The sequence below is a fragment of the Capra hircus genome, chromosome 3, assembly GCF_001704415.2.
Source record: "Capra hircus breed San Clemente chromosome 3, ASM170441v1, whole genome shotgun sequence".
Taxonomy (NCBI): domain Eukaryota; kingdom Metazoa; phylum Chordata; class Mammalia; order Artiodactyla; family Bovidae; genus Capra; species Capra hircus.
Genome location: NC_030810.1, coordinates 93,373,632 through 93,445,720, shown reverse-complemented (window position 1 = coordinate 93,445,720; position 72,089 = coordinate 93,373,632). Strand labels below are relative to the sequence as shown.

Below are 72,089 nucleotides of genomic sequence, written 5' to 3'. Positions count from 1 at the left end.
TTCTTCCCCCAAACCCACCATCAGTCTCTTCATAACCTCCAATTCATATTCCTGCTTCTAGAATTTCTTGCATTCTGGGAGCTCGTTCAGGCAGCTATGGCCAGATGGCCATAGACATGTGGCATCACAGTGGCTTCCAATGAAGGAACGTCCCTTAGAGAAGCCTCTGGGCTGGTTCCAAGGTCCCCACATCCCCTGCCTTTCCCCAACCCCCTGAAAAGGGAGCTGTAGGCATTAATGCATTAGGGGACTCATTCTGCCCAGTTAGGGCCTCTGCTTTCAGACTCAGGCTCTGAAAGTGCAGGGGCGAGGGAGGTTAAAGGTGCTTAAAGGTCATCTAGGCCAAAGTCCCTCTGAGGTTCTGGTCCCTTGTACCACAGTCTGGCCAAAGTATCACCCAGCCACTTTCTAAATACCCCGTGTGACAAGATGTCCATGCCTTCTGAAGCAACCCCGTCAACCTGTGGTCTGCTCTGCAGGTAGAAGGAAATTCTCCTTCTATTTAGTTTGAATCTGCTTTAGCCTGTATTCTGCCAAAGACAGAACCGTTGGTCCTATTCTATCCTTCCAGGCCTTAATGGGCCAGTTTAATCCCTTTTAAATATCATGCCCTTGTAGATAACAGAAGACAATTTCCTTGCATCTTCCCTTCAAGAACCTAATTCCCTCTAGCCCGTACAAGCATCCCTCACATGACCTGTTTTGAGTTATCTTAGCACTTTCCCATTCTCCCTGGCCCTGCTCCCATGTACTTATGTCCCCTCTTAAAATGCAGCCCCAGAGGAGAAGCGGTTCTCTAGGCAACAAGTTCCCAGCCACGTGTGGATAGGCCTGCTTCCACTGCAGATTTCTGACTGCTGCTCTTGCACTTGATTCTAGGCAGGGGTTCCATGGTTTCCAGTGATCCTTCCGAGTGGCGTATTATCAGCAGTGCTTCTGTTTTTAGGACGTACATATTTGTTCAAAGTGAATCAGCCAAAGACCACCGGGGACAATCTGTGGTCTGGAACACACACACACACACACACGCACACACCACAGTCAGATTTCCTGGCTTGCTACAATGAGAGGGGACACTCCAGGGGAACCATCAGGTATGTGTTCCTGCAGAAGGATTCTGAGGGGGCCGTGGAGAAAGAGTGCTCTGCTCTGGACTGGCTGCTTTCTGATTCGGGTTCAGGGGAAATGGAGGGATGAAGGGCTGCCAGAAGATCAGGGTGGTTTGGTGATTGGGTGTCCTCATTACTGGGAGTGTTTAGCAAAGCACGTCTGGAACACCGTTAGCAAGAAACCAGTGCATGCATGACCTTGGGAGAAACACGGTCACCTGCCAAGTCTGTAGCTGCTTTTATCTGTGTCCTCCCAGCCTGATTAACTGGAATACTCTCTCTCTTTTTTTTCAGTCTTAGCTCATTTTCGCTCTTTCAATCCCAGCTGGATGTTTATTCTTTCAGTATCTTCGTGGATTCAAGGGGCTTTCAGAGGCAGGAATGATGTTGAGCACAATCCCCATGTTCCATCATGTTTTTTCAATGACAGTCCCGTGTAAACCACACAGGCCTGGTGGTGGTGCCTGCCTGAGCGTCTTCTGTTTATTCCTCCTCCTCTCATTTTCTCGGCTTCTCTGGTGGCTCAGCGATGAAGAATCTGCCTGCAATGCAGGAGGTGGAAGTTCGATCCTTGGGCCAGGAAGGTCCCCCAGCGAAGGAAACGGCAACCCCCTCTAGTATTTTTGCCTGGGACAATCCCGTGAACAGAGGAGCCTGATGAGCTTTAGTCCATGGAGCTGCAAAAGAGTCAGACACAACTTAGTGACTAAACAATAGCAACAGCTGCCATTCTTAGGCCTCACTTGGACTGTGATCACGGTCTACCAGTGTCCCCAGACCTCTCGTCTGAGCCCCAGGTCCATTCGTCCAAATGTCTACCTGACAGCCCACTGGGAAGTCCAACGTGTCCTTCAAATTCCACACTCCTCTCTTGTCCCCTCACGCACACCTGATCACTTGCTCCTGCCTTAGGGTTGCTACTGGGCATCGTGGCTTCGTCCACCCAGGTGTCCTCCTCTCCCAAGATGCCTCCTTTTCCAGCAGGTCCATATGGTTGCCGTAGCTTATGGTATGTGTCCTCCTAAATATCTTTTAAAGCTGTTTTTTCTATCTCGGGTCCATTGATACTTTGCTTGGATTAACATAACAGCCTCATAACCCAGCTCCCCCCTCCAATCTCTTCACCCTTTAATTCATGGAATGCCCTGCTGCCAGAAAGGAATCTTAAATCATGCAGATTTGATTCTTTCCCTACCTGTGTAATGTCCTCTCACAGCGTCTCACCACCTGCTGTGAAACCTGAAATCTCTTACACAGTTCATGAAGCCTTTCATCTGATGGGCCAGCTTTTCATCTGATGGGCCAGCGTTTCCAATCTTTTTTACTACCACATCTTCCCTTTGCCATGTGACCCAGCCACAGAGAACTAACTCCCTGGACTGGCTGACCTTCATCCTTTCCCCTCTTTGGACAGGCTATTCCCACCATCTTGGATGTTGGAAATATTAATGACACTGTTACCAATGGTAACAACATTGATACCATTTATTGATCACATACCATAGGTCAGGCACTCTACTAATGAATTCACATGCATGCATCAACCTAACAATTCTGTAAAATAGGTCATATCGTTATCTCCATTTTACAGATGAAAAAACTGAGGTTTAAAAGAAGTTAAGAGACCTACCTGAGGTCACACAGGTGATAAGTGGCAGAGCCAGGATATGAATCCAGGTTTCCACCCACTGCCTCTCCTACATTTATCACTGCATATGATAAATTTCAATCATGCTCTAAAACTCAACTGCCATATTCCTGTTTTATGAATCCATCTCTTGCCTCTTCCTTATAAGCAGTTAGTAGATGCCCACCTTCCTGCCACAGCATCTTGTACCTAATTCAATTATGTCAACCATCTCCCTGATGTCCTGGGCTTGTGGGTGGTACCCACCCACACATCACAGCCCTCCCTAACTAAGCAGCCAAGCTCCTCACTCTGGGTTTTGCCAATAACCCAGGTTGTGGCTGCCCTAAGGTGGGGCTCCTCCAAGCATCCTTGGCTTGGGAAGCTCTCTGTTGGTCTGGCTGACACCTTCTCAGACCTGCACGGTCTCTGATGCCCTCCTTTCATAGGTGCTGTTTCCCCATCATTAATCTTCAATTCAGGATTCAATGTCTTCTACAGTTGCCGAATTCCTGTGGGTGGCGTCAGCCCTGCCAAGTGTTCACTCCAAGCGAGCACCATTCCCATAATTTCTGGGGATGACAGTGCCTCGAGTCACACCATGCACAGCCCTGGGTGGATTCCCCTTTGCCAGAGCAGCCTCTGGGAAAATGTCTTTCTCCCCCAGACTCTCCAGCTTGAAACCAACCCCAAACAACTCCTCTGTGATCAGATGCATTCTGCCTTCCCTGGCAAATTTCCTTGAAAAACACTCTTCATGTAGAGCTTTTGGCACGATAGTCCAAGACAGGGTTATAATAAGCATCCTCTTGAAGCCTTAAATACAGTCTTTGGCTCTGCAAATACCATCATGATAGACTTGCGTTCTCAGTCCTAAGAAATGTTGTGGGCACAGGAGCTCAGAAACGTCCTAGGCCATGAGGCAGGCTTTGTTTTTCTTTGTGTCTGAGATCCAAGGAGAAAATAGGGGGTTCCAAGCACCAGTTCACACGACACTCTCCTGGAGGCCAAGAAAAGAACTCTGCAAGCGTGTTTCTGTGCTGAGACGGTGAGCAGAACACATCTGTGTGGGCCCCAGTACCTCTGGGCCATGGGGCTATGAGAGTGAGGTATCAGGGACACATTTTGACAAGTTAGTGGCCAAAAGCAGAGGCTGGGAGGAGGCCTGGATGGAGCCTCCCTGCACACGCTGCCTGTGGTCAGAAACGTTCATGGTTACAGCTGGAATTGGAGACATGGGGCTCCGTTGACTTCAGAAGGATGCTGGTGGGTTGCCTTACTGAAACCATGAAAGGGTGAACATCAGGCTCCCTGTGTGCCCCACCCTCCTTGCCTCCACCCCTCCTTCATTCTCTCCCGGGTAGTTGCCCTGGGCCGCATGTAGCCATTCCCGGGGCCTAAGGCAAACTCCTCCTTCCAAATCAAACTCCAATACTTGTTTCAAATCCACGTGTCCTTTGTTTCCCAGAAGACAAACATGTTTGAGGAATTCAAGCAAAAATACAAAAATGGTAAAGCTTTTGTATTTTTGATAGGAAGAAAGGCCTAGTTAAAAAAAAGACTTCGGTTGGGAGTATTTTTATAAATCACACACAGTTTGGAAAGCTAGCTTTTTCATCCACTGAGTTCCTTAAGGCCTGGACAAAACTGTATTTTCCTAAGGAAACTGTGGAATCCTTGTGAATTTCCTTCACCTTTCAGGATTTTTCAGAGAGGGACAGAAAGTGAGACGCCCATGAGTTGGCTGTCTGGGGGGCACTACTGGGGATCTAATGCTGGTACAACACAGGTCTGGACAGCAGCATGCAGTGAGACCGGGCCAGAACCCTGGGGGATACTACTGCCATGGCCAGGAAGTTTGCAGTTTCCAGGGCACTTTCTTCCCCACAAGGGAGGCCACTGGCAGCTGCAGCTGAACCTGGGCTTCCAGGCTTTACCAGAGGCACGGCCTGGGAGAGAAGAGGCAAAGGTTTTCCTCCCCTGAGCAAATTCTCCATGAGTGGCAACTTTGCAATCATTTTTACAAGCTGATATTGTAACCCAATGGTTATTTGTACTGGAATGAAAAATTCATTGCCAGAAGCAGAGGGAAACTGAGGGTCAGTCTGCTCAGTTAGTAACTGATGCCTTTAGAGACTGTATTAGTCAGTGCCAATGGCTGTAACAAATAACTCCAACTGGGTGCCTTATATAGCAAACATTATTCCTCAAAGTTCTAGAGGCTGCAAGTCCAAGGTCAAGATGCCAGCCAGTTCAGTTTCTGGTGAGAGTTTCCTTTCCAGCTAGCAGACAGGATCACCTTCTTGCTGTGTCTTCTTATGGCAAAGAGAGAAGCAGCGAACTGTCTGGTGTCTTCGTATCAGGTCACTGATCCTAACAGGTTAGGACTCTTCACTTATGGTCTCTTTGAATCCTAAATACCTCCTCATAGGTGCTATCTCCCAAAATTGTCACCCTGTGGGGTTAGGGCTTCAATATATGAATTTGAGGGTAGGGGGAAATTCAGTTCACAGCTGTGGTCCAACAGTGAAACATTCAGGAATGATGATACCCTTTGAGGTGCTTGCTGCCCTTCCAATCAAAGTCCCAGGCCCCATCCTCTAGCCTACCCACATCAGGCTCCTCTCCCCATCTGGTCATTCAGTCACTCAGTCATGTCCGACTCTGCAACTCTATGGACTGTAACACACCAACAGGCTTCCCTGTGCTTCACATCTCCCTGAGCTTGCTTAAACTCATGTCTATTGAGTTGGTGATGCCATCCAACCATCTCATCCTCTGTCATCCCCTTCTCCTCCTGCCTTCAAGCTTTCCCAGCATCAAGGTCTTTTCCAATAAGTCGGCTCTTTGCATCAGGTGGCCAAAGTACTGGAGTTTCAGCTTTGACATCAGTCCTTCCAATGAATATTCAGGACTGACTTCCTTTAGGATGGACTGATTTGATCTCCTTGCAGTCCAAGGGACTCTCGAGTCTTCTCCAACACCATAGTTCAAAAGCATCAATTCTTTGGTGCTCAGCCTTCTTTATGGTCCAATTCTCACATCCATACATGACTACTGGAAAAGCCATAGCTTTGACTAGATGGACCTTTGTTGGCAAAGTAATGTCTCTGCTTTTTAACATGCTGTCTAGATTAGTCATAGCTTTTCTTTCAAGGAGCAAGTGTCTTTTAATTTCATGGCTTCAGTCACTATCTGCTGTGATTTTGGAGCCCAAGAAAAGAAAGTCGGACACTGTTTCCATTGTTTCCCCATCTATTTGCCTTGAAGTGATGGGACTGGATGCCATGATCTTTGTTTTTTGAATGTTGAGTTTTAAGTCAGCTTTTTCACTCTCTTCTTTCACTTTCATCAAGAGGCTCTTTAGTTCTTCTTCACTTTCTGCCATAAGGGTGATGTCATCTCTGCATCTGAGGTTATGGATATTTCTCCTGGCAATCTTGATTCCACCTTGTGCTTCATCCAGCCTGGCATTGCACATGTACTCTGCATATAAGTTAAATAAGCAGGGTGACAATATACAGCCTTGACGTACTCCTTTCCCGACTTGATACCAGTGTGTTGTTCCATGTCTGGTTCTAACTGTTGCTTCTTGACCTGCTTACAGTTTTCTCAGGAGGCAGGTAAGGTGGTCTGATATTCCAGTCTCTTTAAGAATTTTCCACAGTTTGTTGTGATCCACACAGTCAAAGGCTTTGGCATAGTCAATAAAGCAGAAGTAGATGTTTTTCTAGAAGTCTCTTGCTTTTTCTATGATCCAATGGATGTTGGCAATTTGATCTCTGGTTCCTCTGCCCTTTCTAAATCCAGCTTGAACATGTGGAAGTTCTCTGTTCATGTATTGCTGAAGCCTAGCTTGGAGAATTTTGAGCATTACTCTGCTAGCATGTGAGATAAGTGCAATTGTGTAGTACTTTGAACATCTTTGGCATTGCCTTTCTTTGGGATTGGAATGAAAACTGACCTTTTCTAGTCCTATGGCCACTGCTGAGTTTTCCAAATTTGCTGGCATATTGAGTGCAGCACTTTAACCGCATCATCTTTTAGGATTTGAAATAGCTCAGCTGGAAATCCATCACCTCCACTAGCTTTGTTTGTGGTGATGCTTCCTAAGGCCCACTTGACTTTGCACTCCAGGATGTCTGGTTCTAGACGAGTGATCATATCATCATGGTTATTTGGGACACGAAGATCTTTTTCATATAGTTCTGTGTATTCTTGCCACCTCTTCTTAATATCTTCTAATTCTGTTAGATCCATACCATTTCTGCCCTTTATTGTGCCCATCTTTGCATGAAATGTTCCCTTGATATCTCTACTTTTCTTGAAGAGGTCTCTAGTCTTTCCCATTCCATTGTTTTCCTCTATTTCTTTGCACTGATCACTGAGGAAGGCTTTCTTATCTCTCCTTGCTATTCTTTGGAACTCTGCATTCAGATGCATATATCTTTCCTTTTCTCCTTTGCCTTTAACTTCTCTTCTTTTCTCAGCTATTTGTAAGGCCTCCTCAAACAACCATTTTCCTTTTTTGCATTTCTTTTTTCTTGGGGATGGTTTTGATCACTGCCTCCTGTACAATGTTACTAAACTTTGTCCATACTTCTTCAGACATTCTGTCTACCAGATCTAATCCCTTGAATTTTTTTGTCACTTCCACTCAAGATCTGAGCCACAGTCAGCTCCTGGTCTTGTTTTTGCTGACTGTATAGAGCTCCCCCACCTTTGACTGCAAAGAATATAATCAACCTGATTTCAGTATTGACCATCTGGTGATGTCCATGTGTAGAGCTGTCTCTTGTGTTGTTGGAAGTAAGTGTTTGCTATGACCACTGCATTCTCTTGGTAAAATTCTGTTAGCACCTGTCCTGCTTCATTTTGTACTCCAATGCCAAATTTACCATTACTCCAGGTATCTTTTGACTTCCTACTTTTGTGTTTCAATCCCCTATGATGAAAATGACATCTTTTTGGGCTGTTAGTTCTAGAAGGTCTTGTAGGTCTTCATAGAACCATTCAACTTCAGCTTCTTCAGCCTTAGTGGTTGGGGCATAGACCTAATTACTGTGATATTGAATGTTTTGCCTTGGAAATGAACGGAGATCATTCTGTCATATTTCAGATGCAAGTACAGCATTTTGAACTCTTTTGTTGACTATGAGGGCTACTCCAATTCATCTAAGGGATTCTTGCCCACAGTAATAGACATAATGCTCATCTGAATTAAATTCACCCAGTCCAGTCCATTTTGGTTCACTGATTCCTAAAATATCGATGTTCACTCTTGCCATCTCCTGTTTGAATATTTCCAATCTACCTTGATTCATGGACCTAACATTCCAGGTTCCTATGCCATATTGCTCTTTACAGCATCAGACTTTCCTTCCATCACCAGTCACACCCACAGCTGGGTGTCGTTTTGCTTTGGTTCAGCCTGTTCATTCCTTCTGAAGCTATTTCTCTGCTCTTCTGCAGTAGCATATTGGGCACCTACCAACCTAAGGAGTTCATCTTCAGTGTCATATCTTTTTGCCTTTTCATACTGTTTATGCCTCTGCAGCCATGAAATTAAAAGACACTTGCTCCTTGGAAAGAAAGCCATGACAAACCTACACAGTGTATTCAAAAGCAAAGACATTACTTTGCCAACAGAAGTCTGGATAGTCAAATCTATGATTTTTCCAATAGTCAAGTATGAATGTGAGAGTTGGACCATAAAGAAGGCTGAGAGCTGAAGAATTGATGCTTTTGAACTGTAGTGCTGGAGAAGGATCTTGAGAGTCCCTTGGATAGCAAGGAGATCAAACCAGTCAATCCTAAAGGAAATCAACCCTGAATATTCATTGGAAGGACTGATGCTGAAGCTGAAGCACCAATACTTTGGCCACCTGATGCAAAGAGGTGACTCACTGGAAAAGATCCTGATGCTGGGAAAGACTGAAGGCAGGAGAAGAAAGGGGCAACAGAGGATGAAATAGTTGGATGGCATCACCGACTCAATGCACATTAATTTGAGCAAACTCTGGGAGATAGTGAAGGACAGGGAAGCCTGGCATGCTGTAGTCCATGAGGTTGCAAAGAGTTAGACATCACTGAGCAACTGAAGAATAACAAATGCTTCTGCCACATCACCCAGATGGGCAGGGTGGGCACCCTTGAGGCCTGATGCTGGAACATAGGCTGGCAGAGATATCTGGACAGCAGTCTTTGCAGGGAGCCCAATGGTTAGGCCCTGGATGAGCCTGGGGGAAGGGTAAGAGGAAGCAGAGTGACCAATATCATCTGTCATTTAGCAGAAGCCTGAAGCCACCTGAGGCCAGGACTCAGCCGTCTTATAAAGTCTTCTTGGGCAGACTTCCTCATGCATTTCACAGCTTAAACCACTGAAACTTTTGGGCCTCTGTATGGCTGGCCTATGAGGCAGAGATAGTGCATCATATGTTAAGGCCAGGTTCATCTGATAAATAAGAAATATTTGGGTTGAGGAGGGATGGAGTGGGAGGGTGGGGTTAGCAGATGTAAGCTATTATATATAGAATGGATAAACAACAAGGTCCTACTGTATAGCATAGAGAATTTTATTCAATAGCCTGTGATAAACCATAATGGAAAAGAAAATGAAAAAGACTGTGTGTATATATATATATATATATGTATGTATGTATGTATGTATAAGTGAATCACTTTACTGTACAGCAGAAATTAACATTATAAGTCAACTACATTTCAATAAAATTTTTTGAAAATACTTGGGATTTGTCTAACATTATAAATAGTTCAAATTATAGACAAAGAGAAATCTTCAATCCCCATTATTCTCCCTTTTCACCCTGGAAAGTTCTTTGGTCTCTACCCCTGTTCTTCTCAGTCTGCACCCCTGCCCCCACCACTGGCTGTCTTTTCTCTGCCTTTGTTTCACAGCAGTGAATGGTAATGACCTTCAAAAGCTCAAGGGACATTCTTCCATTGTTAGAGAATCCAGCCTCGCCGCTCAGGCTGCCCCCACTCAAGATTTTATTCTTCTAGCAATGAATCACTGCTGCCATCTTGTTCCTGTGCTTCCTGTGAGGAGATAAGGGAAGGAAATAGAAAGGGGGTGGGGGGCACCCGGCCAGCTTATGGAGCACCCTGCAGGCCTGGGTGGGCTCCGGTCACAGGAGTCTGCAGAGACAGAAAAGGCAGGAAGGGGAATCAAGAGGCTGGCCTGAACAGGGACAAAAGCCATGACTCTGGGGCTGTGGGGTCACACTGGGCTTCACAGCCCTCTAGGCAAGGGGCCTAAGGGAGTGCCATTAACACAATAGGCTTTGGGCTCCAACAAGCCTGGCTTTGACATCTGGATCCACTGCTTCTAGCATCCTGGCATGTGCCCCAGCCTTCTGGAGCCTTCCTTTCCTTATGTGTGCAACAGGGATCTCAGTCGCCTTCATAGGATCACGGCAAAGGCTGAAGGACATGACCAATGCAAACCACCTAGAACAGGGCCTGGCGTAGACCAGGAGCCGTGCATTTAGTAGCTTTCTTCGTTCTCTCTCAGATCTTCCTTTTCTCCTTTCCCACTTAATAAGAGAGCAACCAGACCTAAGCAAGGGTACCATCTTCAGAAAGGTTTGGCAGTGCCCAGCCATCTCATGACGGCTGGCTGCCACGCACACAAGAGAACCGTTTCTTGCTTGGAACCATAAACAACTGGGGGAATGTCTGGGAACAATGAACCTTGCCCTGTACCAAGAGGGACCTCAGTCCTCTCGTTTGTTTGACCTCAACTCTGATCTATTAGTTAATTCTTATATCACAGATTCATGGTAAGAATTTGAATCCCAACCTACAGGCAGCTCTTATCATCATTTGGCTCCATAATCCTCATTCAGTATTTATTATGTCCAGGCCTTCTTCCAGACATCATATATTTCCTTCAGTCTGGAAAGTGGAAGGCTGAGAGGGGCCGCTGAGAGGCCTATGAGATCCCCAGAGGTGCCCAGGGCTCAGGAGTGAGTCCTTGTTCACTCGACCTTAGCGGTGTAGGTTTAGGAAGGGATTGATGACATTGGAGCAAGAGGACTTTTTAAGTTAAGTTGGAGAAGGCAATGGCAACCCACTCCAGTACTCTTGCCTGGAAAATCCCGTGGATGCAGGAGCCTGGTAGGCTGCAGTCCATGAGGTCGCTAAGAGTCAGACACGACTTTCACTTTTCGCTTTCCTGCATTGGAGAAGGAAATGGTAACACACTCCAGTGTTCTTCCCTGGAGAATCCCAGGGACAGGGGAGCCTGGTGGGCTGCCGTCTATGGGGTCACACAGAGTCAGACGTGACTGAAGTAACTTAGCAGCAGCAGCAGAAAGGACTCTATTTCATTACCAGCAAGTAATAAATTCACAGAATTCATTACCCAAGAGGGAGTTGAGCGTAAGCAGAGAAAGTATGTCAAGCGAGGTTTCAGACAAATTCATAGTTGGCTGATCTGTGTGGGGTGTCCCCTAACCCTGTGACCTTGCCACCAGGAGGACAGCCAGCATTCAGCAGGACTTAAAGATGAAGGACTCCGTCCTCTTGGGCCTTGCGTGCTGGCCATGCAACAATTCATATGCCCATGAGATTGTCCTGAATTTCTTAGCTTTGTGATTTCTCAATGTCATTCATCTGAATCAGTGGAGAGAGGGAGTAGCAATCCTAAAGAAACAAGCCTTTCAACAGAGGGGTAAGTAGCAAACCTTACAATGATTTCTTTCTCTTGTCTAAAATTCCAAATGCCTACACCCTTTTAAGACTGCAGCAATTTCATAAGAGCAGGGAGCATTTGCACTGGGAGGGAATTGCTGGACCATTCCACTCACTGCAGTGTCTGCCCCCAACACTTCTGTGCAATAGCAATTAGACTCAGAAATAGAAACAGTGATGATGCTAGAAAGGCAGTTGCTGAGCTATGTATCTTTGAGGTGAAAAAGTCTACATACCTAAGAACTGAACGTTTACTCATTTATGCGACAAATATTTTGAGCAGCAACACTGAGCCATGTACTTTGGATATGAAGATGAATAAGGCATAAAAATATCTGTCTTCTGAGAGCTCAGCCAGTGGGGAAAACAGGCAAACAGCTTCCATATTGTGGGCGCTATGGGAACAGGAAGAACAGGGGGCCCATCCATCTCTACCTGAAGAAGTCAGGATTCAAAGGACTACTGGGGCTTCCTGATGTAGGTGAGAAGGGTAAGAGGGATTCACACAGACAGAAAAGTGGGGAACATTTAAGCGCTTAAATTCACTATGGGTGGAGCGCAGGTCACCTGAGACAAAGAAGCAGGAGGTGAACCTGGAAAGAAGACACTGACGTGGTGATCCAGATTAATGAGGAGGGCATTGATAATTTTTGGAAGGGAAGCTGGGAATTGGTATGATCAGATTCTAACAGTAGGAAGATCATCATGGGCTGAAGCTAGAAACAAGGACAGGAGTAAGGTAATTTTCAGAAGAGCAATGACTAGGGACCAGAACAAAGCCTTGAGGTTGCTCCAAAGGTAGGATTGATGGGCACATGGAGGAGGAAGAAAAGAGGGGGTATTCAGGGATGCCTTCCTGGTTCCTTTGAGCAGATGGAGGTATCACTGAATGGCAACATAATGCTAAGGGAAGAATGTGACAGAGAAGGGAACAGCACCCGACGTGCTGCCCTTGCCTTCTGAATGAGGCAGTCAAACTGAGATGCCCATTACGTGGGGTATACAGAGATCCAAGTCCCAGAAAGAGATGCAGTCTGGAGACCCCGGGTCCCAGGGGCGTCAGCTGGTGGTGATGAAAGCTCAGCAAGAGAGAGTCCAAATGTGGACAGAGGATAAAACTGAGGCTGCCATGCCAGAGAATCCTGAGAGCAGAGGAAAATGAACCCTCGAAGGAGAGCAAGCAAAGAGGTGGGAAGAGGCAGGCTTCTTAGAAAACAAAGGAAGGGGGATTTGTGAAGCAAGAGCCAAATGACGCAGAGGTAAAGGAATATACGGACTGAAGAGAAGCTACTAGACGTGGCACCTGGATCCTTCCTGCTGACCAGGTGCAAGATGATTCCGTGGGAGATGTGGGGAGAAACCAGAAGGCAGCAAGTCAAGGAGTGAATGGAAGGCAGGCAGTGGGGACCACAGGTAGACTATTCCACTCAGAAACTCAGCTAGGAAGGAAGGAGAAAGCTTGGAGGATGTACCAAGGAGAAAAGTTCAGTAGAGGAGACTCAAACACAATTAGAAACAGACTGCTGAAGTGATTTAAGAGGGAGAGAGAAAACTGATGGAGCAAGCATGAGGAAGATGCTCAGAGAGGAGCTCAGGTGTCCTGCGTCAATTTTTCCTCTCTGTTCCATCCCTTCTCTGCAACCCTCTGCCATCCACTTGGACCACTCGCCTAACGTCTTCAGACACTGCTTGACATTATGGTTATTTGAACGTATATCTTACCTTCTGTAATTAACTTTGTATTCCTTTCAGGGAAGCAACTCAGTCTTAAACATTTTTGTTGTAATCCATGGAGTTTATTTGTTTACACTCGGTAAATTACTGGACCCAAAGAGCACACAGCTTGATGAATTCTTAGATATGTATAAACCAATGAAATCACTACTCCAACCTACGGAATATTTTAAGCGCACGAAGCTCTCTCGTGGCCTCACCCAGATGGTAACCCATGTTGAAGTAACTATCATTCTGGCCTCTTTCACTGAAATTATGCCTGTTTTGGGTCTTCTTATAAATAGGATCTCACGTGCATGTTCTTTGGTATCTAATTTATTTCTCTCAGTAATATGTCTTTTATTGTGTGCGACGGTAAGTTCCTTTTTACCTGTGAAGTATTCCATTGTGTAAGTATATGCCATAGTTCTTCTATCTGGTGATAGATGCTGGGGCTTTTTCCACTTTGGGGCCAATAAAAATAGTGCTGTTTTGCACGTTCTTGGCTATGCACATTGGGGTCATAGCACTCATTCTGTTGGGTGTATGTCCAAGAATGGTATCACAGGATAATAGGGTTGACATTTGTTCAGCTTTAGTAGACATTGCCGATGCGTTTGTGCCAATTTATATTTCCTTGCAGTGTCGGAGTGCTCCGGCTCTATAGCATTTTTAAATAAAATGCAATTCAATGGGGAATGCTTAAGGCATTGAAAAGAACAACTGCTTTCAAGAACCATCAACACTTCAGGAGTATCTATTGATATGTTAACAATTAATGTGTAAATAACAGACCACTGCTCTGATCCACTGAGTTCTATCATAGAACCTCTGGTTGACCTACTTTGAATTAGGTAAATTCTTGAATATAAAAATAAGTGAATTTTTCTATATGTAATTTCTATGATGTACTATTGTCACTAGCTTTTTTTTTTTTAAGCTTTCTAGTTTCATATTCTAGTCCATAAGGTTTTATTTTAATATTCAATTATGGATCTGATTTTCCTGGGAGCTGGCAGAACCACCTTATCCTAACACAATGTATACATCTTGGGATGTCTCAGGAGTCAGCATTAATTCAATTATTTATTCATTTGTTCACTCTAAATATAAATGGAGCAGCTAATCTGTGCCAGGCACTGGGAGAGGTCAGGAGGGAGAGATCAAGAATCCTTAGCTATGGATTCTGCCCTGAAAGAACTTGGTCTAGAAGACCTGTATACAAAGAATTTAATGCAGAGAAGAAAGTTAGCAAGCCTCATGTATATTTCATTGCAAGTTTTTTCAACACAGCAGAGCTAGTACCAACTTAGGAGGAACTTTAGCTAAAGAAACTGCCATGCAAGGGTCAGTTATCTCTCTGAGTGGTGACAGCAGGTCCCTTGAGGGCAGATCTTTGTTCTCCCGTCACTTGAGTATTCCCCAAGATAAGCTTCATAGATGCCCATTATCTGAAGAGGAAAAGAAGTGACAAGAACCTTTGTTGTTGTCGTTCAGCCGCTTAGTCATGTCTGACTCTTTGCCACCTTGTGGACTGCAGCACACTAGGCTTCCCTGTCCTTCACCATCTCCTGGAGTTTGCTTGAACTCATGTCCATTGAGTCAGTGATGCCATCCAACCATCTCATCCTCTGTAGCCCCTTCTCCTCCGGCCCTCCATCTTTCCCAGCATCAGGGTCTTTTCCAGTGAGTCAGCTCTTTGCATCAAATGACCAAAGTATTGAAGCTTTAGCATCAATCTTTCCAATGAATATTCAGGACTGATTTCCTTTAGGATTGATTGGTTTGATCTTTTCGCTGTCCAGGGGACATTCAAGAGTCTTTTCCAGCACCATGTTTTGTAAGGATCAGCAAGAACCTTACGGTTTGACAAAGGATGTTCTTTTCAATACCCCTAGGGAGAAACTGCACCAAACTGCATAAAGTCAAGAAACTTCTTGGAACCTATTAGTCGTGTGTGTGTGTGTGTGTGTGTGTGTGTGTGTGTGTGTGTATACAATCGTTTATTCATGTTCAACTCTTTTGTGATCCCATGGACTGTAGCCCACCAGGCTCCTCTGTCCACGGGATTTTCTAGGCAAGAATACTGGAGCAGGTGGCCATGTTCTACTCCAGGAGATCTTCCTGACCCAGGGATGGGACCTGAGTTTCTTGCATCACCTGTACTGGAAGGTGGATTCTTTACCACTAGCACTACCTGGGAAGCCCTTGACACGTTTATAATCTTTCCAATTATTGAGATAGTTCCAAATGGTGTCAGTTGGCAGCAAAGAGCTCAAGAATCCCCAAGAAAAACTCATTAAACTCAACACTAGGCCTAGATGGTTGCCTTAGAAGTGCTGATTTTGGAACAGTGAGCAATCAAGGAAAGAAGGTTCACTCTCTGGACCCATCACACCAGCATGAAGGCCCTAGTTTGGGGCCAGCTGCTGAGTATGTGAGTGTGACCTTGGAATCCAATTTAGAATATCCTTAGATGAACTTCACCTGGGAGAGAGTGGGATGTGCACCTTTAAAAACTGAGTTCCTATTCACACTTCAAGTTGCTGAAGAGCTTCATACCATTTATAGGCTTAGCAGATATTGTTGTTTATGGTGGCAGAGTTTCCATCCCATATTCCCTCCAGATCCTTTTGCTATTTCTTAAACACATGGGTTTCTGGACCTTTCTACAGGAACACTGTCAGAGGAAAAGGACTGTCATGTATATTCTCCATCTAACAATATATATTCTGGAATCTTTTTGCACTATCCTTCTGGAAAGACTTTTACTTTTATCCTGTGTTGAAACTTCTGTTCTTATTATATCTTTCCTTTTCTCTGGAAAGGTTTTCATAGAGAATATATTTTTCGAGACATTGCATGTCTGAAGATGTCATTATTCTATCTTTGTAGTTTGGGGATAATTTGGCTGGGTACAGAACTCTGCTTTGGAAGGCATTTCCTTTCAGAATTTTGAATGCATTGTTTCGTGTTCTTTTTGTTTCCATTGATGATACTGAGAAATCCAAAGCCACTCTCATTTCTGATTCTTGGTATGTGACTTTTTCTTTCTCTAGAATCTTGTAGACTCCATTTCCTCCAATTTTTTGACAATATTTAATGAGGTACCTCAATATGGATCTGTTGTTATCCGATGTGGTATACATTTGATACTTTCTTTAAAGCTGGAGACTTTTATTTTTTTATCTCTGGGAATTCTGGGGAGTCATTTCTATCTGATTATTTTCTAGTTTCTGTTTTTTTCTCATTCTTTCTCTGGAACTCCTATTATTTACATATTACACTTCTTGGACTAGTCTTCTAATTTTTCTTTCTTTTCTTTCCAATTTTTTAAACTCTGATTTTTTTCTCTTTCTAAAAGACTAACTATTGAGTCTTTTTTATTTCTGCTTTTTTTAATGTCCAAGAATTCCTTTTTGGCCTCTGAATGTTCCTTTTTTGTTTCACCTTGTTCTTTTCTCTTGGATTCAATATCTCCTCTTATCTTTGCAAAGATGTAATTTATGCACACTTTAATTCTTCTCTCCTTGCATGTCCTCAGTTTCCTCATACACTACTTTTATTTTTGTTTGGTGGTTGTCTTGGTGTTTATTGTCTACATTACCAACTCTCCTCAGATAGTAGTATTGGAACAATTGATCATGACTAAGAGAGTGAAGCTATTAATCTGATTGGAAGTTTTTAAGTTGTTTGAAAACTCTGGACAAATGGGTGGGGCTTTGGACTTTGTGCTGCAATGTAGGATTATTGGAGAACCTCCTATGTCAGTATTCCAACAGATTCCCTAAGCACTCTGAGTATTTTAAAAGAGTGCCTGACATACAGCAAGTACTTAGTACTTGTTAGTATTATGCTAGCTATTACTACTATTATTGTAGAAAATACACTCACAGAGAAGCAAATATACAGGCAATTCAATTAATCAAAGCCAGTATCTTTGCTTGGATCTTCAGAGAGAATCACAAAGGTGTAATTATTCTCAGAGATTTGGAACAAACTTTAAATGGTGGCTTAGATGCTTCATGTTTGGGTGGATGATAGAGAAGGCAAATGGAAGGAAGATGCTTGGGGCTGACCTGGGAAAGGATAAGCAGGGAGCTGATTGAGAAGGAAGAAATGGCTAGCAGGGATGCCAAATGTTCATGGCGGCTTCCAGAAAATGCTGGTGGTTTCCTCTTTTAAGTTGGTATCTAAACACTGGACTTCCCCAGTGGCTCAGCAATAAAGAATCTGCCTACAATTAAGAAATGCAAAAAAGCGAAATGGCTGTCTGAGGAGGCATTATAAATAGCTGTGAAAAGAACAGAAGTGAAAAGCAAAGGAGAAAAGGAAAGATATACCCATTTGAATGCAGAGTTCCAAAGAATAGCAAGGAGAGATAAGAAAGTCTTCCTCAGCAATCAGTGCAAAGAAATAGAGGAAAACAACAGAATGGGAAAGACTAGAGATCTCCTCAAGAAAATTGGAGATACCAAGGGAACATTTCACGCAAAGATGGGCTCGATAAAGGACAGAAATGGTCTGGACCTAACAGAACCAGAAGATATTAAGAAGAGGTGGCAAGAATACACAGAAGAACTGTACAAAAAACATCTTCACAACCCAGATAATCACGATGGTGTGATCACTCACCTATAGCCAGACATTCTGGAATGTGAAGTCAAGTGGGCCTTAGGAAGCATCACTACGAACAAAACTAGTAGAGGTGATGGAATTCCAGTTGAGCTGTTTCAAATCCTGAAAGATGATGCTGTCAAAGTGCTGCACTCAATATGCCAGCAAATGCGGAAAACACAGCAGTGGCTGCAGGACTGGAAAAGTCAGTTTTCATTCCAATTCCAAAGAAAGGTAATGCCAAAGAATGCTCAAGCTACCGCACAATTGCACTCATCTTACATGCTAGTAAAGTAATGCTTTAAATTCTCCAAGCCAGGCTTCAATAGTACGTGAACCGTGAACTTCCAGATGTTCAAGCTGGATTTAGAAAAGGCAGAGGAACCAGAGATCAAATTGCCAACATCCGCTGGATCATCAAAAAAGCAAGAGAGTTCCAGAAAAACATCTATTTCTGCTTTATTGACTATGCCAAAGCCTTTGACTGTGTGGATCACAATCAACTGTGGAAAATTCTGAAAGAGATGGGAATACCAGACCACCTGACCTGCCTCTTGAGAAACCTGTATGCAGGTCAGGAAGCAACAGTTAGAACTGGACATGAAACAACAGACTGGTTCCAAATAGGAAAAGGAGTACGTCAAGGCTGTATATTGTCACCCTGCTTATTTAACTTATATGCAGAGTACATCATGAGAAATGCTGGGCTGGAAGAAGCATAAGCTGGAATCAAGATTGCCGGGAGAAATATCAATAACCTCAGATATGCAGATGACACTACCCTTATGGCAGAAAGTGAAGAGGAACTAAAAAGCCTCTTGATGAACATGAAAGAGGAGAGTGAAAAAGCTGGCTTAAAGCTCAACATTCAGAAAACGAAGATCTTAGCATCTGGTCCCATCACTTCATGAGAAATAGATGGGGAAACAGTGGACACAGTGGCTGACTTTATTTTTTTGAACTCCAAAATCACTGCAGATGGTGATTGCAGCCATGAAATTAAAAGACGCTTACTCCTTGGAAGAAAAGTTACGACCAACCTAGACATCATATTAAAAAGCAGAGATATTACTTTGCCAACAAAGGTCTGTCTAGTCAAGGCTATGGTTTTTCCAGTGGTCATGTACGAATGTGAGAGTTGGACTAAAAAGAAGGCTGAGCACCAAAGAATTGATGCTTTTGAACTGTGGTGTTTGAGAAGACTCTTGAGCGTCCCTTGGACTGCAAGGATATTCAACCAGTTCACCCTAAGGGGGATCAGTCCTGGGTATTCATGAGAAGGACTGATGTTGAAGCTGAAACTCCAATACTTTGGCCACCTGATGAGAAGAGCTGACTCATTGGAGAAGACCCTGATGCTGGGAAAGATTGAGGGCAGGAGGAAAAGGGGACAACAGAGGCTGAGATGGTTGGATGGCATCACCAACTTGATGGACATGGGTTTGGGTGGACTCCGGGAGTTGGTGATGGACAGGAAGGCCTGGCGTGCTGCAGTTCATGGGGTTGCAAGGAGTCAGACATGACTGAGCAACTGAACTGAACTGAACAATGCAGGAGCTGCAGGAGACACGGGTCAGGAAGATTCTCTGGAGGAGGGCATGGCAACCGACTTCAGCATTGTCTGGAGTATCCCATGGACAGAGGAGCCTGGCAGGCCCATGGTGTCACAAAGAGTTGGACATGACTGTAGTGACTTAGCATGCAAACATTCGCTATCCTTGCAGTTCTAGTGGAATGGGATTTGACACAGTTGGGGACAGATTTGTTAATTAGCCCCATGGCCCCCTGGGTGCCATCCATTTTATGGGTGATGGCACCAGAGGATCAGCTCTGCCAGGGGAGAGAAGGAATATTCCATTAATCTGGCTATGCGTTATTAAGCCACTCTTTCTTCCTGTCACAAACAGATTGTGAATAACATTATGTTCTCTCCTATCCTCCTCCTTTTCCACAGCCTGGGGAGGATTGTGAATCCCTCAGAGTCTCATTGTTCTCAGCCCTATTTCAGCCTGTCCAGCCTTTGGTAATGGGAAGGGTCCTCCTTTTCCTCCTCCCGATACCTGTTGGTCCTCAGCCACCTGGGAGTCCCCTCCAGAAATCGGTCTTGCAGCTTCCTCAGTGCTGGACCGCTGGCCAGAGTGACAGATTCCTCCCAGGAGTTGCTGTAGCCTTTGGCAGGGGATCAGCTCTGCAAGTCATTGATTTCAACTGCTCAGCATCTTTCTCAGCTCATCTTGTGCGTCTGCCTCTCCCAACTCAATTCTAATAACTTTATTGGCACAAAGAGGTGGAGAAAGCATTGCCAAAGTCAATAATCAAGTTTCTGTAACCAAGATAATTTGATTTTTTTTTTTTTTTTTGTGGTTGCTTCGTGGAGATAAGAACTGTGTGGGCCTATATTGGGTTTTATCTTTGTATTATTCTCTAGTAAGGCAGTTCATATAGGGAGGTCTGAGTCAGATCATTTCTCTCAGTTATGCAGCCTCATTATGTTCTATTTCTTGGTTCATGCATGTTTGTTTCCACGCCTTTTTTTCACACATAAAATTATTTTACTGGCAAAAAATCAGGTAAGCATATCTTCACTGTTCACCTACTGTGTGTTAGTGTGATGGGGTATTTAAAAAATACACTATGTTTTATTGAGAGTAGAAGAAAGTTAGGGCTAATTCTGAAGAAGTAATGAAACATGGTTGCTCATCCGTCCAAGGCAACCCATAATATCATACCTATCAGAGAGAAAAGACAGCCGAATGGTTGAGTGTACAGGTCTCAACTCTGCTCCTTCCTTATGTGGCTTTGAGCAAATTTTCTTGTGCCTCAGTTTCCTCACCTACAAAAAGGGAATAATATCAATAGCACCTACCTCTTAGGGCTGTGGTGAAAATCATGTAAGACTGAACAAAAAGCACTTAGAGAAAGCCCTGGCAATCAGTACGCACTTAATAAACGTTAGCTATTTTTATTATTGTGACTTACAGAGATCTTACCGGTTTTCTTGTCCAAGCTCCTCCTCTTGCCAGTGAGCATCTAAGAGGCCAGAGAGATTGACTTGCGCCAAGTCATAGTTTGGTCTCTTTTACTGCAGGCAAGGATCTAAATTACCTCTACTCCATAGCACGCTGCCCTTTTGGTCAACGGCATGAATTTTTATTCTGGAAACTCAAGGGAAATTTCAGCAGGGGATTCCTCTCCAGCCCACCATACCATGCATAACCCCTCACAGAGTGTACAAGGACTTCCATTGTCTCTGAGTCACTTGATTTCTTGGAGTAGAGTTACATGGATATGACCAGCATTTGGCTGAATGATGGTACCTCTGATTTAGATGATGTCAAGATGGTACAGTGGTGAAGAGTCATGGTCTAATGCCAGACAGACTTGATTGAAACCTTGGCGCTTCCCTTTATACACACCCAGAGATCTTGGACCAGTTACTTAACATCCTTAAGCCTCAAGTTGCTGCTGCTGCTGCTGCTAAGTCACTTCAGTCGTGTCTGACTCTGAGACCCCATAGACAGCAGCCCACCAGGCTCCCCCGTCCCTGGGATTCTCCAGGCAAGAACACTGGAGTGGGTTGCCGTTTCCTTCTCCAGTGCATGAAAGTGAAGTTGCTCAGTTGTGTCCGACTCTTAGTGACCCCATGGACCGCAGCCCACCAGGCTCCTCTGTCCACGGGATTTTCCAGGCTAGAGTACTGGAGTGGGGTGCCATTGCCCTCTCTGAGCCTCAAGTTACCCAAGAGTAAATATGAACAGTAATGACCCTTTATTGCATCGTCATGAGGATGAACCACAGTAGTATATAAAGAGCTCAGCCGACTGGTACAGAGTGATGCTGACTACATGGGAATTAATATGGTTTGTGTACTAGTTTTTAGTACTTTCTTTTACTCATGCTCATTTTATCTTCAAGACATCCCTCTAAGAGAGGAAGGAGCGATTCTTTTATTCTTACCACTTATCCATAGAGGTTAACTGAGCATCACAGCTCACAAGTGGCAGCAGAGGGCCTGGAACACACAGTGGCTTCAGAGTACTATGGCAGTGCTCCGTCTCCTCTATTTACACCTCAGGGACTGAGAAAACCTGAGAATGTCCTCGAAATCAAGAGTGGGTAAAATAAAGAAGAAAAAGATGAATAAGGTCATCCCAAAGTGAAAGCTGGAGTGAGGCTTTTGTTAGAGACAGTAAATCAAAATGCACATAAGTGAAACAGATACGAAAAAAAAAAAAAGGAAGTCCCATGCAGTCCCCAGAGGACCGAAAGCATGCTATCCATAGAGAAAGATGGATGTAAGAATCATCAGAAGTGCCCTCATAAGTTAAGGCCGGGACCATAGTTTAGGGAACTGAACACTTCGAGCTTATCCCAGATTTGCTGATAAAAAAAGATGGGCAGAGAGAAGGGGCGGATCAGATCACTGTCTGCAAAGACCATGCAGTGCTCACAAAAATGGTTCAGAAGATGAACTTGGTTGCTAAGATCGTGGACTCTGCATTCACATAAACACAAGCCAGGGAGTAGGTGTGTTCTGGGATCGTCCATTAAGTCAGGATGCAGTCAGATGAGAGGAGGGAATGGTACCCATTTGCTACAGACCCTCTTCTTCCTCCCTTCCTGAAGAGCTGTGAATCTGGAGATCCTGCACAAACAATCCGTCTGGTATGAAGCGACTGTCTGAACCAATACTGAAGCCAGGAGTGAACCCACCTACCAGCTGCCCTGCTCCCTGTGCCTGGCATGGTCTGGTTAGTCCACCTTCTCCCCTAAACCTCTCCCAGGCATCAGCCACCCTTGGGATGGGCAGGAAGCCGAATAGCTCTCTTAGCATCAGTTTCCCCAACTTTTGCTATTGGTGCCTGTGGCAGAAGCCTGGGAGTTTATAGGGTAAGAAGAAAGCTTGAATGAGGAAGTGCTGGTTCAAGACCTGTTTTGACATTTATGGGGTTGGAGTATGATGGCCATGGAAAAGACAGAACTAGACCCTCCCACCATCTCTGCCCCAAACTGCCGCTTCTCCCAGTCCTTGAGCTCCCCAGGTATAGGCTGTCATCCACCCTCCCGACTAAAGCAGCTGGACCTTGGAAACAGGCTGCATGGGCCCAGCAGATATCAGAGGAATACAGACCTCAGGGGATGCCTGTACTGTCTGCAGTATCACTGTAGATTCGGCACATCTGAAACTTTCTTTTTTTGCCTCACTGATAATTTTTTTTTTTTTTTGGCTGCACTGGGTCTTCATTGCTGTGTGCGGGCTTTCTCTAGTTGCGGTGAGCAGAGGCTACTCTTCACTGCAAGACACCGTGCTGGCTTCTCATTGCAGTGGCTTCTCTTGTTGCAGAGCTCTAGGCCTGTGGGCTCAGTAGTTGTGGTGCTCAGCTTCAGCTGCCCCACAGCATGTGGGATCCTCCCAGACCAAGGACTGAACCTGAGTCCCCTGCATTGGATGGTAGATTCTTAACCACTGGATGACCAGGGAAGGGGAACTCATAATATCTTGTTGCTTTATCACTGGTCAGGATGAGTGCAGCCCTGATGCTCTCCGTCACCCAGGAAAGTTTTGTAATCCCCGTCAGCTCTCTGCCGGTGCTGGGAAAGGCAGTGGAGAGTCCATGGACAGACCGCCTGCTCTGTGGAGACAGAAGCTGGGACTGTCCACCCAGGACCTCAGCGCCTCAGCACCCTCTGTAACGTTTTGCTGATCGATCCCTAGGGAAGCACTGACAGGTATTCTGCTACTGAGTGCTGAAGGGGCAGCTGCCAAGGCAGTAGGGCATGGCAAGGAAAGAATGCTTAGAACATCTGAGAAACAAGAAAGGAAGCTGGGCCTCTTTACACGGAAAGAAAGTAAGGATGGGATGAGTATAAGGTGGAGTGAGAGGTGGCACCATGGTGAGGGAACAGGGGTTGCCATTCCTGCCCTGAAGGGTCCGAGGGACTTGGAGCAGATCCACAGAGGAGACTGATCACAGCCTGGGGTAGTCCCGGGGGGCTGCCGGGCTAGGACAGGCAGAGGAAGGAGCAACCAGAAGACTGTCTCATCCTCCATCCCTGGACTTACAGCCTCATCGGCATGTGTGCCTCCTCCTGGGAATAGTGCTTGTCTCTGGATTAGAGATATTTCAGTTGGTGTCTGTTTTCAAAGCAACTGTTGAAAGAGCTGTAGGGCTCATGCATGAGTTTGAGGACAACATTTGCTTCTGGAGGAGGAATCTTCTGCTCCTTGAAACTACAAAACCTACTTTGAGCCACGTCCTCATGGGATGCACCATTTTGAATTCAGCAAATTAAACTGGGAAGTAAAAGCTATCACACCATTTGGATTTATTGCCGTTTCAGTTTGTCAAGTGCTAGGTAATGAAAAATGGGCTTCCAGGTGGTTCTTTACCAAAGAACTTCCCTGCCAACTCAGGAGACTTAGGTTTGATCCCTGGGTTGGGAAGATCCCCTGGAGGAGGGCATGGCAACCCACTCCAGTATTCTTGCCTGGAGAATCCCATGGACAAAGGAACCTGGTGGGCTATGGTCCATAGGGTCTCAAAGAGTCATACATGACTGAAGTAACTTAGCACTCATGCATGCATATAATTAAAACAATCTTATATATGACCCACTTGGTTCTCAACTCTACTAGTTCCTTTTAATAGAGGTGAAACTGAGGTCTTAAAAATGTCAAATGAAGTCATGCAGCTAACAAATGTCCATCAGACTTCCTGATTTTTACTGTTTTGCTTTCTTTATTTCTTCACATATAATCTTTTTTTTCCATTATCCCAATCAAGAATATCATGAGACTATAACTTAGAGTTCATGATTGAGTGACTGGACATGAGTGAATCTCCTAAAATTATTTGCAGAATTTGCATAAGAGGACATATCTTTTTTCTGGGGAGGAGGGGTCATAATTTGAGCAGATTCATGAGTTTTCATGATACACAAAACATTAAATAGCACATCATAAAATGAAAAGTTGCACTGCGGAACACCTCTTTTGCATCAAACATCTGCCCCCTCCCTATATACTCCAGTACAACATCCTCCAAGTGAGTGAAGTCGCTTGGTTGTGTCCGACTCTTTGTGACCCCATGGACTGCAGCCCACCAGGCTCCTTCATCCATGGGATTCTCCAGGCAAGAATGCTGGAATGGGTTGCCATTTCCTTCTCCAGGGGATCTTCCCGACCCAGGGATCGAACCCAGATCTCCCACATTGCAGGCAGACACTTTAACCTCTGATCCACCAGGGAAGTCCATTTTTCAACATCCTCCAAACTAAGCCCTTAATAATTATTTCAAATATTTGGCATTGGGATACACAAAACATTCAGAATGATTGGCTCTTCACTTTCATTGGAATATTGTGGCTCTGTATGGACACAACCTAGCTCCTGTCCTAACTGTTCCCTGTGTCTTTCCCTCCCCCTTCCACTCAGCCTGGGGAGGGGAGATGGTAGACAGTCAGGCGATGATGCTTCTGGTCCTCTTTAGAATACTATCTTCCAGCCTCTTTAACAGACACTCTTGGTTTCCCACCCAGAATCCCAGTTTGTTTGTTTTTCTTCAGTGTGGTCATGGACTTTCCTGAACTTGGCTTTATTCCCAGACCCAGCACATCAATCTTGATAATATCACCAATCATGGTAATTTTATTTCCCTTGCTAGGAATTGGCTTAAGAAGGAACATGTAACTCAATTCTGGTTAATAAGATTGGAGAGTAACTCTTCTGGAAAAGAGTTTTAGTGTTTTAAAGAACTACAAAGAATACAGAGGTCTCTTTTCTACCTCTGAACATGGTTGCACAGAGATCTGATCATTGGAGCTGTGGCAGCCATCTTGTGTCCATGAGGGAAAATGGCTGACAGGGTACAGATGCCTGAGCAGAAGGTATAGAAAAACCCTAGGTGTTTGAAGAAGTTCCTGAAATACTGAATTAAACAAGGAGCTGCTCTCCCTTTAAACCCTGTTTTATGTGAGCTAGCAAATGCCTTCATGGTTTAAGCCATTTTGAATCGAGTTGACAGCAACTTGTCGGCAAAAGCATCCTATTTCACATGAGCCCCTCACTGTGGAACTCCTCCTGTGGAACGTAGGATCATCTGCTATTTTTGAGATAGACCCATCTTATAGAGAACAAAGAGCCAAGGAAACTTTTTTACATTGGCTTTGTTCTCTTATATACAGCCAATGTAACAATGACCAAAACAGGAGGGTTTAGGTAAGATATCACGAATTAACCTATATGACCCCAAATTCCAAATTTTAGAAGAGACTTTTAAGATAACTTAGGGGGTTTAAAAAATTCTGACCAATGGTTCCCTACAGTTATGCAGGTATGCTTTAGAAACCTACAAATATTTGATTCAAATTCATTTCAAACTGTGTTCTACAATTTAAAATTTCTCGATTAAAAAAATCACAGTTAAATATTTCACACACAAAATGTTATATACTGGAGACAAATCAGTTATCAGATTGTGCTTCCAGTTTTACACGCTTCTGTGTATACAGCTCTTGACATAAATGTTTGGTACGTGTTCATTCATTCGGAATGAACAGCTCTGCACTGGTTCTTTGTATATTATTATTTAAATGCAGGCTTTCCCATGTCTGTTTACATGAAATTACACACGTGAGTATCAAATATACCATGCATGGGCCCTGTGAAATTAAGTGTCAGGTGAAATATACCTTTGTTCAGCCCCTGTGTGATCATGGTACAATAATAAGCTTTAAAAAAAAATATATATATATATATATAGGTAAATGTCATACAAAGATTGTATCACATTATGTATAATTTTAGCGCTTGTTTTAAAATGTGAATGCTTCTCTCTCCCTTTTAAAGACAATAAGCTCACCTTGACAAGGTAAAGCTTCTGGGTTAATCCTAGAAAATTGGTCAACAAAGACCTTATATTAATACCTAAAATACATATTCAGTGTTCTAAGCAAAATAAAATTGTCTATTTTAAAATTATGAGTAAATATCTAACAGAGATAGGCAATGGAAAACCTGAGACATCGCTGGATATCTTATAATTATTCACAGTTGCTGTTACTATGTATCCAGCACTGTTCTAAGGTCTCACTTGTATTGACTGATTTTAAACCAGCCAACAGGGAATTCCCTGGTGGGCAAGTGGTTAGGTACTCAGTACTTGCTGTAGACCAAGTCTGATCCCTGGTTGGGGAACTAAGATCCTGCAAGTTACACAGTGCAGCCAAAATATAAATGAAGAAACTTAAAGCAAGAGGGCTTCCCTTGTGGCTCAGCTGGTAAAGAATGCCCCTGCAATGCAGGAGACCCCGGTTCGATTCCTGGGTTGGGGTGATCCCCTGGAGAAGAGAAGGGCTACCCACTCCAGGATTCTGGAGAAACAAGAGTCAGACACGACTGAGCGACTTTCACTTTCACTTTGCCCAACAACTTCGTAAGGTGGGCACAATTAATGTGTCCTGTTTTACAGATGAAGAACTGAAACAGAAGCACTCAGTCAGCAAGGGCTAATCCAGGATTTGAACCAACAGCGTTTGTCTCCAGAATCTGGACTCTCCTTCACTATACTGTATTTTCCTTTGGACAATGAAGATTTATTTCATTGAAAAAGCTGTTCAACAAAACTCCCTCCCTCCAGATTTGATGCTTGCCAGTTAAGGAATGAGAGCAGATATGCTGTTATTGACTCCACTTTGAAGGGGACTTGTCCTCATTACCTTCTTTCAAACTCTTGGATCTGAAACTGTAGGGTGAAAAACTGATATATTTGCAACCACTTACTTGTGTGAATTAAGATTCTCTCAATATTCTATAATTAAAACAAAAATTTAAAATACATTGGATGAGCGTTATTTATAGTTGCTAAGATATAGAGGCAATCTAAGTGTTCATCAACAGATAAATGGATAAAGAGAATGAGGTGTGTGTGTGTATATATATATCCTTGCTGTGCTTATTTGCTCAGTCATGTCTGACTTTTTGCAACTCCGTGGACTGTAGCCCACCAGGGTCTGCTAGGCTCCTTTGTCCATGGGGATTCTCCAGGCAAGAATACTGGAGTGGGTTGCCATGCCCTCCTCCAGGGAAATCTTCCCAACCCAGGGATCAAACCCAGGTCTCCCACATTGCAGGTGGGCTCTTTACCTACTGAGCCACCAGGGAAGCCTCTATATATAATGGAATGCTACTCAACCATAAAGAAGAAAGGATTTTTCCATTTGTGACAGCATGGATGGACTTGGAAGGTATTATGCTAAATGAAGTAAGTCAGACAGAGAAAGATACTGTACGATGTATTCCTTATATGTGGGATCTAAAAAATAAAACAAACTATAACAAAAAAGAAATAGGCTCACAGTTATAGAGAACAAACTAGTGGCTACCAGAGGAAAGAGGAGAAGGGAGAGAGATAAGGGACTAAGAGGCACAAACTATGATATATAAAATAAATAAGCTACAAGGGTATAATATACAACACAGGAAATAGAGCCAATACTTTATAATAACTATAAATGGAATATAACACTTAAAAGTGTGAATCACTATATGGTACACCTATAACTTATAATATTGTACAGTAACTATACTTCAATAAAAAATACATTGAATGATGAGGTTGATATAAGAATGCAACTGCCATTGATTTCCCCTTTATTTTCAAATTTTATGTATTCACTGGAAGAACCTTTCTTTTTCTTGTAGATTAACATGGTAACAAGTAAACGTTACAGAACTCAACTAATAGAGTGAGTTTACGGTAATATCCACGTCCATCTTATTTGATAGACATGGACCTGTCCTTCCTATTTTGGGCAATGAGTTGGAAGGTTCTGTGGTTGGTAGAGAGCAAATATTAGAAAAGCACTTGGGAGCAAGGAATAGAAACTCAGTAGCTTCAACAAAGGGAGGTTTGTTTCTATCACATAACAAGAAGTCAGGAGGAAGGTGGTGCTGGTGATGCTCTGGCTGCTTAACAATATCAGGGCCAACATCTCTGTTATTCTCCTGGCCTTTCCCTCATGGGCACAGGAAGACTGGTGTAGGTGGAGCCAACACATTCACCCTCCAGACAGGAAAGGGAGCAAGGACAGCACCTGCCTCCTCTTTCCCTTCCATCAGGAAAGCAACATTTTCACAGAAATTCCTGCAGGCTTCCGTTTATTCAAGCCAAATCTGTTACCTGGTCACTTCCAGTGCAGGGAAGCTGGAAAAGTACTTAGCTTCCTTGGACTTTATAAACAAGGTGGGCAAGAGAAATGAGGCTGGAAATGGATGCTGAGTCAGCCAATACATAGAAGCTGACACAAAGAAAAACAAAGACCTTCCAGGTTACCTTGGGCAAATGGTCAGTTTGAGGGATTTAATAAGTAGGACAACTGTGCACCCTTTTAAAACTGATTAGCTGCTTATTATGCATCTAGCACCGTACTGCATGCTTGGGCGTCTCAGAGGCTTGACTATAGAGGTTTCCCACACCTGAAGGAGAAGATGCCCTTGCTAACCAGTTCTCCACTGAGCTAAGGAACCATGGGAAATTCTCCATCTCCATTTTTGTATAAACAAAAGGATTAGATCTCAAAGGACACTGCAAACTCTAGAGTTCTCTTTTGCATAAACAATCACTTATTAAGATGTTCTCTGTCCCTGCTTCAGTGTTTTACTCTCAGTGCTATTGTCAGCAACATTAATGATGCATGTTTTTCCAGCAGCTTAAGTGTCATGGCATTAATTTGATGTGGTGAGAGCAACCAGAATGTTACATGGGAATTATATTTTAATGGAAAGCAGTGCTACAAACTTCAGAAGCAAAGACAGATGGTAGAAACTTGGAAAAGAAAGGAAAAGTAATCAACATTAACAGAAAATAAGAATTCAGAAGGTAAAGATAGTATCAATAAGCAATTCATAAACATGAATTTGTGTCCCTGTAAGATTCTACCACTGGTTAGACCCCCTTTCAGGAACAAGCGGCATACGTATTTGTGAAGGCGGCTGCTCTTCATGCAACCTCAGATGCTTACCCTGAGCGACCATGTAGACACAGTCTTTCATACATTAAATAAGCCTTCAATGAACACCTATTATGTACCAAGCATTGTCATAGGTCCTTGGAACATAAGCACAAAAGAAGTTGAGTTCCCTTACCTTAGGATGCTCATGTTTATCGGAATAGACGGATATTTTTGGCTAAAAGCTGAAACTTATTGGGACAAGCTGCCATAACAGAACTTGAACCAAGTTCAGGGGAGATCCTGCGGTGATACAAGTAAGTCAGCTGTGCCTGATGCAGCGAGGTGGCAGGGATGGGGAGGGTGGTGGAGGAATGGGAAGAGTCTTCCCAGGTAGAGGAGAGGTAACTTTTCATGACAGGATGAGTGCAAAGGCAGAGAAATGTGTCTGGAAGATTGCATGTCATTTTGTGCGTCTCCTAGAATACAGCGAGCATGGGGGAGAAGGGCAAGTAAAGCGCTGAAGAGTTTAACTCATTTTGCAAGGGTTTTGGGTGCCTCACATACAAAAGGACAGGCTTAACAAATTAAGGCAAAACCATGTGGGTTACTGTTTTTCTTGGGTTGGTTTTTTGTTTTTTTTGTTTTTTTTTTTTGGCAATTAGCTTTTAGTTTTACCGTCTGTATACTACAGAGGCTGAAAGCCTGGGAACTACTCACTCCTTTACCTCCAGGGTTTTGAACGCCACTGACATTCAGCCGGTGAGATGCACGTGTTCACATTTGGGGGTAAAAGGCAGTTGGAAGTAAACGGTGTTAGTCTATCTCTAGTATTGGCTTGTTTATGTTTGGGCTTTAGTAGAGGGAGGATTTACAAAGTTCTCAAAGTATCCTTGTCAACTACTCGCTTCACCACCATAGGACAGCTCTGATCATAAGCAGCAGTTTCCTTCAGTTTTCTGAGCTGGATGCCAACGACGATTTTCCAGTTTGTAGGACCACAGCTGCTGTGGTGAACCTAAAAGTTAGCAGCAGCTATCCCTCCTCTCATTTTCCCAACAGTGGCGTCAGCATCCAATCCTCTCTATTTAATCTTGTTGCTTGAAATGCGAAGAGCAGTTTCTCTTTCCCTAAGTGAATATTGATGGATAACATATCAGTACAAATGAAGGTAAAGGAAAAACCATCCTTATTTGCAGGCAATAAAACTGTCTACATAGAAAATCTACAGTTGTGTTTTAGAATTGAAAAAGAATGTTCATAAAAGTTTGCTAAATACTAATACACATATAATCAGTTACACACATCACAAACCTGGATTCATCCTTGATTCTTTCTGTACTTCCCACATCTAATCAATCACTAAATCTTATTGTTTATACCTATTTGATATTTCCAAAATGAATCAGCATCCCCCTGTGACCACCCTCATCCAGACCACCAGCATTTTCTCCTAGATTGCTTGGTCCATTTGGGATACTTAAAAAATACCATAGACTGATATGACTCATAAACAACAGAAATCTTTTCTTAAATCCTGAACACTGGGAAATTTAAGATCAAGAGTCTGGCAGACTGCCTATCTGCTAAGGCCCACTTCCTGATTCATAGATGGCTGCCTTTTCACTGTGTCCTGACATGGTTAAATGGACTAGGGACTTTCTGGGGTCTCCTTTATAAGGGCATTAATGCTATTCATGAGGCCACTACCCTCATGATCTAATCATCTCCCCAGAACCCCACCTTCAATACCCTCACATTAAGGATCATGTTTCAACACAGGAATTTTGAGGGAATAAACGCATTCAATCTATAGCAATGACTGTAGCACCCTCCCAACCCGTCTTCTTAATGCGGTTTTATCTTCTTGCATTCCTCACAGCATAGGTGGAATGGTCTTTGTAAAGCATGAACTCAGGCTTCCCTGGCGGTGCAGTGGATAAGAATCTGCCTGCCAATGCAGGGGACACAGGTTCAATCTCTGGTCCGGGAAGATTCCACCTGCCACGGAGCAACTAAACCTGTGCGCCACAGCTTCTGAGCCCTCACTCTAGAGCCCACAAGCTGCGACCACTGAGCCCGAGTGCAGCAATTACTGAAGCCCAAGCACCCTAGAGCCTGTGCTCCACAACAAGACAAAGCGACCACAATGAGAAGCCATGGCCTGCAATGAAGAGCAACTAGAGAAAGCCCACACAAAGCAACAAAGACCCAGTGCAGCCAAACATAAATAACATTTATTTTAAAAAGTACAGTCATATAAAAAAATAAAAGAAAACACACACTCAGTCCAGGCCTTCTTCTGCTTCAAAGGCTCCTCCTTGCTCTTAGGAACAATCCCAAATTCCTAAACAGGGTTTTCAAAGTCCTTCACAATCTGCCCCTGTCTACCTCTCCAGCTTTACTTCTTTCTACACCACACTTCTCTCTTGAGATCTCCAACCATACTGTCATTCTTTCACATCCCCAAATAAGCCTTTTCATAAAGCAGGTTTCTTCATATGGGACATTGCATCTTTCTCCATAGGCACCCACCCCACCCCTTTAGCTCCTAATCAACCATCAAGCTTGGGGTTGGACCTCATTTCCTCTGATGTGGTAAACCGAGCCAAGAATCCTGCCAAGTACTCTCAAAATTCCTGGGACCCCCTATCCCACCACGGCACTCACCACACTTCACTGTTATTGCTTGTTTAATTGTTCTGTCAGTCACTTTCAACCTCCACAGAGGACGGAAGTGTGTGAATCAATGTATTTCAAGTGCTGACGAATAGAAGATGTCTATTAGGTATTTGTTGAAAACGGACCCCTATTCTAGGCCCTTTCCAGCAATTGGATTAAAGGATGAAGGGGTTGGCAGAAAGGGCAAGTTAGGGTGAAGACAACCAGGATGCTACTGATGGGTTACTGTCCTACACAAACCACTACAGAAGACCACAGTGAAGTTCATTTATATTCGGTAAACTCCAGGATGAGGTGAAGCATTTGCCCTGGGTGCACAATTTAGAGAGGTACCAAAAAAGCTGAGCAATTGGGATACAGAGTACTTCAATGAATGTGAGAGTCATATAAGGGCTGAAGGCAAGAGGAAAAGTCAGGGAAAGATACCAATCCTGTCTATATTTAAAACTTGCCTATTTTGCATATTTTGTTGAGATTTTACATTTTGATCTTTTAAAATATTTCATTAAAATACTATTTACTCCACTGATTACTGAGCTTTTTGGCACGTGCTTAAATTTTGTAACTCAAGTACATTTATCACTCACCTAACCATAGTCCCAGCTCTTAAGTATCCATAGGATGTTTTACCAAACTCATGAGAGGCTTTTTCTGCTTCCTTGTTCAGTATAATATTTGCTGTGGGTTTTAATATACCTATTATAAAATAAGAGCTTCCCTTTTATTCCTGGCTTACCAAATATATTTATTAGGAAAGGTCATTAAGTTTAATAAGTACTTTTAAAGCATTTATTGAGACCATCATACAGTGTTTGTCCTTTAAAAATATAGTGAATTTGATAGCCAAGAAACAACCAAATGTCCACTGACCAATGAATGGATAAAGAAGATGTGCATATATATATACACCATATATATATATACCATATATATATATATACACCATATATATATATAATGGAATATTACTCAGCCATAAAAAGAACAAAATAAAGCTATTTGCAGCAACACAGATGCAACTAGGGGTTATCATGACCCAGGTTCGATCCCTGGGTCAGGAAGATCCTCTGGAGAAGGGAATGGCAATCCACTCCAGTACTCTTGCCTGGAGAATCCCATGGACAGAGGAGCCTGGCGGGCTACAATCCATGGGGTCACAAAGAGTCAGACACATCTGAGCGACTAACACTACACTACTAGGGGTTATCATACTAAGTGGAGTCGGAAAGAGAAAGACAAATACCATATGATATCACTTATATGTGGAATCTAAAATATGACACAAACGAATCTGTCTATAAAACAGAAACAGACTCACAGACATAGAGAACTGCTCTGTGGTAGTCAAGGCAGAGAGAGGATGGGAGAGGCAAGAAGCGGGAGGTCGGTGTTAGCAGACGTAAGCCATTATATATAGAATGGATAAACTACAAGGCCCTACTATAGAGCCCGGAGAACTGTATTCAGTATCCTGTGATAAACTATAGTGGGAAAAAATATTAAAAAATCATGTATACATATAACTGAATCCCTTTACTGGACAACAGAAATTAACACACCATTGTATGTTAACTATACATCAATAAAAATACACTAAAAAGAATGTAGTGAGTTACATGGATAACAATGTCATGTTTTTCCCAATTTTTATCATTAATAAACAATACTCATATCTAGGGGTCAATTATCTTCTGTCATTTGAATTACAGCTTTAGGTAAAGTCCCCCATTAATATTCTTGTAAATTAAATTGGTGTGTTGCCATTTTATTTTTAGCTTCTTTATTTTAAACTTTTCCCAAATGAAGCACATTTTAAAAAATGCTATTGATGAAATACAATAGTATCAGTCTTCCTTCACTAATGGTCTAGGGGAGTTCGACACATTTTCTCTTCCTAGTGCTCCTTGTTTTCTGTCACATTTTGTGCTTAAGGGAAGGGTTGGTGGTACTGACAGTGCAGTAACCGTTAAACCTGATGGGAACTTTCAGTACCTTTTATGGGAAATAAAAGAAAATCTCCACATATGGCAGAACTCTGTCAGGAGAATTTACTACCACAGAATTCTCTAATACATCTGCGAGCTGCAGAATAATAAAGCTGGAGCTTAAGTATGAGAAAAGGTAGCCAACTCTTTTATGTCTTGTCTTCTTATCTTGGCTGGGAATATAAAGTAAAAACTTGTTTCATGACTGACTCACCAAGGGCGGTTCAGCCTCTCTTTCCTAGGAGGATCTGTTGACTTGTTAATTGGATAAGTCAATGTGAAGTCTTGCATCCGAAGATGCAAAATGAAACAGCTGCATGTGGCAAAGCTGAGGAAGTAAATGAGATTCATGGCCACATCTGCCACATTCAGCACAGAGGTACTCAGTCAATACCTAGCAATGGATAAAAGATGGAGACATTAGATCCTGCCGGACTCCACCGTCAAGGACTAAGCTAAAGTGGGGAAGACGAGAAGGAATCCGAAAATCCAGCAATGTGGCATCATGAATGCCAAAGAAAGAATGCTTTAAATGGAGGGGAAATAGGCATTGTAATAAAAGTTGCTGAGAAGCTGCAGCAACTACAAAACAGTTGATTGGAAGTAAAACTGGAAAACGCCACAGCCATAACTTAAAAGAAGTGATGATTTTGATGTTGTTTGGTGCATGACAAGAAGTTCAGAGGGAGATATTCTAAGAAAAGGCTCAGTAATGCCATCAAAGGTCCAAATCCTTTCTCTTTGCCATTTACAGAGTTGAGTTTCCTTTCTGTGTCACAACACGGCTGCTGTATCTCCAAGTATTGTGTCCACGTCCACAGCAGGAGGAGGGGCAAAACGGTGCCAGTAGACCCGCTGAGTCCACCCACTTTCTCGGGAACACCAAAACTCCCCCAGAAGCTTTCACTTTCCTTTCTTTGATGAGATCTAGGTCACATAGTCACTTTCTGATCAATTACTGACCCAAAGTCAGAGATTCTGTTACCCAGCAAGGACCTGCCATCCTACTCGCATAGAAGCCAATACTATGGCATGAGCTTCATCACAAGATGGAGGGAAAAGGACACAAGGGGCAAGACACTCAAACCTGCATCTTTGATCCAGGGTTCAGGATGATTTTCAAGGTATTAGGAGACTGGCAGACTTGGAAGCTGATTGACTAATCTTGAATTAGTCCATAGGAGCTACTCAGCTGCTGGAAGACACAATCTCCTTATCGAAGTATTTCTTGCTCTTAAAGTGCTCTAGAGGCAACATCTCTGTTCTTTGAGTTCCGCAGACCAGAAGTTCCCAGCCCCCAGGGACCAGAACTAGACTGCATCCGGTCTCCAGGCCATACTGTAGGAGGTGAGTGGCTGGCCAGCGAGGGAAGCTTCATCTGCTGCTCCCCATCACTTCCTCACGTTACTGCCTGAATCATTCTCTCCCCCACACCAAAACCGGTCCCTGGTATCAAAAAGGTTGGAAACACCTGCCTTAGACTGAAGACTCTCTGTTTAAGGTCAACCTGAAAACACCAGTTCCCATCTTGCACATGCACAGTGCCATCTCTGTAAAATAACCACAAGTTTGAGTAATCAACAACCTATTTAAGGAGGCAAAACTGATTTTGAACAGCAGGTGCTGTTTCAGTTTGATTAATCAACAACCTATTGAGACAACCTAAGGAGGTGCAACCAGTTTTAAGCCAGTCAGTGGTTTACATGTTTTAATCAGATTTATTCCCTACATCAAGGGGGTCTTCAATGGTGAATGATAAAAACGGAATTCTGCTGGAGAAAAGAAAGAAGAATGAGTGTTGGGAAGACAATGGATGATGTCTGTTGCCAATGTTACATTTTTAAAGGGTCTGAAGAGGATCCATTGCATAATTTGCAGAGTTCAGTACAAAATGAGAAGTCAAGATTCTTTATTCAAAATGAAGAATTTCAAGACAGAAACAGTGAAGTATTAAACACAAGCACAGGGCCCTTCAGAGTGTGGGGCTCTCTGCAAATGCGTTTATCCCATGTCCATAAAATCAGCCTCAGATCCAAAGCTGTCCATTGAACTGGGCAGTTGGGAGATCACTGGTCAATTCAGGTGAAGTGGGAAGGAGAAAGGAGGAAGAGAATGCAGTAGGCTGAGAATTGAATGGGATGTGAGAAAGTGAAGACGGCACCAATACTTTTTGGAGAAAATAGACATGATGCAGTGGGAGAAAGCTGGCTAAATAAGGAAAAAGAGAAGAGAGTGGGTGGAGGCTATATGTGCCCAGCAAACCACTGCAAGACATTCTCTCTCTCTCTCTTTCTCTCTTACACCTGCTTGTATTGGAGACTAGGGATGACTTTCACATAAGGCAGATAGAGAGGGGCTGGAGCTGAGAGCTCCACTCACCCTTATCAAGGCACATGCCACCTAACCAGGAGATCATGGATGCAGAGAAGAGAGCCCCAGGTCAGAAAAATTGAGCTCAAAAAATCCCAGTTCTTCAACGGACTAGCAAAACCGAGTCCTTCTCCCTTACTTAGCTCAGCAAAGAATAGCAAAACATGTGTCACAGTTTATATGAGGATGACTTGCTACAAAGGGAAGGCACAGTTGCTATCCTCTGAACAGACAGCCTCCACACAAAGCCTGGGCATCCTTCTCCCCCACACCAGCCCCTCAATAGTTATTTTAAGAAGGGGTGTCAATTTTAAGAGATTCATTACTTATATAATGATGCTGCCAATACAAGTGATGGTGGAATGGTGTCGGGGGAGGGGCAGGAAGAGATAGACCTGTTTATGTAAAGCCACTCTGTTTGCTCCCGCCCATCACTTTTACCATCCATTGGAGGCTTGGGCTCACGGTTTATGCCACTTGGTGAAATAATCAGTGCTTCAGTGATGTCACCCCCGTCAGTGCCAGGAGACATAAATTTCATTTCCCAGAAGATGCAGGAGACATTAGCTTCTGGGCAAACAGTGACTCTAGCAATAAATATTGGCAGAGAAGAGAGACCTTTAATGGAAAAGCTTTGTGAACCTGGAGTAGCTAGACTGTAAATCCCAAAACAGAGAGGGATTTGATACTTTAGATCAGAAGACAGAGTCATCAGAAGCAAAATAAATAACTGCAGAGCCCATTTGAAGCAATCAACTATTTAAGTATTAAATAAAAACCAAATAAAAACCACAACTAACTGAGGTAAATACATATATATGAAAATGAGACAGAAGCTAGCCATCTAGAAAGAAAACAGCCTTGCCTAGGTTCTGAGCTGTGTGGCCAATCGGAAGGGCCGTGTCCTCCTCCGAGAAAGCAGAGCCAATCAGGAGACCACAGGCAGAGCCTCTGCTCTGGGACCAGAAAAGAAGGGCGGGGCCAGGAAGAAGGGCTGGGCCAGGAAAGCCCAAGATTTGGATCTTATCTGAAGGTTACAAAAGCTGAATCTGTTAAGGGAGAACAGCAAAACAAAACAAAAGAGGATATGTTGCAAACTTATATAAAAATCAGAAAGTGTTCCCCAAATACCATTTGTCAGCAAAATACATTAAGAGGCTGAGTTCTATGACATTTTAAATAATTAAATGTGAATTTCAGTCTTTATCCCTCTGCAGTGAGTTCCTGTCAAAGACTGCTGCAGGAAGAAACCTGAGGCTTGTCTTCATCTTAAAAGATGTCTAGGCCCCTAACGCCTAACAGTCCCTGACACTAAATCCTAGTTCTAGGAACAATCTCCCACCTGGACAGAAGATGGTCTGGGGCCTTGAGCAGGTGGAGTTGAAAGAAGGTACTCAGCTTGTGGTGTTTGCCTCACAGGGCGTTTGCCCTGGCCTGCAGATCCAGATGTGTCCCATAGGAACTGGGCTGAGAATCATCGCTGTAGAGACCTGCTGGAGAAGTGTTGAGAAGGCAGGCTTGAGAATCCCAGCTAGTTGGTGATACCCTCGGGACAAGAACCAGTCTTATTCATCTTTATATTTCTCCTGCTCAGCACATCGCCTGACCTTTGGTGCCCTCAAAACTCGTTTACTGAATAAATGAACAAATAAACTTTGGATGAAATACTTGTATCTGAGTCTTGGCTCTACCATGTAAACCCCATGTGGCAGTAAGCAAACCCCCAGAGCTCTTCAGACTATAGTTTTCTCCAGGGAAGTCAATTATGTTATATGGTTGTAAGGAATAAGTCAACTAAAAGTGCGTGAAAGAGCCTGATAAATTAAAATTCACTAAAAATATGTAAGAAGTCAAGAGAAATCTTTTTCTTGACCACTTGTTATCTTTCCTCACTACCCTATGTCTCTCCCTGGTTCACACTAACTTATGATCTCCCACTATGACCTTAAAAAGCACTGGAGTGATGACGGATGGAAAAGGTAGAAAGAAAAATCAGCTTCAAATTGCTGTCAGTCTATCCATCGTTCTCACCTAAAAGTAATGATATTCCTAAAAGTGTATCTGCAGTTTCCATGGACCCAGACTGCCCCCTTCACCCCCAGGCATCCAGAACAGTGGCCATGTATTAGATGGATCTGTGCGTGTGTGTGTACATGCACGTGCGCACACGCACACACACTGGGGAGAAGTGTAGATGATCCAGCTGTTGAGGCACTGTATCTCCCAATGGATATTAAGTGACCCAACAGATCTAGGCTTATTCCCACTGAAAACAGGAAGTGAGCCGTTTTTGATGCATTACATCAAGGGTCAGTACTCCATAACCATAGGTCACATCTGGCTTTTTGCCTATTTTTATACAGCCCACAAGCTTAAGAATGGCCTTGCCCAAGGCCCAGTAGAAGAGCACGTAGAATAAGCAATTAGTCCTCTGTGTTCCTAGAGATGCCAGGTCCATGCTGGGTCCCTGTTTTGTATAGTGATCCCGGGCTCAGTCACTCAGTCATGTCCGACTCTTTGTGACCCTATCTACTGTAGCCCACCAGGCTCCTGTGTCCATGGGATTTCCCAAACAAGAATCTTGGATTAGGTCGCCATTTCCTAGTCTCCTGTGTCTCCTGCATTGGTAGGCAGATTGTTAACCACTGTGCCACCTGGGAAGCATAAAAGAGGATCGGAGCACCTAGATAGAGATCCCAGCATAAGGTAACATGGCCCCAGCTAGAGGTCCTTGCCATTCATGATCCCACTAAGGGTGCAATTCTATTGGAGAGCAAACTGGTCCCCTGAGGCATACTCAGTGGTCCCTGTGAGTGCCTGGGGTGTGGGCTGATCTTCACATCCAGGTGCCATCCTACACCAGCCAGTTCTGACTGGCTCTTTGCAAACAGGTGTGGTGAGATCCACCCAGGACAGGCTGAAGTCCCTTGTGCCAGAATGCACTGCCAACCATCCCTGGGTCACCTGTCCTCTGTGTGTAGCTCTGTCCCCTGTCCCTTTAGTGAATTGTTTTATTGTTTCACTACTGCGGTTTTATTATGGGTACTGCATGCAATCTGGTTTCTCCTTCTTAGTACTCTCCCTGCCTCCTGGGGATGTAAAATGCCTCCTTTCCTGGGTGGACTCATCAAGTCTCTCCTGATGCCACCTTTGGTGAGAGGCTTTTTACAGGGGGTGGAGGCAGAACCAACAGCATTTAGCACCTAGCATGACGCAGTAAGAGCAAAGTAGTGAATAATAATGTCAAGTTCAAAGTGCCAGCGGCCTGTCAATCTGTTTGGTGTGGAACTAGAAAACCCCTCAGCCAAGCACAAGGGAGAAGGTCTAAACTTAAAAGTTTACAGGAAACTTGCCTGGAGATCAAGTGGTTAAAAATTTGCCTTCCAATGCACGAAGTATGGATTTGATCCTTAGTCAGGGAGCTAAGATCTCACATGCCTCGGGGCCAAAAACTAAAACAACAACAACAACAACAAAATAAAACCCTGTAAAACAGAGAAATATTGTTACAAATTCAATGAAGACTTTAAAATTGGTCCACATAGAAAAAAATCTTTTTAAAAAGTCTTTAAAATTTTAACTTAAAAAAAAAAAAGTTATACAGTCCAGGGAACACTGCTGCTTTCAATGCCCAGTGCCCACATGGTGCTTGTGTAATGGGATCTATGAGCTGAGCTCAAAGGTAATGGGAAGGGCTAACTTGGATTTTAAAAGTGAGCCTGAAAGATAACTAAGGATGTAAAAGAAATGCCTCTTGCTTCTGAATGGCAGGAACATGAGACTGTCTAGGGAAAGGCCCCCAAAACAGTATCTGGCAAGGAGAGAAGGAGGAAAAATGGTGGGTCAAACAAGGCGACTCTACTAGGGAACTGAACTCTGGTTGGAGGCATAAGAAGGCTCCACACAGACATGAAGGTATGTAGGTACCTCATTCAGGAAGGAAGGTTGCTATGGCAAAGGTGTGGTTTTGCTTGTTTTGGAAGGAGGCACTCAGAACGCAATTTGTAATCTTAAGGGGAGTTGAAACGGGCTATGGAATTTAGAAGCAGGTGGTGGCTCAGCAGTAAAGAATCTACCTGCCAATGCAGGGGATGCAGGTTTGATCCCTGGGTCAGAAAGATTCCCTGGAGGAGGAAGTGGCAACCTATTCCAGAGAGTCCATGAAGTCACAAAGAGTTGGACATGACTGAGTAGAGCACTCAGGCATGAAAGATTTCACTGGGGTGAGGGGCGGCAGCGCTCTGAGCTGTGGAATTCACTCTTCTGCACCTGCTTTCAGCGTCTGTTCTACCCAGTTGGCTGCAGAGGGCCCCCAGTGTGCTGAGCAGGGGACTGTGTTTAACAGTGTCTCTGTGCTGTCTGAGGCCAGCTGATATCCTGAGAAAAAGATTCTCACTGGGACAGACTGCTTGACGTTGGAGCACCCTTGGGGAAACCCCCCCAATGCATTGGTGCTTCCCCCAGCACTATACCTCATTTTCTAGAAAACTGCAGAGGAGCAAAACGTGTACAATTTGAATCAAAGTACAAGTGCACTAATGGAAATTACATTTCTAATTTGCATCTGTATAGTGCTTAATGGTTGAAGTTATTTTCAAAGGCATGATCTTCCCTTGGGAGGTGGCTATTATTTCCAGTTTTGCTGTTTTGCAGACAAGGATGATGAGTCTGAGTGTGAACCTGTTATCTTACACAACAGTAAGTCCAGTAGTAAAGTCCAGAAGCTGTGGTGCACGGGTTTAGTTGCTCCCTGGCATGTGGAATCTTCCCAGACCAGGGATTGAACCTGTGTCCCCTGCATTGGCAGGTGGGTTCTTACCCACTGTACTACCAGGGAAGTCCAGACTGTGTCTTCTTTAGTTCATTTTTATGATAAAGGGTATCTTTACTAGAAGCCCTTCTCTGCAGACTTTTCCTCCTGCTACATGAGCCAGAATAGGGTAACAGGTGCGTCTCTAATGGAGTCCCTGGAAGGAGGATGCATTATCAGGATGGGCTGGGATGAAACACACTGCTGTCACTCTAAATTCATGGCCACTCACACCAGGAAGGCCCTTACTGCCTTCCAGAGCATCGGAGACTCCCTAGACGAGTGCTTCTCCCATGTGAGTGTGCATCAGAGTCATCTGGGGCTAGGGGTGTTGTTTGAGCACAGGTGGCTAGGCTGAGGTGAGAGTTTCTGGTCCAGGTGGTCTAGAGTAGGGCCTGAGAATTTGCATCTCTGACAAGTTCTCAGATGATACTGATGCTGTGGGTCCTGGGACCATACTTTGGGAACCACTACTCTAGATCACTGACCCTTACTGTCCTAGACCACACCGTCGGCCTCTTTTCTTTTCTTCTCAAACATCTACCACCTCTCCCCACTTGATCCTCCACCTCAACTGATACCTCAATTGGAACTGCCCATTTCATTGAGACTACCTTGCCGCTCCCACCATCACACCTAACGTGGTACTCATACATTCTGGTTTCCTTTCCATCACTCTGCATGAGCTGCCATGCTCCTATTGAAGGTCAATCCCTACATCTGTGCACTCGACCTCACCTCCTCTCACTTATCCAAGAATATCACTCGAAAAAATGTTAGCAAATATGCTCTGACATTGTCCATCTCCAAACAAACAAAAAACACCAAAAACAGACAAACTTCCTTGACCCCAATTCCTCCTCAACCATTACCTCAATTCTGTTTCCTTTGATAGGACACCTCTTGAGACCTCATCCTCACTCTCCTCACTTCCTTTCTTTCATCTTCTCTTGATCCCAGTCTGATCCAACTTTTGTTTCCACCTTTCCTGTTGAAACTGCTCTTGTCAAGGTCAACAATGACTTTCTGGTTCCTGTTTCCAGTGATGAAGTCCCAGTTCCCACCTTATCCAGCCCATTAGCAGTACCCAACAAAGCTCATCGCTTCCTTTTTGGAACCACACTCTCTTTTGACTTCTGGCCACTGATTTCTCTTGGTTCTCCTCTCTCCTCTCTGCCTGTTCCCTCTCGGTTTTTTCTACTGACTTTTCTTTTCTTCACTGACCTCTAAAGACTAGAGATTCCTAAAGCTCAGTCCTCTCTACCTACATTCTAACTGGATATAGTTTTATCTAGTGTTTTACATGCTGCCTTCCTGTCATGATTCCCCCGTGCACATCTCTAGTCTGGATCTCTCCACTGAATTCCAGAGACATGGACCCCATAGCATGCATCACAAGATATGTAGTGGATATATCCAAATTAACCTCCCCAAAACTGGGCTCCTTCTTCTTCCCCAGCAATCCAGCACATACATAGACCAACTTTTTCTTCCTACTTATAGCAAATGGGGATCTCATTCTTTCCAGGGCTTACTTGGTAGCTCAGCTGGTAAAGAATCTGCCTGCGATGCAGGAGACCCTGGTTCGATTCCTGGGTTGGGAAGATCTGCTGGAGAAGGGATAGGCTACCCACTCCAGTATTCTTGGGCTTCCCTGGTGGATCAGCTGGTAAAGAATCCACCACCAATGTGGGAGACCTGGGTTCAATCCCTGGGTTGGGAAGATCCCCTGGAGAAGGGAAAGGCTACCCACGCTAGTATTCTGGCCTGGAGAATTCCATGGACTCTATTGTCCATGGGGTTGCAGAGAGTTGGACACAACTGAGCGATTTTCACTTTCATTCCTCATGCCAGAATCTTGGACTCATCCTGACTCTACTCTTCTCTCTCATACCACATCCAAACCATCAGCACATACCTTTGGATCTACCTTCAACATGTACCCAGAATCTGATCCCTGACCACAGCTTCTACTGCCATCAATTCTGGTCCAAGCCACTCTCCTGTCCTGCCTCCACAGTTATCAAAGCCTCTTAGGGATGTCCCTGGCAGTCCAGTGTCTAAGATTCCGCATTCCAAATGCAGGGGGCTGGGGTTTGATCCCTGGTCAGGGAACTAGGTCCCACATGCTGCAACTAAAAAGAAGATCCCACATGCCACAGCTAAAGAACCCACATGTCACAGTGAAGATCGAAGAGCCCTTGTGCCAAAACTAAGACATGGTGCAGCCAAATAAATACATTTTTTATTTTTATTTTTTAAAGACTACAAAGAAAATACCATTAAAAAAAAAAAAAGTACCTTAATCTCTCTACTTCTTATCTTTCCTCCCCTCACCTCCCATCATCTATTTTCAACACAACCAGCCAAAAGATGTCATTAAAATGTAAATCAGATTATGTCACTCAAAATCTCACTCAGGGCAAAAGCCAAAATCTTTACAAAGGCCTACAAGTGATCCAGCCCTGTAAGTTTCTCTGAGACCATCCCATTCCCCTTCTCTCACTTCTCTGCAGCTAGGCTGGTCTCCTAGCAGCTCCCTGAACCCATCGAGCACAGGTTTACCTAACACTTAATGTGACTCTGTCAGGGGCACCCCTCCTGCAGAAATCTCTGAATTTAGCTCCTTCATGTTTTTGCTCAGATGTTTCTTGTTCAGAAAGACTTTCCCTGACACCCCTAAGTGAAATAGAACAATTCTTTCTCTCACTTACACCCCAACATTTTCTCTTTCCTAAAAGAGAAAAACTGACCCTAATTTTCTCATAGCACATATCAACATATCATACCTAACATATTATGTAGGTTATCTGCTTATATGTCTCCCTACTAAAATGAAGGCAGCATGAGGGCAGGCAATTTGAACTTATAGTGGGCACCCAGTAAAATTTTTGAATTGATTAATGGGAAGGGGAGTTCCCACAGAAAACAACAAATTAGCAACTAAGTTATACTTTGAACTCTTGTGAGTTAGGTTAGTGGTAGTCAGTCCCACAGAGTCCTATCAGCTATATTTTCAGTCTGAGCTTCTGATCTGCAAGGCCCAGAAATAGTTGCTGGACAGAGACATGGCCATCTAGCTTTCATCAAAAGAGCTCCATTTTGAAAAGGGAACACTTGTACATTGTTGAGAATGTAAACTGGCACAGCCAGTGTCAAAAACATTATGAAAGTTTCTCCGAAAAAAAAAAAAAAAGAACTACTATATGACCCAGTAATTCCACTCCTGGGTATATATCCATTAATAAAAGGAAACCCTGGACTTCCTGGTGGAGCAGTGGATAAGAATCTGCCTGCCAGTGCAGAGGATATGGCAGGGGACATGGTTCAATCCCTGGCCTGGGAAGATCCCGTATGCCTCGGAGCAACTGAGTCCTTGCACCACAACTACCAAAGCCTCCAAGCCCTAGAGCCCACACGTCTCGACTACTGAGCCCGCATGCTGCAGCAACTGAGGGCCATGTGCCTAGAGCCTGTGCTCTGTAAGAGGAGAGACCAGCTAGACAAGTAGCCTGCACACCACACCTTGAGCATGGCCCCTGTTCTCTGCAACCAGAGAAAGCCTGCATGTAGCAATGAAGGCCCACCACAGCCAAAAATTAACAAATAAAGCAGTGTGTACGTATCAAAAAGGATGTGCACATCTTTAAAAAAAAGAGAAACACTAATTCAAAAAGATCAGTGCAATCCAATGTTCATAGCAGCATTATTTACAATAACCAGGCTATGGATGCACCTAAGTGTCCATCAACAGATAAATGGGGACTCATCTGGTGGTCCAGTGGTTAAGAATCCCCCTACCAATGCAGGGCACAAGAGTTCCATCCCTGGTTTGGGAAGAGTCCACATGCCATGGGGCAATTAAGCCCATGCACCACACCTCCTGAAGCCTGCATGCCCTAAAGCCCATGCTCTGAAACAAGAGAAGCCACCACAGTGAGCAGCCTGGGCACCACAACTAGAGAAAGCCCATATGCGGCAATGAAGACAGCACAGCCAAAAGTAAATAGATATTGTTAAAAAACAGGTAAATGGATAAAGATATGGCACATTTGTGTGTATGTATATATATATATTGGAGAAGGCGATGGCACCCCACTCCAGTACTCTTGCCTGGAAAATCCCATGGATGGAGGAGCCTGGTGGGCTGCAGTCCATGGGGTCACTAACAGTTGGACACAACTGAGCGGCTTCACTTTCACTTTTCACCTTCATGCATTGGAGAAGGAAATGGCAACCCACTCCAGTGTTCTTGCCTGGAGAATCCCAGGGACAGGGGTCACACAGAGTCGGACACGACTGAAGTGACTTAGCAGCATATATATATATATATAATATATATATATACACACACATACATACATATATACATACAATGGAATATTACTTAGCCAGAGTAATTTTAAGAAAGAAATTTTACCATTTACAACTATATGGATGGACTTAGAAGGTATTATGCTAAGTGAAATAAGTCTGACAGAGGAAGACAAATACTGCATGATATCACTTGTATGTAGAATTTAAAAAATAAGATAAACTACTGAATATAACAACGCAGAAACATACTCACAGACACAGAGAACAAACTAGTGGGGTACAAACTATTATGTATAAAGTAAGTTACAAGACTATCTTGTATAGCACAGGGAATATAGCCAGTATTTTATAATAACTATAAATGGAGTCTAACCTTTAAAAATTGTGAATCACTATTTTGTATACTGGAAACATGCACCATATCATAAATCAACTATACCTCAATTAGAAAAGCAAATTCTCCAAGTCCCAGTTCCTTTAGTAGTTAATGAACCTGGTGGCAAATTCGTTTTACAAGTAGATAATCCTTCCCTGATTGGTCAGGTCCACAACCTACTAATTCTTGTACATTGTTTTTGCTCGAAGCTGAGCACACACGTATGCTCCCATAAAGAAACCTACCCACCAGAGTTGACCCTCTCCTTTCCTGCCACAAGTTAATACTCAATAAAAACCACCTGACCATTTTGGTGATTCCATTCCGCACCGTGTAACCACCTGTGTGAATGTGTGCTCGGTCATATCTGACTCTTGACTCCATGGGCTATAGCCTGCTAGGCTCTTCTGTCCCTGGAATTTTCCAGGCGAGAACAATGGAGTGTGTTGCCATTTCCTCCTCCAGGGGATTTTTCCAACCCAGAGATTGAACCAACGCCTCTTGCATCTCCTGCATTGGCAGGTGAATTTTTTACCACTGTGTCACCTAAGAAGCTCCTATACCTTGACAAATAAATTGATTATTCTATGAGGAGCCTTTACTCTTTTATCAGCATTGATTTGATTTCTTTCACGTAACCTGAAATTGTTCTCATCCCCAGACAATGGTGTTCTTTTGTTAGAAACATACAGCATCCTGTGAAAATGGCAAGAACGTCCATGAGGAATTGTCTGGGTTGGAGCCTTGCCAGTGTGGCATTTAAAACCTGTCTGCACTACAAAGAGACCTGAAATGACCTCCCCAGGTGATTTTTTTCTCTTCTATGGAAGACCGCACTAGAGATTTTGGAACAATTCAACAGATCATGAGACTGGCAAAAAGAGACAGAAGGATTCAATTGGGAATGAGACAGGGCAGCAGCCTGAGCCCTCCACTGAAAGGGATTAAATGGAACTAATTGGATTAGAAGCTAAGGCAGGAGGTCTCAGATACTGAGAGGGTACTGGAGGCTTTCAGAATTCTGCCAGTGATAAAGCATAGGTGTCACTGGTTTTAGAGCAAGCCACCTGAAAATAAGGCAAATTCCGAACCCACTGGGTGAAATCTTTGCCAAATGACTCATTAACTCTCCTGTTGTAAAAAAGGAAAAAAAAAATCTCCTTAGGCAAGAAACTCAGAGCTTGCTGAGGGCATTTGGTTTTGAGAGCAGTATGAAGGGAGTAATCATCACATGAATTCCAAATAGAAACTTCAGAAAAGAAAAAAATACAAAAACAAAAAAAGAAAGAAACTTCATCCAGTCTGGAACAGGGCCAAATACTATGGAAAAGGCCTGGAGTCACCCATTGATAGGTGTGAAGAGAATTTAAAGTTGTAGGTATTTCTGATAGTTAAGTGATTAGAGTTTGTTTCTCTTTACTTGTGGCTTCCCTGGTGTTTCAGCGATAAAGAATCTGCCTGTAATGCAGGAGATGCAGATTCGATCCCTGGGTGGGGAAAATCCCCTGGAGGAAGGCAAGGCTACCCACTCCAGTATTCTTGCCTGGAGAATCCCATGGACAGAGGAGCCTGGAGGGCTATGGTCCACTGGGTCACAAAGAGTCGGGCACAACTGAAGGGACTGAGCATGCACCCACTTGTGCTTGAGCTGAGTATTTCAACATTTTTTTGACCATGCTGCATGGCATGTGGTATCTTAGTGCCCCAACAAGGGACTGAACCTATGCCCCCTGCCTTGGAATCATAGAGTCTTAACCACTGTACCTCCAGGGAAGTCCCTAAACATTTTTAATAGATGGAGAACTAGTCATAGGTGAAAGGGCTTCATAGACTGTAAAAGGCAAAACATAAACCAAAAGAGACTTCCTTGGTGGTCCAGGGGTGAAGACTCTGAGCAGCCAAATTCATTGATTAATTAAAATAACCCACAGACCTGTTGTGTTCATTATCTAGCTGCTATTATTCAGATTCAGTTTATGTAATAAAAAGCTCAGGTGAGTTTCTGCGTTACCATGTCTGTGTGTGCCCATCTCCAGTGAGTCATCCCAGCTAGTCTATCTGGGGACCTCTGCTCATCTTGTAAGGCCATCAGGAGTCACATGTTCAGTAGGAATTAACACTCAGAACTCACCTCAAAAGCAGAGCTTGTCAGATTGTGCTGTGCCTTCAAACCAGGTCAATCTTGCTAACATACAGATTCTGATTCCCCGGGTCTAGAGTGTGGCTTGAGAGTTGGCACATCCAGCAAGCTCCCAGGTGATGCCAATACTGCCGGTCCACCAACTGCACTTTGAAAAGCAGGGCTTTGAGCTACAGAATCTGCAACTTGGGTTCTCTTTTTAATGATAGGATGTCCAAGGAGGTAGAATCAGGTGTAACAGGTTAGGTCAAACATCTGGAGCAATGGTTCTCAAAGTGTGATCTAAGACAAGCAGCACTGGCATCACTTGGGAGTTTGTTTGAGACGCTAATTCTTGGGCCCCCTCCCCAGAGTTTCTAAACCAGAACCTCCTGTGCAGTGGCAGTAATCTGGGTCTTGATAAGCCCTCCATGTGATTCTGATGCTCACTAATGTTTAAGAACCACCACTCCAGTGCATTAAAATTACCTGAAAAGTTAAAAACAAAATCAAGACCTGAGTCCATTTAAGAGAATCGAACTCGGTCATTCTGGGGTAGGACCCAGGCATCCATAGAGATTCTATTGAGTAGTCAGTGCTGAGGATAGCTCGGCTATCCTTCTCATGCAGGAGGATTAAGTTTAAAGCATCTCTGTGACCCACCACAGGCTTGTTGCAGGTCTGAACATCTATCCAAACAGTGTGCACCCTGGGTCTCCAGTGTAGCTGGGTCAGAGTGTGGATGATGCAGAATTAAGTCTTCACTCCTCACCCTGACATTCCACCCTGGCTAACCCATGACTCTTCTTTGCTCACAGTGTGCTCTGGCTGGAGCAGCCTCCTGCTATACCACCACCAGTCAACAGTCACCCATCCTTAAAGACCCATATCAAACCCAGGTCTTCAGAAATCCCTAAACTCTTGCTAGATTAGATTTACTCTTCCATAGGGTTTCCCAGCATGCTATTTGCAATTCGTATTTTCCTGTATTACCTTCATGCGTTGACTCTTCCTCTCCACTGAGTTGTAAAGTCTTTGAGAGACCAAGAACCGCATATGATTCAACTATGTTATCTCTTCCTTCAGTGTAAATGCCACACTGCAAACCTAGTAGGCATTCAATAAATATCTTCTCGAATCTGGAGTCAGAGCAGCTGGGGTTGGGGTTTGTCTTTGCTGCTAGTGTCTGTGAAACAGGAGGGAAGAGGCCAGGACACAACATTTAAAAGAATGACATAGCTGTCGAGGATACGACATAAACTACTTAGAATCAACTAGGTCCCAAATGGCAGAATATTTGACTTTCAGGGGACCTTGGGCCTCATTATATGTTCATTGTAATGTATCACCATGCTAATGACATACCCACTAATGCCATGGCAGTTTCCAGGCTGACCCTAAAAGGCCAAAAAGTGGGCAGTGGTCCAATTCCAGGAAATCTCCATCCCTTTTCCAAAATGGCTGGAATGATCCTCCCACTCATTAGCCTATGAAATTACCCAGCACAAGAAAACTAACCATCCCATATTTGGGGGCCTCTCACATTCTGAGATGGCCCACATTCCGTCTATGGACTGTGTTTCTCCAAGGGCCTCTCTCACCTTTTGAGAGGGACTGTATTCTGTCTATGGAATGTGTATCCCTCTAAATAAATCCACTTCTTACCTATCATTTTGTGTCTCACTGAATTCTTCCTGTGATAAGACATAAAGAACTTGAGCTTCAATAAGTTCCAATCAGAGTTTTGGCTGGGTTTGAATTCCATCTGAGTCCTGTGGTTTTGAAGGAGGAAACAGACAGAGCTGGACTCCGTCTTAGGCCAGGCTGCGAACATTAGGCTACAGGCATGGTCACCCTCCCAATGGGCTCTGAACTTTGTGCCCAGTGTCTATAGAAACGGCATACCAGTGGAAAACCAGACCCCCTGATAAAAGAGCATCAGGACTTGTACTTGGACTCTCCGTTGCCTAAAAGAATATGCTAATTATCTCTGTAACAGAACAAAGTCATAAATTCCATTATGTTTATTGGGATATGACCACAGGCCTATTGATAAATGTCCACTGTTTTAGTCTTGTGACACATGAATCACGGGTTAACTTTGATCGTATCCCTCTTTTACCTTGTCCAGACTAGTTTCAAGGATTTCGGGGAGGTGGGTTTGAGCAAGTACACTTAGGGTATATAAGGTTTTCACAAAGACTGGTCGGGGTCCTTGGCTAAGAGGAGACTCTGCCTTGGGCCCGCCGGTGTAATGAGCTGCACGCCACTATCTGCATTGTCCTTCTGAGTGAGTTTGTTTCCCGAAACGTGTGGCTACAATAGTTTCAGCCACCTGACTCAGTTTGCCAACTCTCTCTTAGTCTCGCTTACCTTATCTTTAAAATTAGGATGTTGAACAGGATAATCTTTAAGGTCATTTCCTAACCCCAGATTCTATCATTCTGCATAGTCTATTCTTATGCCTATAGACTACACACAAGCCCTATTGATACTCGGTATAGTTGGCCACTGGATTCGGGATGGACACAAATTCTTTGATATTCCTCTCATAGAGGGGTGAGGTTTACTTCCCCTCCTGGGCTGTACTGTAACTGGCTTTGGTCAATAACAGACTGCAATGGACATGATATTGTGCCACTTCTGGGCACAGTAAGTGGCTGTCCTGAGCAGGGTCAGGATGAAGTAGGGGGAGAGAGTGTGAGGAAGAAACTTGGAACTTTGGGACTCCAAAGACAAGCCTCTAATTTGGCTTTATGCATCCCGGAACACTAGGTGTTAGGGATCTGAACCATAATAGGGAAGAACAGATCTGACTCCATATTGAAACCTGTTTATTCTACTTTAACCTTTGTATGATATCGCTCTTGCTACAAGAATGCTGCCTATAGCCTGCAATATATAAGACAGTCCATTCTCAAGGCTCTGATGTTTCAAGGTATAACGTCATACATACATGTTCCACTCATACAGAGATACAATTTGCAGAACAGAGAATAACATCTGTCTTGTTGGAGGTTTATAGGAACATTGTGACCAGACCTAGGTGAAAGGATTCTGGAACCAAGAAGTTCACAGCAACCAACCACACTCCGTCCCCTTTTAGAGTAGAAGAAACCTGAACTCTAACTCAAGTAAGATGGTTTTCGGGGATACTAGTCCACCATCTTCTCAGTCTGCTGGCTTTTGGAATAAAGCTGCTATTCCTTGCCCCAACCATTCATCTCTTGATTTACTTGCCTATTGTGTGGGAAGCAGTATGAGCTGGGACTCAGGAACAGAATTGTTATGTGAAGTCTGGTCAACTTACTGGAGAGATGATGCAGAGAGGCTTTGAGTCTACAGGCAGAGAGAGGGTCTATGAAGTCCAGTCTTCCAGTCATCCCTGCCAAGGTGCCAGACATGTGAGTAAAACTGTTTGGGGCCCTCCAGATCAGCCCCACCATTAGCTAAAGGCCAGCCAGTGATCCCAGTTGACACCACCTCGAGCAGGAGAGTCATGCAGCTGAGCCCTGCCCTCCTTCCTGAGACATAAAATCACAATACATAATAAAATGGTTGCTGTTTCAGTCACCACATTCAGGGAAGTTCATTATGCAGCCACAGACAACCAGAACACTGTGTTGATGGCATTCTGTGAAATTCTTTGCAGTTTAACATGCAAATATTTGATAGCTGTTGGAGAAAACATAAATGAATACACCCATTCATAAAAGAAACCTATAGATGTGGATGACATTTTCTGCTCTTTCCACTGACTTTGATTTCTCAAGTCAATTACATGGGCGGTGGACACATTTTTAGAGCAAACTGCACACCCACTAAAAACAAGGGCCTCCTTGAGATCTCTCTCAATGACTAAGACGTAGCCCAGGAGCGCAGTGTCAGGACTTGTCCAGCGGATGTAGGAGGAGGCAGGGAATTGTAATGAAGGCTGGAGAAGGTGGAGCCCTCACTCAAAGAGGGCTTTGTCTGCTCCTGAACACAGTGTGGCCATTTCCTCAGGCAAAATGTTCAGTTTGGGAGAGATTTGCAATTTGAAAAGACAGATTTTATTTCCTCCTCTTCCCAGCTAATTTAAACCTCCACCGATCCCAGGGGAGATTTTTAGTGCAGTATAATAAGGACGCTTTCAGAATCATAGCCTCTTTTTTTCTGAATGTGTTTCTTATGTAAATGCTGCATCAGAGCCATTTCCCTCTTCTTTACACTTTTCTTCTGCTTTTAAAACCTGCAAAATAGAAACACAGAGAAAGACACCTTGAAAATACTTTGGGTTTCATCTCTTTTCCATTTTTACCTCAGGCTCCCCACATTTTTTTTTTTTAATCTTTATTCTTCAAGTCAAGCATATTTTAAAATCATGTCCTGTTGAACTGGAGAAGCAGAAAAAAAGGTAATTCCTGTATATTTAGGTCTAAATATACCCAGAAATGCAAGGCACTTTATAATGATCTAATAATCCTCAGAATGCCACAGTGAGGTCAGGTGGCCCTAAGCAAGGGAGTCAAGAGTCATTCAAAGAGGCCCCCTCTGAGGCCATGGTGCCCGCCTCTCCCATATCAGTGTTTCTGGAGGCAACACGGGGGAGGAGTGAAGAAAAGTGCTGGCTGCATAGGTCTCTTTCAAGGTTTTCTTTTTCTCCTGACTCCCTTCCACTTTCCCACTGCCTCTCACTACAGAGAACTGGCCACGGTGTAGTGTTTGTGGTCCACGCATGTTACCCTATATGGCAGCCATTCTACAACACCTAACTGTACCAATTTGCTCACGTCTATTCACCTGGGCTCCCAGTCTGACTGTGGCTCAGATCATGAATTCCTTATTGCCAAATCCAGACTTAAATTGAAGAAAGTAGGGAAAACCACTAGACCATTCAGGTAGGACCTAATCAAATCCCTTATGATAATAAGTGAAAGTGACAAATAGACTTAGATTCAAGAGATTAGATCTGATAGACAGAGTGCCTGAAGAACTATGGATGGAGGTTTGTGACATTGTACAGGAGGCGGTGATCAAGACCATCTCCAAGAAAAAGAAATGCAAAAAGGCAAAATGATTGTCTGAGGAGGCCTTACAAATAGCTGAGAAAAGAGAAGCTAAAGGCAAAGGAGAAAAGGAAAGATATGCCTATTTGAATGCAGAGTTCCAAAGAATAGCAAGGAAAGAGAAGAAAGCCTTCCTCAGTGATCAGCGCAAAGAAATAGAGGAAAATGATAGAATTGGAAAGACTAGAGATATCTTCAAGAAAATTAGAGATACCAAGGGAATATTTCATGCAAAGATGGGCACAATAAAGGGCAGAAATGGTATGGACATAACAAAAGCAGAAGATATCAAGAAGAGGTGGCAAGAATACACAGATTGCTATTGCTAAGTCACTTCAGTCGTGTCGGACTCTGTGCGACCCCATAGATGGCAGCCCACCAGGCTCCCCCGTCCCTGGGATTCTCCAGGCAAGAACACTGGAGTGGATTGCCATTTCCTTCTCCAATGCATGAAAGCAAAAGGTGAAAGTGAAATCGCTCAGTCATGTCTGACTTAGCGACCCCATGGACTGCAGCCTACCAGGCTCCTCCATCCATGGGATTTTCCAGGCAAGAGTACTGCAGTGGGGTGCCATTGCCTTCATGACACAGATAACCATGATGGTGTGATCACTCACCTAGAGCCAGACATCCTGGAATTCGAGGTCAAGTGGGCCTTAGGAAGAATCACTATGAACAAAGCTAGTGGAGGTGATGGAATTCCAGTTGAGTTATTTTCAAATCCTAAAAGATGATGCTGTGAAAGCGTTGCATTCAACATGCCAGCAAATTTGGAAAACTCAGCAGTGGCCACAGGACTAGAAAAGGTCAGTTTTCATTCCAATCCCAAAGAAAGGCAATGCCAAAGCTTGTTCAAACTACTGCACAATTGCACTCATCTCACATGCTAGTAAAGTAATGCTCATAATTCTCCAAGCCAGGTTTCAACAGTACATGAACCAAGAACTTCCAGATGTTCAAGCTGGATTTAGAAAAGGCAGAGGAACTTTAGATCAAAATCCAACATCCACTGGATCATTTAAAAAGCAAGAGAGTTCCAGAAAAACATCCATTTCTGCTTTATTGACTACACCAAAGCCTTTGACTGTGTGGATCACAACAAACTGGAAAATTCTGAAAGAGATGGGAATACCAGACCACCTGACCTGCCTCTTGAGAAATCTGTATGCAGGTCAAGAAGCAACAGTTAGAAATGGGCATGTAACGACAGACTGGTTCCAAATCAGGAAAGGAGTACGTCAAGGCTGTATACTGTCACCCTGCTTATTTAACTTCTATGCAGAGTACATCATGTGATATGCCGGGATGGATGAAGCACAAGCTGGAGTCAAGATGCTGGGAGAAATATCAATAACCTCAGATATGCAGATGACACCACCCTTATGGCAGAAAGTGAAGAACTAAAAAGCCTCTTGATGAAAGTGAAAGAGGAGAGTGAAAAAGTTGATTTAAAACTCAACATTCAGAAGACTAAGAGCATGGCATCTGGTCCCATCACTTCATGGCAAATAAATGGGGAAACAATGGAAACAGTGCCAGACTGTCTTTTCTTGGGTTCCAAAATCACTGCAGATGGTGACTGCAGCCATGAAATTAAAAGACACTTGCTCCTTGGAAGAAAAGCTATGACCAAACTAGACAGCATATTGAAAAGCAGAGACATCACTTTGCCAACAAAGGTCCATCTAGTCAAAGCTATGGTTTTTCCAGTAGCCATGTATGGATGTGAGAGTTGGACTATAAAGAAAACTGAGCACCAAAGAATTGATGCTTTTGAACTGTGGTGCTGGAGAAGACTCTTGAGAGTCCCTTGGACTGCAAGGAGATCCAACCAGTCCATCCTAAAGGAAATCAGTCCTGAATATTCATTGGAAGGGCTGATGCTGAAGCTGAAGCTCCATTACTTTGGCCACTTGATGTGAAGAACTGACTCACTGGAAAAGACCCTGACACTGGGAAAGACTGAAATCAGGAGGAGAAGGGGACAACAGAGGATGAGATGGTTGGACAGCATCACTGACTCGATGGGTATGAGTTTGAATAAGCTCTGGGAGTTGGTGATGGACAGGGAAGCCCAGCATGCTGCAGTCCATGGGGTAGCAAAGAGTTGGACACGACTGAGCGACTGAATGGAACTGAAATGATTCACCTGGGCTCTCAGGTGGTTCAGTGGGTAAAGAATCCACCTGCAATGCAGGACACCTGAGTTTGATCCCTGGGTCAAGAAGATCCATGGACAAGGGCATGGCAACCCACTCCAGTATTCTTGCCTGAAGAATCCCATGAACAGAGGAGCCTGGGGGATGCAGTCCATGGGGTCACAAAGCGTTGGACAGGACTGAGGCAGCTGAGCACATTCACCTGCTTAGGAACAAAAGTAGTGAGGGAAAGAAGGATTATTTCCATAATCCCTGCACACAGCAAAAACAATAAAGAATAAAAATACACTTAATGAAAGAACAAATGATTGAACAAATGAGTTTCAATTCCAAATCGGGCACTCACTAACAGCATTTCCTTGGGCAAGTTCTTCCACCTCTGAGAAGACCCTGGTTTCCTTCTGTGTGCAATGTGGATAGTAGCAAGCCCCTCCCTCGTGGGTAGCTGTGAGGGATAAAGGGGTAACATTTGTGAAGTGTGCGGCAGAACATGTCAGGGTGCGTCAGGCACACAGTAGCTTCTCAGCGAAGGTTCAGCCACTCCTCTTTTCCAGACCCACCTCCTAAAGCAGGGCCTCAGGATGGACTGGGCCTGGCTGCTCTATAAGCCTTGAGCACCGGTTGGGGGTGGAGGGGGGGTCACTTGTGGGGCTTGCTGTGCCCAAACTACTGCTCTGCCTTCCTGGCTGTCACTTGTATCAGTTTCCTTAAGACCTGGTCCTTTAACCTGAGGCTTTACTGTTGTTTAGTTGCTAAGCCATGTCTGACTCTTTTTGATCCCATGGACTGTAGTCTGCCAGGCTCCTCTGTCCATGGGGATTCTCCAGGCAAGAATACTGGAATGGGTTGCCATGCCCTCCTCCAGGGGATCTTCCTCACCCAGAGACTGAATGTGCGATCACTGGGCAGGCAGATTCTTTACTACTGAGCCACCAGGGAAGCCCCAATCTGAGATTTAGATTCTATTTAAAAGGCAGATTTTTGGGGAGGGAGGAGTAGGGGACACTTCAGGCCTGGAACCTCAGTGTGGATGAGATAAGGAGAGAGGGGGATGGAGGAAATTGGGAATCTTGGGATTCCAAAGATAGGTATCAGGAGGGGTTGCCTGGTGTTTAGGAGAGATCAGAGTTCAGATCTGAGCTTTTCCTGTTGCTGGAAGCAAGCAAATTACTTAACCTCTTCAAATTGTAGCTTGTTTGTCAGTCACCCAATCCTATCTGACTCTTTGCAACCCCATGATTGCAGTACCCCAGGCCTCCCTGTCCCTCACCATCTCCCAGAGTTTGCCCAAGGTCATGTCCATTGCATCGGTAATGCCATCCAGCCATCTCATCCTCTGGTGCCATCTTCTCCTTCTGCCCTCAATCTTTCCCAGCATCACTGACTTTTCCAATGAGTCCTCTGTTCACATCAGATAACCAAAATACTGGAGCTTCAGCTTCAGCATCAGTCCTTCCAGTGAATATTCAGGGTTGATCTCCCTTAAGTTTACTGACCTATAAAAAGGACTGTAAAAGCGAACGTACCGGGTGACTCTGGGGTTAAATGAGGCGATATAGCAAATGGTTAGTAGTTAGTTAGTGTTCCTGTGCAGTGGGTGCTGGAGAGAGGCATAGGCAGCGCCTGTGGGCTCCAGTAGGTTAAATAAGGCTCACTCTGGGGCTCCATCGAGCCATGGTTACTATTTCCTTTCCATCACCTCAATTTCTCAGGCTGTGCTCGGCCAGCTGTGACCACACTGACAGCCACCTAAATTAATTATGAGAGAATGCACTTTTCCATCCTCAAATCACAACCCAGAGACAAAGGCGAGAGTACAACATTTCATACCAGCGGAGACAGTGGGCCTCAACTTCAGCCTCAGGAAGGAAATGGTGAAAACATTCCACCACTGAATTGATAGCCAGGAGCAAACAGTAGGTGGGAGGCAGCCCAGAGAGCCGGCCCGGCGGCTGCGGGACGCGCGTCGTTGCCGCGAGGCGCTAGGGGCGCAGGTGGGGGCCTGTCCGCGCCCCACCTCCTCCACCCCACCCCGCAGCGCGTCGGTAAAACCCCCCGGGCCTTGGCACCGAGCTCTCACCCCTTTGTTTTTCTCCCCTGCTCCTTCCTTCTCCCCTCTCAGCCCCGCGCGCGGCTCCTACACCTCCTCTCCGGGTGCCCCTGCGGGGTCGAAGGATCCCACCGGTGCGCGGTGGGAAGTTCGAAGCGCGGCTTCGTCACCCTCTCCTCGCCCCTCCCCTGGCTCCGCCTTCCCTTCCTTTCTCTTCCCCTCCTTTCCCTCTCCATTTACTCTCCTCTGCTCTACTCTTACGCTCTTTCCTCCCCGCCTTCTTGCTTCTCCCCTCCTCGCCTGGCGCAGCCTCCCTCTCCACACACCCGGTATGGAACGCCCCAGAAGAAGGCTGATGCCCTGAAACGGATCCCAGCACCCCGCTGATCTTTCCTTGCTTTGCTTTGAGGAGGAGATAGCCATCTCCGAGCATGCCCTGGCTGGCTTGTCCCAGTGGGCCCACTGAGCTACTGGACACCCAAATTTCCATCCTCCTCCTGGGCAATCCACCACAACGCCTCCTCACTGTCCCGTGTGCGCACTAGGCTAGCTCCAGCCGCTGTGGTCCCCAGACACCACGTCTGAGAGCCACTCTGAGAGCTACATGCCGAGGAAACAGTGACATGTAACAAGGTGTCTACCTTCTCCTCCCCGTGCTGGCTTCTGGTTGCGGAAATGCTGCCGCAGGGCTCAGGTTGTTCAGGGAGCCCAGTTAGGAGACGGGGGTGCAGGCAGGAGAGTCAGGTCCACCCCTGGGGTGGGGATGGAAAGGGGCCTCTGGAGGGCCTTCTGGCAAGGCTGGGCCTCAGAGCGGAGCCTTATCCAAATTCAGGATTCAGTGCTACACTCTGAAAGCCTCTGACATTTCCTCCTGGGTGGGGATGGGTTTCACCACAGGTCACATTGCTCCAGGAAAGAAAAAAGAATCCTGATCTGAATTGTCATGGAAAGTGTGTACTTGAAATCTTATTAAGGTTTATTTTTAGATCCCATGTCTGCTGCACTTATCACCAGAGAGGAATTCTAGAGGGGTCTCTCTGCTTTACTGACCTTTAAGAAAACACTTCAAAGATGAGAGAAGAGTGGGAAGAGGTAGGTCTTGTCTTGGGAGGGTATGTTTTTGTGAAGCCCTCACCTGCCTTGACAAGGCAGTAGCCCTGGCCTGGGTCCAACAGGCCTCCTGAATGTACACAGTGATGCCAGGACTGTGGGAATCCTTTCCGGGGGTGAAGGACATTTCCCCTCTCTTCTTCCAAGCCTTGATACCACAGAAGACAGGTCTCCCTACCCACGCCTACCCCCCAAGGCAGGGTCAATCAAGGCAGATTGACCTCTGGGATTGTCTCCTAGTAGCAAACAATTGTTGAGTGCTTCCTATATGCCGGGTACCTTCCATACAGTAACTCACTTAATTCTCAGCATCACCCTATTTCCATCCTCTAGTTACAGGTTAGAAAACAGCCCCGCAGGGAGATCCACACAGTCTATCCTAGAGGAGATCATTCCTGAGTGTTCATTGGAAGAACTGATGTTGAAGCTAAATACTTTGGCCACCTGATGCGAAGAGCTGACTCATTTGAAAAGACCCTGATGCTGGGAAAGATTGAGGGTAGGATGAAAAGGGGACGACAGAGGATGAGATGGTTGGATGGCATCACTGACTCAATGGACATGAGTTTGGGTAAACTCCGGGAGTTGTGATGGACAGGGAGGCCTGGCGTGCTGTGCTTCATGGGGTCGCAAACAGTCGGACACAACTGAGCGACTGAACTGAAACTGAAATAGAGAGCTTAAGCATTTTGTCTGACATCAAGAGCTTTCTGATCACTTTCTTCATCCTAAAAGTGTCTATACCTGCAGGTACCCTGCCTAAGTCCCACTAGCCAAAGAGCACCGTGAGGGTGGTCATTCCCATCCTGCAGCCCTGAGCACAGGTGCTGAGGAGGAGGGAGCCTAGGCAATAACACAGGAGTGACTGCATCAGTGCTCCGGCAGCCGGTGCCAAGAGCTGCCTGTCCCTGCCAGGCTGCAGAACTGTCTCCCACATCTGCCTCTTGAACTGGTACTTCTCTCCTAATGGCCCATCAGCAGCTTCGTCTCTCCCTCTCCGTCAGAGTCTACATAGTCATAGACTGTAACAGCCCCCCACAGTCCCCAGTTCTCCCAGGTTTGAGGGCAATGTGGAGGCACTGAATACATTCCCTAGAAATCTAGAGAGGAGCCTGGAGGCACCTTGAAGGCTTCTGCTGCTCCCCACTGGAACCAATCAGAGACACAATGACTAGAGAAGGGAGAGGTGGGGGAGAGATTCAGGTCAGAAGGGGATGGAGTGTGGGATGCAGAGGTTCACGGACATGGTCCTGCCATGCCTCTGGGGACTCTTGGCACTGTCCTTTCTTTGGCTCAAAAGCTGCCTCTGTACCACATGTTTTGCCAGCTCCCTTCTGATGAGGCTGGGAGTGGGGGGAAGTGGGGAGCAGTCTACAAGAGTAGGCCAGAGCAGAAGAGGAGATACCAGTGGGAGTAGCGGAAAGCTGGAGTAGCTGCTCTACAGGAACAGAATCAAGCCAAGCCACCTCCCTCTGCAAGGCAGGGCCCAGATCACCTTGGAACATTGCAGGGGGGTCTTGAGGCAGCAGAGGAGCAATGCCAAAATGGCTGTAAGCCTCTCAGAGCATGTTGAGAGTCAGTCCACGCCCACACACACAGATGCACAGTTATATACCTCCAGCATCCCTCTTCCACACACACAGACTTTGACACACTTTATGGGCTCCCAAGATGGTGGTAGTGGTAAAGAACCTGCCTACAAATGCAGGAGATTAAGGAGATGCGGGTTCCACCCCTGGGTCAGGAAGGTACGTCCCCTGGAAAAGAAAATGGCCACCCGCTCCAGTATTCTTGCCTGGAGAATCCCATGGACAGAAGAGCCTGGTGAGCTACAGTCCATGGGGTCACAAAGAGTCGGGAATGACAGAGCAGATTTCTTTCTTTCTTTATGCTTAGGTTACGTACTCGGGCTTCCGAGGTGGCTCAGAGGTAAAGAATCCACCTGCCAATGCAGCAGATACCAGACACATGGGTTCGATCCCTGGGTTGGGAAGATCTCCTGGAAGAGGAAATGGCAATCCACTCCAGTATTCTTGCCTGGAGAATCCCATGGACAGAGGAGCCTGGTACAGTCCATGGGGTTGCGAGAGTCGTATACAACTGAGCGACTAAGCACAAGCATAGAGTACACACCCATATTTGACATAAGCCACACACACACACACACACACACAAGTGGGCAAAAGAAAGACACAAAGGGACAACCAGTGAACCACACCCTTGTGAGAGACATTTTTGTCCATTTACCCACCAGGCCCAGACCCAAAGGCACCCAGTGACAGACTCAAGACCACTGGGCATTCCAGACAGCTGGTCCCAGAACCCAGGTGTCCAGCACTGAGTTGTCCAGAGCTCAGCTGCTCTAATGCAGCCTTGTCTGGGAAGCTCTGAGAATCCCAGGTATGGCTCAGAGGTGCTGGGCTTCCCCCAAGAGTGCGAGGCACACAAACTGGGGTTACCTGAGAAGCTTTTGGAATGCCTGAGGGAGACAGGGGAGCTTTGTCCACTTTGAATGGCCTGAAGCTTCCATGGGGTTCCTCTTCTTATGTGGGTGGGGGTCAGTGCTGGTAATCGTGTTCCTTGTGGCCACAGTGGCCACTGGCCTGGATGCCACCTATGATGTGCCCCCCGATCTACGCAGAAAAGGCACCAGACCCAGAAGCTGAATGTGATGTAGTGTGCGTGCTCACTTGTATCCAGCTTTTTGGGACCCCACGGACTATACCCGCCAGACTCCTCTGTCCATGGGATTCTCCAGGCAAGAATATTGGAGTGGGTTGCCATTTCCTTCTCCAGGGGATCTTCCCAACCCAGGGATCGAACCAGAATCCACTGGTGCAGAAAAAGCACCAGACCTGGAGGCTGAATAGCTCGAGGCTAAAAGCACAAATTCTGGAGTCACACAGCCTGGATTTGAATCTGTGCTCTGCCGCTGACTAGCTGTGTGACCCTGGGCATGTTACTTAACCTTCTTAACCTCTCTAGGCCTCAGGTTTTTTCAACTGTGAAATGAGAACAGTAATACTTACCTTCTAGGGCAACTGTAAGAGTTCAGTGGGTACATTTGAACAAATTGCCTAGTGGTGTGCACTGGGAGCACTTTGAAGTGGTGGCTGCCTAAGTGAGGGGCTGGGGACCCCGGGGCTGGCGACAGAGTGGCTGATAAGGAGAGGAGGGTGGGGCAGAAAGAAATCAGTGGTCTGACCGTGACCACAGATCTATGTCTCTGTGCTGTCAACTTTGATATTCTGGAGGGAGAATAAATAACAGCATATCTCCTCACAGAGTACAGTGCACTCAACCAGAAAGCCACAGAAGACAGGAACATTTCCTCATTATTATATAATCATAGCAAAGATAATGCCTCCTTCTCAAAGGAGTCCAGAGCACTTAGAGACTGTGTGGTCGGAGCCCAACCTGCATGGGCCCTGTGCTGGAGGATCCAGGCTGCTGGCTGCCAGCTCAGGCTGCTCCTGCAGTGGCAACAGCAGAATGCTGACCACAGGCATCCTGAGGACCCCTTCACACACAGGCGTGTGTGCACACATGTACACACACACACCCCAGCAGCAGCAGCACCACCACACTCAGCATCAACACTGCATCCTCAGAACTCCTGCAACAGGTCAACTGCCACGTGGCCACCCCACACAGCGAGGCCACTGACCCTGGGAGCCACAGAGCAACTTAGAAGACTTGGAAGGGCTCCGCAGAAGGAGGGGAGCCCTCTCAGCCCACTGTTTGTCAACAGGAGGAGTGAGGTGAGGGGTACCGGCCTGACACAAATTGGCATTTCCTCCTCACCTCTTTTGTAGGCTGAGTTTGTGTCTGAGAAGGTCCCATGAGCAGGGCAGCCAGAGGGATGCTCCACAAAGGAGTGTAGGCAGTGACTCCCCTTCTGTCCAGCGCAAGCCCTCACTGCATTGCGGACTCCACTGGAGGGCACAACTCATGGATGAGGACCTCCCCTCTCTGTCCAAGCTCCGGATTGGACTACATGGAGGGGAGAGAGGTTTTCTCCTCGTACAAAGAAGCAGAGACCCATGGAAGGATTCCATGAGGCCAAAGAAATTTCAGAGTTTGCTGATTTGATAGGGCCGCTGAGGCAAAGGAAGGCTATCCGGGATCAAGTGTGAGTCTGGTACCATGAAGACTTAACACTTCCCTCCACTATTAAGCACAGTTGGCATTTTGCTTTTAGGAGAAAGAGGAAAGTGTGTGGCTCCGGATTTGAGAAGTTTTTTTAAATTAATTTTTATTGGAGTATAGTTGCTTTACAATGTCATGTTAGTTTCTACTGTACAGCAAAGTGAATCAGATATATGTATATACACACACACACACACACACACATATATCCTATTTTTTCTGGATTTCCTTCCCATTTAGGTCACCACAGAGCACTGAGTAGAGTTCCTGGTGCTATACAGTAGGTTCGCATTAGTTATCTATTTTATATATAGTAACATTAGTACATGCATGTCAATGGCCATCTCCCAATTCCTCCCACTCTCCTCTTTCCCTGCCTTAGTGTCTGTATGTTTGTTCATGTGTACGTCACATGTACGTCCATGTGTCTATTTCTGCCTTGCAAATAAGATCATCTCTACCATTTTTCCAGATTCCACATATATGACTTAATATACAATATTTGGTTTTTTTTCTGACAGTTTCTAGTTCTATCCATGTCTCTACAAATGACCCAATTTCATTCCTCTTTATGCCTGAGTAATATTCCATTGTACATATGTACCACATTTTATTTTTAAAATTAATTTATTTTTTAATTGGAGGATAATTGCTTTACAATATTGTATTGGTTTCTGCCATATATCAACATGAATCAGCCATAAGTACACATATGTCCCCCACCTTGAACTTCCCTCCCACCTCCCACCTCCCACCTCATCCCACCCCTCTAGGTTATCACAGAGCACCAGATTTCAGCTCCCTGTGTCATACAGTAAATTTTCATTGGCTATCTAATTTTTCATGTGATAATTCATATGATTCAATACTGCTCTACCTATTTGTCCCACCCTCTCCTTCCCTGACTGTATCCACAAGTGTGTTCTCTATGTCTACGTCTCCACTGCTGCCCTGCAGATAAGCTCATCAGTAACATAGGACTGGAAAAGGTCAGTTTTCAGTCCATCCCAAAGAAAGGCAATGCCAAAGAATGTTCAAACTATCGCACAATTGCACTCATCTCACACACTGGCAAAGTAATGCTCCAAATTCTCCAAGTCAGGCTTCAACAATACATGAACCAAGAACTTCCAGATGTTCAAACTGGATTTAGAAAAGGCAGAGATCAAATTGCCAACATCCGTAGGATCGCTGAAAAAGCAAGGGAGTTCCAGAAAAACATTAACTTCTGCTTTATTGACTATGGCAAAGCCTTTGGCTGGGTGGATTATCACAAACAGTGAAAAATTCTTAAAAAGATGAGAATACCAGACCACTTTACCTGAGAGTTCCCTGTGAAATCTGCCTCCTGAGAAATCTGTATGCAGGTCAAGAAGCAACAGTTAGAACAGGACATGGAACAATGGACTGGTTTCAAATTGGGAAAGGAATACATCAAGGCTATATATTGTCACCCTGCTTATTTAACTGCTATGCAGAGTACATCATGTGAAATGTCATGCTGGATGAAGCACAAGCTGGAATCAAGATTGCCAGGAGAAATGTCAGTAACCTCAGATATGCAGATGACACCACCCTTATGGCAGAAAGTGAAGAGGAACTAAAAAGCCTCTTGATGAAAGTGAGAGAGGAGAGTGAAAAAGCTGGCTTAAAGCTCAACATTCAGAAAACAAAGATCATGGCATCTGGTGCCATCGCTTCATGGCAAATAGATGGGGCAACAGTGGAAACAGTGAGGGACTTTATTTTCTTGGGTTCCAAAATCACTGTGGATGGTGACTGCAGCCATGAAATTAAAAGATGCTTGTTCCTTGGAAGAAAAACTATGACCAACCTAGACAACATATTAAAAAGCAGAGACATTACTTTGCCAACAAAGGTCCATCTAGTCAGAGCTATGGTTTTTCCAGAAGTCATGTGTGGATGTGAGAGTTGGACCATAAAGAAAGCCAAAGAATTGATGCTTTTGAACTATGGTATTGGAGAAGACTCTTGAGATTCTCTTGGACTGCAAGGAGATCCAACCAGTCCATCCTAAAGGAAATCAGTCCTGAATATTCATTGGAAAGACTGATACTGAAGCTGAAGCTCCAATACTCTGGCCACTTGAGGCGAAGAACTGACTCACTGCAAAAACCCTGATGCTGGGAAAGATTGAAGGCAGGAGGAGAAGGGGACAACAGAGGATGAGATGGTTGGATGGCATCACTAACTCGAAGGACATGAGTTTGAACAAGCTCCAGGAGTTGGTCATGGACAGGAAAGCCTGGCATGCAGTAGTCCATGGCATTGCAAAACGTCAGACACGATTGAGTGACTGAACTGAACTGAACCACCTTTCTAGATTCCATATATACACATTAATATACAATATTTATCTTTCTCTCTCTCTTACTTCACTCTGTAGTATAGGCTCTAGGTTCATCCGCATTATTAGAACTGAGTCAAATGTGTTCATTTTTATGGCTGAGTAATATTCCATTGTGCATATATACTGTAACTTCTTTATCCATTCATCTGTTGATGGACATCTAGGTTGCTTCCATGTCCAAGCTGTAATGTATATAGAGCTGCAATGAACATTGAGGTGAATGTGTCTTTTTCAATTATGGTTTCCTCAGGGTATATGCTGGCTTCCCTGGTGGCTCAGATGGCAAAGGATATGCCTGCCATACAGGAGACCCAGGTTCAATCCCTGAGTGTGGAAGATATATGTGTGTGTGTGTATGTGTGTATCTTGACAAGGTACCTTGGCATTCTCCAAGAATCTCTAAGATTCTCCAAGGTATCCTGGTATTCACCTTGGAGAAGGGAATGGCTACCCACTCCAGCATTCTTACCTGGAGAGTTCCATGAACAGAAGAGTTTGGCGTGCTACAGTCCATGGGGTCACAAAAACTTGGACACAACTGAGTGAGTAACACTTTCACTTTTCAGGGTATATGCCCAGTAGTGAGATTGTACCACATGTTCTTTATCCATTCCCGAACTTGAGGGGTCCTTATTGCCCCTCCTGCCTCCCTGCACTCTCAGATATACACGCTTATGCTTGCAGCTGAACCTAAGCACCTTCATCAAAGGATGGATGGACCATCACCATCTCCTGAACACACTGGCACTTGGTATCAGGGGACCCCATAGCCACAACACTTTTTGCCTAGATTTCTGTGATGTCCAGGTCTCATACAGATGTCATAAGACAAGGAAGACCACTGTATTTCTGGTGCTTCATGCAGAGGCAGACACATAGTAGGTGCCGACAGCTTTTAAAATGCCTCCCTATTATTGATCGCACAGTAAGAGTGGTGACTCTGACAGCAACAACCATCACTGCTGTGTGCCAAGGGCCCGTTATGGGCTGGCCCAGTTCTGCACGCTTTGAATGTACTCTCTCATCTAATGCCCTTAGTAGCCCTATGGGACAGGTACCTTTCCCAGCTTCATGTTACAGATGAGGAACTGGGGCACAGATAAGTCAAGTACATTGCTTAGTCACACAGATCCTATGGGAAGGGGCCAGCATCTGCATCTGGAAGGAGCCCAAGCACTGCCCAGCTGTGAGGTCAGACTTCAGCGCCCTCTCCAGTTTCAGCTCTTGATGCTCTCTACCTTACATCCCACACACAACTTTTGCACTTCTCTGCCTCTCTGTCTGGACTATTTTTCTACTGCAACCCACTCCCCTCAATTTCTCCTGGCTATTACCTTCCTCTTTCCAGATTCATTCTACCTGCCGCCTCCTCTTGCAAAGCTCCCCTATCTGTCAGCCCACAGTCCCCAAGGCTGAGCTGGGTGACCCTTGCTTTGTTTCCCTAGCATCATGCTGTGAAGGCGCATTTATTTTCTCCCACACAGTTCAACAATGATATCCTACCTATCACTGTATCACCACCACCTGGCAATGTGCTGGGTCATTGCTTGTTGCGTTGTAAACATTACCTATAAAGGATCAGAGAGTAAATTAGATTTTGCAGACTACGTGCAGACTCTGTTGCTGCCTCTCCTCTTCCTCCTCCCAGTTCTTGAAAAATATGAAAACCATTCTTATCTTGAGGGCCACACAAAAACAGGCCATGGGGTCAGTTGTACCAATGGTTCATAGCTGGCCAATTCCCCTGTCATTGGGGAAGATATTTCTAAACAAACAAACAAAAATTACTTGTCAAACTAATTCAATGATTCTTCACGTGAGGGCCGTATGGGTATATCAAAATGGCAGGCAGAGGTTGGGTGGCTGTCTTTGGTTGTCACGATGACTGGGGAGAGGGGCTAGCCACACTTGGTGCCCAGGCACCCAGGATGCTAAGCATCCGGCAATGCTCAGGGCAGTCCTGGACAACATGTCAGTGACTCACTGAGGCACACAGGCTGGTTTGATGCTTCCTTCTCACTGCTTTCAGTAACGTGCAATCACGTTGGGAATTCACTGAAATAAAAGGCATTTGAGAGCCACCAGTTCCTTCTCAGATCCAATTGTTTAGGTGGTATAAATAGGAGAAATGAGACTGTATGCCTTGAGGCAAGGAAGGGCCCTCTTGGGCTTTTCTTGGGATCCCTGGCACAACCTTAAGACCTGCTGTAGCTTCTTGGGCCTTCTAAGGTCTGCCCCAGAGCAGGGTTGGCCCTAGAAGATCACCTGGGGAGTATGAATGGAAGCAGAGATTCATCAAACTGTGTCATAATCTGTCCTGAGCAGGCCAGATCCATCCTCGAGACCCGTCCCTTGTTGAATTGGGGGAGACACAAAGCTGTGTGTGGATGGCTTCACTGAAAGTGGACAACCAAGCAACAGGAAATATGGAGTAGAGAGGCTTGGTTAGTGGTTTATCCAGGAAGCCCAGAGCAGCCTGCCGAACAGCCGCCTGACCCCTCTTCATCCCCCACTTCATCCCATCATGGCTTCCCTGGTGGCTCAGAAGGTAAGGAATCAGCCTGCAGTGCAGGGAACGGGTCAGGAAGATCTGGAGAAGGGAATGGCAACCCACTCCAGTATTCTTGCCTGGACAATCCCAGGGACAGAGGAGCCTGGCGGACTACAGTCCACAGGGTCAAAAAGAGTTGGACATGACTGAGCGACTAACACTTTCACTTCCATCACATTATGCATCTGGAGTTTGAGCACATGTTGCGATTTAAGGAACACAGGTAAAACCTCTCATGCTGTCGTCCTGAAAACTAATCAAATATTAGTCTAAACTTGTACTTAGATGCTAGCAGGCACTTAAGAAAAATGTACCAATAAGTGCAAAAGGGTCCAATCTTCTTTTGAAGAGCTTTAACAGTGGTTCTCTAGACCATAGAGACGTATAATTGGGCGTAACGGTCTAGGTGTGGAAACTACACCCATAGCTACTCTTGTTAGCTATGGGTGAGTTCTTTGCTCCTTACTTATTTATTTATTTGTGGCTGCTCTGGGTCTTCCCTGGTGTGCCTGGACTTTCTCTAGTTGTGGCGAGCGAGGGCTACTCTTCCATGCAATGCATAGGCTTCTCATTGCAGTGGCTTCTCTTTTTGTGAAGCACGGGCTCTAGCCATGCAGTCGTCAGTAGGTGCAGCCCACAGGCTCAGTGGTTGTGGTGCACAGGCTTAGATTCATGGGGAATCTCTCCAGACCAGGGATGAACCCATGTCCCCTACAGTGGCAAGCAGATTCTTATCCACTCTACCACCAGGGAAGTCCAGCCATGGGTGAGTTCTCCACTCTCTCTTGGAGTCTTCATTTCCCCATTTATAAAGCCAAAATGATTGAGCCCTTCCCAGCCTGTTCTCCGGGGGTGATTTTGGTAATGCAAAAGAGATGAGGCATGTTAAGACTTTTATGAACTATAAAGCATCATAAAAAATAGAAAATCCCTCAGGGCATCTTGTTTTTGCATAAATCAGAAACTAATTTTCTATAAAAATTCCTTTTGCCTTAGAATCATCTCTCTTTAGAACAAACTAGTTTGCTCAAGAAAACAGGTCATACTGACCTTTCATTCGGGGGCCAGACACTAAGGTACCAAGATTAGTTCCAATTTTATAGCATTATACGGAAGTTCCAAGATAGGAATTCATAAAGCATTGGGGTGATTTGCTCCATCACTGATTTATTAATGAAGTTCATATCCATGCCTCGCTTCTACACTTGCTCAGCTGTGTAAGATGCTTTTCAGATTGCTGTCTTATTGACTACGTGTCATGGCAACCCCATGAGGTAGGTTTTATTATTTCTGTTTTGCAGATAAGGAGATTGAGACTAACAGAGTTTAACTAACTTGCCTATAGAAATTCAGCGAGAAATTAACTGTTTTCTTTAAAAACCTTTTTTTAATAAAATTAAATCTAGTTGTTGGGGTGGGAGGGGCTGTGCTGTGCAGTATGTGGGATCTTAGTTCCCCTGCTGTTGCTGCTGCTGCTGCTGCTGCTAAGTCGCCTCAGTCATGTCCAACTCTGTGTGACCCAAAGATGGCCAGGGATCAAATCTGTGCCCCTCTGTGCTGGAAGCATGGAGTCTTAATCACTGAACTTCCAGGGAAGTCCATATCTAGTTATTTTAATCTGTGCTAGAAGATAGGAAACAAGTATCCCTTCCTTGTTAAATCATCAACACATGTATAATCATCTTCAGTAAAAAAAATATGCAAGTGAAAAATAAATTGATGGAAAATATGCAAAGACCAAAATTTAATACATTCTGTTTTGGTTTTGTTTTTATGGGCTGAAAGCAGAAACTTCAAATCAGTTTTTGAAGGAAATACAGGAAAGGAAGTGAAAATAAGCCTGGAAACTTCAGGAAGAATGAAAAAGGCTGGTTTATGGGGACTTCAGGCTGTCAGCTCTCACTTTGGCCAGAAGTCTTTCTTGTTGGTTGACCTCTCAGATGTCTTGAAGGAATAGGAGCTGTTTTCACCTTACATTTCTCCCTCTGCTCCTTCAGACAATGAAATGAAGCCCTCAGGCCTGAAGCAAATGTTTTCTTCCCCATTCCTTGTCCTTTTGCTCTTCTGTGGCTTCTGTGACCCCAGTATTTCCTGGCTTTTGTGGGCCAAGCTAATTTGACTCACAGTTAGACCATGGCAGCATCACTTTATTGTCTTCCTTCCCTTACCTCCACTTTCTTAGCTCAATTTCTAACAAAGCTCAAGGACCAACTCTGCCTGTGAGGTTGCAGGATGTGAGGGAAGTAGAATACTCTTTTCATCTTCATTTTATTTCTATAATCCCACCTTCACCTCTGCTGGCCCAGACGCTTCAATACCCATTTCTCTAAAAGTTTTAGGAGCTGCCTCCAACCTTCAGAAGAGCCTCCGTGTAGTGAGTCTGATGAGTCCACTCCCCACATGTATGTGAACTGAGCAGGTCAACTGTGAGAACCGGCAGCAGGCTTGTCTGGGCACAGAGAGGAGAGGTGTCCACAGGGAAGGAGCCACTGCCACTACCAAGCAAAGTTCTGCCCAGCTAGAAACGGCCTTCACTAAGACCATCATTGGAGAAGGAAATGGCAACCTGCTCCAGTACTCTTGCCTCTAAATCCCATGGACAGAGGAGCCTGGTGGGCTACAGTACATGGGGTCGAAAGAGTTGGACATGACTAAATCACCACCCACCAAGACCATCACTATAGAAAGCCTACCCATTTTTAAGGTCCATCTCACACTCTTTATAGACATGGCTTCTCTGATCTTTATTGCTGTGCACGGGTTTCCTCTAATTGCGAGGAGCAAGCTTCTCATTGAGGTGACGTCTCTTGTTGTGAAACATGGCCTCTAGGGTGCACAGGCTCAGTAGTTGTGGCACACAGGCTAAGTTGTCCCGACGCATGTGGAATCTTCCCAGACTAGGAATCGAACCTGTGTCCTCTGTATTGACAGGCAGATTCTTAACCACTGGACCATCAGGGAAGTCCCAACCTCACAGTCTTGTCCTTGACCATCTCAGCTGGAAAAAACGTCCATTGCAGTGCTGCTCTGTAAAACATAGAAGAAGCATGTATCACCGACCACCAGTGGTGTATCACTGACCACCACTTATTTGTCAGAGTGATTTGGTTTCCCTCCTAGACAGTCAATTCCCTGAAGGCTAGAATTAAATCTCATGCAGCCTTGGACCCAAAACAACACCCAGCCTAGTGCCTTGCACACAGGAGGTGCTCAATAAGTTATTGAGTTTTAAAACTAATGGTTTTTTTTTTTTAGATTTCTGCAGTATTCTAGGTGTAATGGTCATAAAAAGCATATGTGAGAAAATCTCTACACCCTTGGAAATTAAATGAAACACTTAAAAATAATTCATTATTCAGAGAGGATGTCTCTGGGAAAATTAGAAAATATTTTGAACCAAATGAAAGTGAAAATCTAACATATCAGAATTTATGGAACTTATAACAGTGCTTAGAGGGCAACTTACAGGATTAAATACTTAGAGTGAAAAAAGAAGAAAGGTATGAAATCAATTATCTAAGCTTATACCTTGGGAAATTAAAACAAGAAGAGCAAATCAACCTAAAGCAAGCAGAAGGAAGGAAATAACAAAGCAAGAATAGATATCAGCAAAGTTGAAAAAAAATAGAGAAAAACAGTGAAACCAAATGATCATTCTTTGAAAAGATCAATAAAATTGAAAAACATCTAACTTAAAAAGGAGAAAAGACACATAATTACAAGCATCAGCAATGTAAGAGAGATATCACTACAGACCCTACAGACATTAAGGAGTTAAGAAAGGAATTACTGTGAACAATTCTACACACACAAATCTGACTATTTCCATGAAATGGATCAATTTCTCAGAAACCACAACTATCAATTCAGTCATGATAAAACAGATAATCTGAACAGTCATATAAGGATTAAAGACATTGAATTTATAGTTTTAAAACCATTTGAAAAAGAAACCTTGGGACTTCCCTGTGAGTCCAGTGGTTAGGACTCTGTGCAGCCGTTGCAGAGGGCACTGGTTCCATCCCTGGTTGGGGAGGAAGATCCCACATGCTGCATGGCAAGGCCAAAAAGCAAAAGAGAAAAGAAATTTCCAGACCCAGATGGCTTCCTGGCAAATTCTAAGGGCAAAAAGAAGAGGAAGAAACACTTCCCTGCTTAAATTTGATGAGGCCACCATTAACCTGATACTGAAACCAGACAAGGACATTACAAGAAAAGAAAACTTGAGATCCATACCTCTCATGAACACATATGTAAAATTC

The 72,089-nt window shown here is 44.6% G+C and overlaps 2 long non-coding RNA genes across 2 annotated transcripts; both read right to left on the bottom strand.

Moving 5' to 3' along the window:
* Nucleotides 38,116-55,635, bottom strand: LOC106501935. Its single transcript, XR_001917857.1, has 5 exons — nt 55,587-55,635; nt 51,700-52,620; nt 49,383-49,575; nt 48,402-48,553; nt 38,116-38,260 (listed from the first exon to the last, which is right to left on the bottom strand). It is a non-coding gene; the product is annotated as an uncharacterized LOC106501935 (long non-coding RNA).
* Nucleotides 55,691-57,816, bottom strand: LOC106501936. The gene is made up of 3 exons (XR_001295457.2): nt 57,677-57,816; nt 55,943-56,041; nt 55,691-55,801 (listed from the first exon to the last, which is right to left on the bottom strand). It is a non-coding gene; the product is annotated as an uncharacterized LOC106501936 (long non-coding RNA).